Source organism: Abramis brama (genome assembly GCF_963993115.1).
Source record: "Abramis brama genome assembly, chromosome: 1".
NCBI classification, from domain to species: Eukaryota; Metazoa; Chordata; class Actinopteri; order Cypriniformes; family Leuciscidae; genus Abramis; species Abramis brama.
In genome coordinates, this window is record NC_139963.1 from 7,386,816 (window position 1) to 7,440,847 (window position 54,032).

Genomic DNA, 54,032 nt, shown 5'->3' on the forward strand with positions numbered 1-54,032 from the left:
CAAGCGACACTGTTTCTACACAGCGCTAAGAGATCCAGTGAAGAAAGCATTTGAATTCACCACAGAAGTAATAACATCGCTGCGAGATCTAGTGAGAAGCATTCAGATTTCTCCGTTATTAACTGTAGAGCTCTATTAGATCAAACAGCACTGATGTAGAAACCAGGAGAAACATTGTGCCATTAATGAATGTTATTATAGGTAACTAGTAAATAAGTCCACAGATCTACAACATTCACCATGGATTTACTGTAGTAACACTTACTGTAACCATGGAAGTGTGGCAGGAATAGTAAAATGCTTTCAAGTACGTCAAACATCTTTTCCCAGCTCTTCAAAACTCAAATATTATCATATTTAAATGTCATTTTTAATGTGATGACCAAAACATTATTTGTTCATCTTTCAAATATTACCCCCATTTATAAAACTAAAAGTTTCAAGATGCAGGAAAACTCACACTTAAAAATGGCACTCCTCTCTCGGCATGATCATTGACTACTTTCATTGCATGTATGGTTGCCTGTGCCTCCTGATAATCTGCTTGATCCGGACAAAGTTCCGGGTCAATTTCAAGGAACGTAATGTAATTTTTTAAACCAAAATATGTGCTCTAAACCCAAACAATAACCAAGGTGATCATCAATAGAAATATGTATTGATTCCACCAGGAAAGGTAAATCTGCTAAAAACCGGGTCATGGATGGATTAATTTGGATTTAGTTTCTACAATGAGTAAACTGAGATATGTATCTAAAATACATATTTAGGAATATATGGTGCATTAGATGCTTTTATGGAGATTTTTGGGGAATTTTACTAGCCAGGTACAATACCAATTCAAATTATCTGTTTTTACGAAAATCATCAAAATCTCAGAAAGTTTAAAGCTATTGAGCTACCAGTAATTATTATGTTACTGCCAATAAAAACTGGCATGCTGTATTTTCTTATATAAAGGAACAATTTGAAGGGTTAAGAGCATGACAATTGGAGACTTTAAAACTAAGGACCACCCTAATAACTAGCCTACTACAATACATTTAAAAAAATAAATAATTATAAGGAGCTGTTTTTGTTTTATATGCTAAGACACCCAGAAGATGGGTTAAGTATAGCTCCATCATTGTTCAAAGTAAGTTGTTTATGATTTTTTTTTTTTTAATCAAGGAAATTTCTCTGGCATTTCTTTCTTTTTGCTGTGTCGAAAATGTACCGAACCGTGACACCACTTTGTCATATCGAACCAAACCGTGAATTTTGTGAACCTTTACACCCCTACTATTTCTACTATCAAATCTAGTCATTTAAAAAAAAAAAAAAATTCAAAAGAATTACATAAAAAAAAATATATAAAAAGGACAAAAAAACCCCAACACATCATTTTAGGTCTTCGCGTCATTTTGATCCACGAGAGAAAAATGTTACAAAGTGCGAGGGAAGGATGAAGGTTGAAGTTATGACCAGTTTTTAAAGAAAAATGTGCTACTGGCCACATAACTTATGACTGTGCTAAGGTCATTATTAAATCATCTAGCACTGCGTCTACTTTGCGAAGATGAATGCTTCAACAGGAGCGGATCTCACCAGCTGCTTGTCCACGGAGGTTCTGTCGCTGTGTAAACTGTACAGCTGGTGTTTCAGCACCACTGGAGGGAGGCTGTCGTTGAAGAGTTTGCGTGGAAACAGTGTCATGAGGTCCTGCAAGCTCGAGCGGACATCAGCTGCTCCTTCTGCTGAACAAACACCTTCATTTCATTACTTACATCAGATTCACACATTTGTGTATGACTTCATTTAACCCGGTTTCACAGACAAAGGATTAAGATAGTCCAAGACTAAAACAAAAACAGTTGGAGATTAAACAACGAGTGATGCAGTGTACATAATCAGTGAAACTGATTGCATATATTCATATTTATATCTGGAGCCTAACAGAAGTAATATATTAAGGAGGACAGACGTTAACTGACACGTTACTTTATAATGTCTATTAATGTTAAGTGTTTTTGATCTGCGTGAGGGTAAATGACAGATCTTACCGTGACTGTCTCCGGTCACAGTGTCAGCTGCGGATCTGCGTCTCTTCGACAAACAGAAAGTGTCTGCGATCAGCGCTCGCTTTCTGCTCATTTCTCACTCTTTACAGAGATCATTTATCTGTTCTCACTCATATAGCGACTGTATACTCGCTGAGAAGAGCGCCTTACCGTCTATACATGACATATATCCCTAATGAAGAGACTTAAATCGAAACACAGGTTTGTTCTCAAGAATATATTGGTATATCTACTGTTGTAACTCGAGCTCGCATGTTTGTTCCACAGACAGCTCATCAAACGAGTCAAACACACACACCAGCTGACTGAGACTCTTCTTCGATGGTTACAGGATGAATGAGCGCGTCTGCTGCCCTCTGGCGGACTGTTTTAAAACAACACGCTCACACACAGATCTGATTGTTCCTTTATATATATATATATATATATATATATATATATATATATATATATATATTTTATTTTTTTTAATTTTTTTTAGAAGAAACCTGTGTTTCGAGCATAAGCTGTAAATCTCTCTCCAGCGACTGCGAGTTTGTTTGCGCGCCCCTTGTTTTAATTTCCCGGAAGTGATGTAGTCGAAGATGCGTATTTTACGTCATGATTGCTTTTTAATAATAAAACCGATGAAAAACTATATCTTTCAAAGAGTGTACCCAGAAAAAGGTGAATTGTGTAACCCTTTCTTTCGAATAATCTATTATTGAGTTCTTAAATTATTATTTTGAACATCTGTTGTTCCATTGGCTGGTGGACCGCTTGTGTTGCATCACGGGAAATTGTTCGCCACAAAATAAAACGAAACGTTTTTGCTGTTGTTGCTGCTATTAAAAGCTCGACTAACAGCGAAACTTTAATGTAAACACGCGGAAACATATGGAACGCCGTTGGGGACAATACTTATTATATGCAACGCGTGAAATTTGGACGCATTAACACGCACAGTTTGTACGCGTAAATACGAAGTATATGTTCGGGTGTCGCGTCAAACCGCACAACAGCCAATAGCGTTGCTCTATTTAGGATTTAATTTGCATTTGTGATGCGATGGCACGTTGCTGTATACATATATAAGGCTTGTTCGACTTCATGCAGCTCTGCGCAGACCGATCGGCGGCTGACTTGAAGCAGTGCATGCCGGTTAGAAATTTTGTCCGACTTGATCCAGCGCCGACGCCACGTGACTGTGACATGTGTCATCAAAGTACCGCGAGAGCGATTCGAGAGTAGCTGGAGAACTCAGCCAGCGCAGCTTCTCAAGAGCGGCTGCACTGGGCTGCACGAGGGCGGGTGACGACACAGCTGTTCCACCATTGGCCGGATTCACCGCATGACAACGATCACGTGTGTTGCGTGTTTATTCAAACACCTTTAGTTCCTCTAAAGCTCACAAATCAGTTTTTTTATAACAGTAAACACTCTTTTTATGTAGTTGCGATGTTATATTGTGTCATGTTTATCAAAATAAAACTGATTAAAAAACGTAGACTCCACTTCATTGATAGTAGCGTTGAACTTTATTCTTGTTCAAACAGACGCTGAATGAAGCAGTACATAAAGTATTTAATGAAAATGTCTCTGACACATTATTTGGCAAATATTGCATTTATTTCACTTCAGCTGTGGTAAAGTATGCAAACACCACGTGAGCGGTCACTACGGGAACCAAAAAGTGTCCGACTTCACGTCTCCGTTTGCAGCTCCTCCCCGCCTGCACGCCGCTACTCTCGCCGATCGGTTGCATCCAGCCGCAGCCGATGTCGAACACACCTATAAACATCAGACGACATTTCTTTCCGTGAGGGATGATGTGCTGTTAGGTAAGCAAATACCTATGCAAACGTCACACGTAACATTTGTTCGTGAATGAGATCGTAATTTTACGTTGGCATGTACATAGGCAAGCGTAAACCTTTAGAGTCAATGATGCATTTATACGTTGGCTGTGATGTCAGTGCTGTGTCATGCTGTGGCATCTCATCCCGTTTGTACTCATGCAGGTTTTTTGTCTCCGGTAACGTGGAAAAGTGGATTGCTCTCTACGATGGCTCTTAGAAATTTTTTATTAAACTGTCAAAGAACTTTTACAGACTGCATTCAGTTTGCATCCTCTTATAACAGGCTATATACACATGTACAGTGCTTAATTTGTAAAGTGGGAGGTCCCGGAGCGCAGATCCGGCGACTCAAAACGGGGGTTGGAGGTAACGGAACAAAACAAACAAAAAAAAAAAAAAAAAATTAAAATTACACTGCCTACGTAGCTTCTCTGCAGGGACAGCGCCAGAGAATTTTTAACGCATGTGCTGAGTGGGTGCTAGATTTGACGGAGAGCCGCGCAAAACTTGGCCACTAAATATTTAATATTCAGTTATGTTAATGATCACAATTAAAGTTTTATTTTTATTAAATTGAACAAGGGCAACTTTCAGCATTCAATCAAATAGGCCTATTCTAAAAGATGTAGGCTATTATTAATAATAATGTTATTTCAACACAATATCTCGTTATTTCGAAATAATATGTGTGCGTGCATCTGTAAATCCGGTGATGCGTGTATTGATTTTTATTAATAAACAAGTGTTTTCTCTAAAAGTGTCGAGTCGGCTGCAAAGATGAAGTTGACGATCGCCATCTCCGTGTGAACGCGCTTATAGAGAGAAATGCACATAAATAAGACTAATGGATTACATAATCAGAGAGTAGCCTAGCCTTTTTCTTTTTTCGTTTTGAATTATTTCGTTTAAAGACATTTCAAGCTTTGTGTATTTGATGTATTTGTCATGTCTGTGTGAGGCATACACTGAGTTTCGTTAAGTTAGGGTGTGCTCTAGTTCACGTGCAATGGAAGTGAGCGCGCGGGCGCCTCCGTTATATTTGTTTCGTAGGCCTATACAGGCAATTGGTTGATGAAAAATTGATTAAAATTAAGATACAATTTATACAAAACGAAATTCACTTTAAAGAAATGCTTTCTACAAAACAACTTCAACTTCAACGGTCAAAATCATGTCTGACCCGCTCCATGTCTCATATTGCGCATCCTATACCGTGCTGTTCACTTTTCATAAATCAACATAAATGGAAAAAAAAATAACATTATAATATTTTAACAAATATGAAACTAAATGCGCTTTTTTAATGGCTAAAACAGTATAGTAGGCCTACATACTTTGTATTTGTACAAATTTCTGCACATTAATTTAATTCTGAATTTTGCACACACAAGTTGAAAGGCATTTGTTCAAATCAAGTTCACGGATAATTGTGCGTGCATTTATTAATCATTATGATACTAAAATCCTAACAAATAGGCTATGCTATGTACAAAAATCAGAAAAGCCCAAATCAGAAAAACAAATCAAATGAGCCCAGAATATGAACGCAATTACACGTTAAGCATTTTCCTCCCATAGAAACCCATTATAAGAACGCTTAATGTGGCTTAATGCAGATTAGAATGTCCCCTTATTATGTCGAAATAACGAGATATTATGTCGATACTAGGCTACTGTGTCCACCGTGGTCTCCTTTTTGATCAGCGGAAACGATTTTTGCTTGTTTGGGATCTGACTGTCCAGCGTATTTGAAAAAGTTAAGCAAACTTTCCTGTCTTTTTGACATTTTTCCCCTGCGTGAAACGATCGAGGCTAACAGCAATCTCAACTCGTACAACAAGCGCGCAAGTCATGTGTCACAAACATTGAACACTACACAAACAGTATTTATTTATTTATTTTTCATTTAGGCAATTAATTTTAGTGACACAGTAGGTGCCGGATCCAATAAAAAAAGGTGCCGGATCCAATGTCGGAGGTGACGGAACATGTTCCGGCGTGTTCAGGCTCAAATTAAGCCCTGTGTATAACATATGTTAACATATACAACATACAACACTGGATACGGCCATAGGGTTTAATAATTAGTGAGGTCCAGGGTGGGGTGTCAATAATTATACATAATAGTGCCAATAAATGCCATAAATCATTCAACTTTAATAAATACAATGACTAATAAAGTTAGCAAAGGCTAAATACTAAATACTGTGGCTATTGTTTTTTCAAAATGACTGGAGTAATCTCCGAGTGGGCCAGCATCAATCTGGTATGAGAGACTCTGGAATGCTCCTTGAAGTCGGGATGTCAGTTTGACTGGAAATAATTAATACACATATACTGTAGGCCTATGTATACTGTATATGTCAGATAAAAATAATCTAATAACAACAATATATTGTAACAATCACAAATTTAACAATTATATTATAACAATAAGGCAAATACAAAAGCAGAAAACAAAGCACCAGTAGCCTATGACAATTTACAAATCTTTATTCAACATTTAAACACAGACACAATCATACGACACATAAACATTACAGAATCACTACAGCAGGCGGACCACGTAAACTGTGGGGCAGCCAGTCCAAGTCCAAGTGTAAATAGCAACAGTTGTGGATTCAGTAGACATTTAGATGCTATTTACTTATAAATAGTGACAGATAACGTTACTATTTGCTCATCAGTATTGTTGTGCATTAAACATCCTGCAATTTAACTGACAGTAGATTATTAGATTTATAAAACAATATTAAAATCATGGCAACTTATTGAGATATTAAAGACTAGAGCCACCCCTAACCTTACCCTAAATGTAACTTTTATGAATTAAAATGAATTTTAAGTCAAATAAAAAGTCATTTTTATTGAAAACAATTTTGCGTTTAATAACTGTAAAGTTATTAAAAAAAAAGCGCTGTCAGTGGGAATAGAACCCCGGTCTCCCTTTACACGTTTCGCCACAGAAACCGCTGACTAAAGAGGTGACTTTTTTCCACATATAGGGTAGACTGGCCTAGTGTAATTAGTTCTGCCAACAAGTAGGCTATTTGCAGTGGTCCAAATAGACACCTCGAATGCATTAACCAGAGGGGAAATAGGCTATGGTCGTTGGATCACAGAGACCACTCACTTTTCCTACAGGACAAATTCCTTTAACGTTACAAAAGAATATAATGTTAATTCATGCAGTCATTGAATGTATTTAATCATTGACTCTAAATTATCACCAGTTTAACTAAAACAGAAAAATTTGTATGTCGCACATCAAATAAGACTCAGAAATATTACACGTTCAAAAATGTCATGTTTACACGACGAAAACGTTCGTATAGAAACACGTAACAAAAAATACACGGCCAAAAATGTTGCGTTAAGGCGATACAAACGATCGTGTCTTTAAATAACATGACAAAAAACTTCGCGTTTAGACGTACAAAACGTTCGCGTTTACACGGACCAAAAAGACGCGTACAAACTGTGCGTGTTAATGCGTCCAAATTTCACGCGTTGCATATAATAGGTATTGTCCCCAAAGGCGTTCCATAGTAACATGAAGCTTCATCTAGATGCCGTTGACTCGTGTGGAGTGACTTTAGTGCACCTCACCGTCACTGAGACTCGTGTTCGCTGAAGTGACTCTCCCTCAGACTCGCTGAGGAACTCATACTTACCTGGCAGGAGAGACACCATGATCACGACGGTGGTTCACCCAAGGCGAGACTAAGCCATTGCATTTTCGGCTTTGTTGACCTTTGCGAATTCCCCAAATGTGGGAATCTCGACTGCATAATTTATGGTAGTGGGGGACTGCGTTCGCGCTCTCCCCTGATCACGTAGTTAATATAAGAAATGAATATCGGGAAGTTCTAGCGATGATTAGAATATAGTGCGGTAATTATTGTAATCGTTTCATTTAATTAGTGTATCTTCTATGGTTAAGCTGTGATAGATATTTAAGCCATCTGATTGGCCGAGAATCAACAGTTACCATACACTCGAAACATGAATGTTCATCGAGTTACTTTTTCTTCCCTGACACCATGATCAATTGCACAAGAGTTGATATCAATATTATAATAATATATCTTAAAGTGATGGAATGTTCAGATCAGTTTATTGACGTTTTTGTTCGATCTCGTTCTTCAAAATGAACGTATATTTATTTTAGAGTCAATTCGTGACAATCTTTATTCTGTATCAACACAATCATCCAGTGTTTTACTCTGAAATGTAAAATATAAAAAAATAAATAGTAAAACCAAAGTGAGTTTTTCCACCCTGCTCTCTTTGCAGGACTTTAGTGAGCTGGTGCTGGGGTTTCCTTGGAAGAAGTGTCCGAGTCGGGAGTTTCCGGATGCTTCAGGGCAGTGCTTCGGGTTCAGACCCCGCCTTGACTGAACCGTGACACATGCCTGTCAAGCTGAGCACAGGTCCTGGGGCACTGGGACCCGCTGGACGGCATCCACATAAGGAAGGGGGTCATGGACGATCTCCTCGAACACCAGTCGCATCAGGTCTAAGACATAGCCTGTTGTGTGTGAATCGATAACAGTTACATTTAGTGCCTATACAATTGCACATTTTGATTTGTTGTTTGTAATAAAAAATATATATGTTTTTAAACTTACAAATTGTTGGCTCTGTCTTCACTTGTTTGACCCTTTTTGCCTTTGGGAACACGAGTCTGTTCATCCTTTTCCCCATGGCTGTCTTCCGTTGAGGGCGCTCAACGTTCTCATTGAAGTGCATGGCTGCAAGGTACAACCTAAACCAGACGAGAAATTTCGTAACGCAATAGCGAAAGTCTTCTTGTATGCACACACTCCTGTTAACTCACAGCAAAAGTATTTGCTTAACCTGGATGCCGTGTCAAAGCGGTCCTATATAAAGCAGCGTATTTTTTCAGTTGTTTTCAATGGGAGCGCCGCGTTTTTAAAACGCCATGAGCGTAACAAGGTTGTTTTTTACAGGTCGACGAGAGTTGAAGAATGTTCAACTTTGGGTAGAACGCAGCACTCGTCACTAGCCGCGTTTCCATTACCCTTCAAATTGTGCAAATTGCGAATTGAAAATACACCCAATGGAAACACGTCAATTTCACAAAAACTCCCATTTATCGCATAAAAGTTTTTATGCTCGCATGAGGGGGTTTTTCAGGCAATTTGAAAAAGAAATATTTTGCAAAACTGCAATGGAAACAGTTTTTGCGCATTTACAGTCACCTGACGTAGATGATGCGGTGTGTTTGGACAGAATACGAGACAGAGTTCTTTATTTAATTCTTAAAAGACAAAATAATTACAGGAATAATGGATTCTAAACCTCAGATAAATGCCACAATCAAGACCTCGAAGCAGATATGAGGGAGAAACACCCAGAAACTCCTCATATGAGCTCACAGTAAAAGGGTCTTTCCTTGCCAATAATGCTTGAATAACACGCCTACGTTTCCTTCCATTAATAATAATAATAATGTCTAGTGCGGTACGTGGCTGTGATATATATATATATAAACTTACCAACGTCTGTTGCCATGATTTTTGGAATGACTTATCAAAAAATGACTTAAAAAAATAAAAAATCTGTGTACAATATGTGTGAAATGAGATACTAGTAACACTTTCGCGGATATTCCGTATCATAACAAGCAAAGCGAACTCACGTGCGCTGCTGAAACGCTCTCAAGCACCCATAGCTAGGCGTTTTCAGTAGAGCCTAGCGCTTTCAGCTTTGGCGGACACACGGCCTAAAACTGAAATGATTTGCATTTTGATGACCGGCAATTAGGCCTGATGTCTCCAGACCGTTACTGTGTGTTCACACCAAATGCGAATAGCGCATCAAATTCACATCTAGTTGGACGCTTGAACATTTTGAATTAATTCGCGCATCCAGAGCGAAATTGACGCGCGTAAAAAGCAAAAGTTTGAAGCGAAATTGACGTGCGTCTGAGGCGGAATCCGCTTGTCTGTTTGCAAGATGGCTGATCATGGTTGATCGAGCATTCATCGAGAGAGTTGCCGCATCGGAGCGAGGATCACCCTTCAACTACAGGCGCGCTATCCCAGCTGCAGAGCACCTGTCCATCTGTCTTCGGTTAGAGAATGTATATGAAATTTTAAATACAGTATATTAAATATTGAAAAACTATCAATGCTTTTCAAACTGTGGTACGGATACCACTGTTGGTGCTCTTTCTAATGATACTCACTAGTATATACTCACTTTCTAGTGATACTCAGTTACTTGTTGTTGAATATTATATTCTGCTATATTGCTATACTCCATTTTGAATGAGTGACTCCGGGTGGGAGTTTATCCCGTCACTTCACCACGTGACAGCAGCAAGCAGGCTCCTGATTGGTTAACGCGGCGCGAACAGACGCCAAAGTTCAGATTTTTCAACTCAGGGGTCAGACGCGGACACGCTAAACGCCTCATTCGCGCCGCAGGATCTCCAGACGAGCGTAAACGCGTCTTTACATTGACTTAACATTGAAATCCCTCGCGCCAGACGCTCTGTTCGCGTTAGGTGTGAACGCAGCATTACTCATGTCTCACACCTTCACTGAACAAAACCAATTTCTGCAGATAATTTGTCCCCCCATTCACATTTGCCTTTATAAAGACTTGTTTTATGCATGGTGGGGTTCTTCTGGACTGTGCATACCTGCATAGCATTCCAGTGAAGGGGAAAACAGCATTTTTTGGAGCAAACCTCTGGATGACACCGTGGAACGACTCCATAGTTGATGTTTGGGAATGATGGCTAAGCTTTGCAACATCAGTAAGGAACCGCTTGTTGGTTAGGACCTTGTCAAGTCTGTTCAGAGCGGAAGAACCTAAGAGAAAGCGCATTTAAACTGTAATTTAAAACCATGAATATTGATAATCATTGCTTTAGAATACAGACCTGGCTGAAACCACTTGCTACGGTCCTTTGAGGCCTTTGGTTGATGTACACACTTGGGGAAAGCTGGGTCAAAGTGACTGTGGACATCTTGAATGTGGTTCGAGACGGACTTCCACTTCGCCACCTTTTCTGCCCTAGAGACGGAGCTCGTGGCACACCAGTACAGGTGGTTGACGATGCTTTTATGCCACTTTCTCACCAAAGCACAGTCCTTGTCTTTGCCGATTCGTTCCAGCTTCTTTGACAACCCTAATGAAACGAGTTTACATACCAAAACATGGATATACAAGATATACAAATTGTTGAGTGATCATTGAGCTTATGCAAAAAGTTAAAAACTTAAGGTGAGACACGGCAGGCAAAAACATATTTTTTTCATGCAGTGGTCAGTTTTGAGATTTTGGGATAGTTTACTCCTTCAATATGTGTTCTTTCAAGCTGCTATAAAGAAAACGTTGAAAATATTCATTAAGATGTTTATTTTATTACATTTTGTTTACTTGCGGCAGTAAGTTTCTCTCGAATTTACCAAATTAGCATTCTCCAGTATAAACATCTCAGCCTACACTTAGCAGTATTCTGAAGATATTTTCAGAGGGATTTGTTAATAAATCATTCCTGGCCTGATTTATGTGACATTTTAATAGAAAAAAATATGGCGAAAATAAAAATTTAAGGCTATGGAGAGTATATTTTGATTAACTAGGTAATGAAAGCATATATCCTGAAATCCCTCTGAGTTTTTATTTTCATCTTGTGTGTAAACAAAATGAAAAAAGAATTTTGCACCCGGCTTTATCATGTGTTCTGATCTATCTACCGAAAATATATGCAAAATCGTGCATATTTAATGAGATAATTCCTAATTTGCATAATTACACATACAAATTTCTAAAACTTGTAATACATTTTTTCTATATACTTGTGCAAGTAATCAACTGAGGAAGTTTCATGGTGATATCTGTTATTTTGAAATGTTACCCTATTCACCTGTAGTGTCTCGCCTTAACTAAAAAGTTTTGATAACCACTTCACAAATGTGTTCAGCAATCAATGTCTTTATAATGTATAAAAAGGTCACATTACCTTTTGCTACATGCCAAACGTCGTAGTAGTGTGGGATTTTACGATCTCTCAGGAATTTTTTGATCTGAGGGTGACGATCTGTGATAACACAGTCCAACTTCACACCACTTCCATGTAGGAGGTCCAAGCTTCTCATTAGACCCTCCTTCTCCATGCATGAGCTTCCCCCCACCTCGCTGCTCTGTGTAGAAACACACACACACACAATGGGTATCCATGAACTTTCTTCCATTCTGTAACATAACTGAGGATTATGTAAGTAGGTTTATGTTCACAGAATTTTAGCAGCATGACTCGACGCTTCAGTTTACGATCAAGTGCGAGATAAAATGTAAAGTAGCTAACAGCGAAAAAATAAAAATAATAATAATCCCGTGTTTTCGTTTCGGTCGGGATTAGAGTCAAATAAAGGTGCTAGCGGCCTAGAAGCCCACATAAGGAAAGTAAAGGCTACAAGAGAACATCAGGAGGATTGAAATAGTTTTTTACTGTAATACTGTAGTAGATTTTTTTTTTTTATTACCTATGGCCATGAAAAGAAAGAGTGTCACGTAAAAGGTGTTATAAAAGCTAAACTATTATAATTTTTTTATTATTCTATTGTTGCGGCCAAACGTTGAATGGAAAGGATGTATTACTTTATGTATTAAAGTACAATAACTTAGTTGCAAGGTTGTGAATGCATTTGTCAAGTATTTTTTGATGCATTCACTCCCAACCACGCCCCCACCCATTAACCACGCCCCATCCATTATCCACACCCCCACCCATTAACCACGCCCCATCCATTAACCACGCCCCCACCCATTAACCACACCCCACCCATTAACCACGCCCCCATCCATTAACCACGGCCCCACACATTAACCACACCCCCAAACCACGCCCCCACCCATCAACCACGCCACCGTCTAGATCAGGGGTGTCCAAACTCAGTCCTGGAGGGCCACTGTCCCTAGTAAGACCTTGATTATCTGGTTCAGGTGTGTTTAATTGGGGTTGGAGCTGAACTCTGCAGGACAGTGGCCATCCAGGAGCAGGATTGGACATCCCTGGTCTAGATAGATAGATAGATAGATAGATAGATAGATAGATAGAAAAAAGATTAGTTAGAAAGAAAGAATGAAAGATTAGTTGGAAAGAAAGAAAAGTTAGTTAGAAAGAAAGAAAGAAAGATTAGTTAGAAAGAAAGAAAGAAAGAAAGATTAGTAAGAAAGAAAGAAAGAAAGAAAGATTAGTAAGAAAGAAAGAAAGATGGATTAGTTAGAAAGAAAGAAATAAAGATTAGTTAGAAAGAAAGAAAGAAAGAAAGAAAGAAAGAAAGAAAGAAAGAAAGAAAGAAAGAAAAAGATAGATTAGTTAGAAAGAAAGAAAGATTAGTTAGAAAGAAAGAAAGATTAGTTAGAAAAAAAAATAGATAAAAGATTAGTAAAAAGAAAGAAAGAAAGAAAGAAAGATGGATTAGTTAGAAAGAAAGAAAGAAAGATTAGTTAGAAAAGAAAGAAAGAACGATAGATAGATAGATTAGTTAGAAAGAAAGATTATTTAGAAAAAAAGAAAGATTAGTTAGAGAGAAAGAAAAAAATAATGATTTGTGAGAAAGATTAACCATTTAACCACGCCCCCAAACCACACCCCCACCCATCAACCACGCCCACCGTACTCTTTTCTGAAAACTAAAATATGGTCACCCTAGCACACACACACTTTTCTAACCATTTTGACCACATATGTATAACATTGATAAGACAGATAAATCTACTGACAGGGTTTCCAATGACACTTTTGTCAGTACCACTTGTGTATACGCATGTGATGTATTGCGTTAGTCCTAATGATTTCAAATACCTGCACCAGCTGTACATCTACGATTTCATTGGCCTGCACATCCATCATTGTGTAACTCCCATACTTCGCAGAATATCCTACAATGTAAATGATTTTACAATAAACATACTCACTGTAGGGCAACACATCACATGCAATTGTTGGTATAATGCAAACACATTCAAACGGAAAGAAAACTGAGTACCTGGTGAGTCTGCCCGCATATCACCCCCGAGAATGACGTTTTTAGCCTTGCTCAGCATTTGAAACTTTTTTGATTGCCATTGAGTCCAGCTGTGGATTACAGCCGGCTCCAGAAACGTCCTGGCATGTCTTCTGAAGGCATCATGAGTATGTGTTCTCAGCCGCATTGCCTCAAACATCTATAAAATAATTAAAAGGACATCATTTGTGAAGGTTAGACAAACACATTACGCAAGGGGACAATGATCACGGTACCTTTTTCATCTTCGGAAATGAAGCTCCACAAAAGTAGATGGCAGCAGACAACTCGAGCGACCCGGCAGGGATGCTCCCGATCACAGGCTGGCTCTTCCACTGTCTGAAGAAGCGGCAGTGCGGGCACAGCTGGTCGATGACTAAGAACGACCCTCTTCTGCGGGGTCGTACATCACAGACCCTTGCGCACACAGGGCAGGTCTTGAACAGGCTGAGGAGGCATTGCTCAAAAACAATGTATTTGGCATCGCCATAAGATGACACTGGTGGTTCACTGGTGAAACAACAACATTGTTCATCTCAGTCAAAAATCCAGTGCACAGTCTGATAACAGTCACAGTTTACATGATATCGTGTGTATTTCAGTAATTCAAATTAAAAGGTGAAACTAATATATTTAGTATGTATAACTATATACATATGCATGATTATACTTTTCAGAGGGCCGACATTTGTGTATTTAATTATAATTCTTTTTTATTACTATTGATTTCATGTAATATTCTAATTTTCATAAGCTGTCAGCCATAATCATCAGAATTATAAGTTTTTGCACGATATTCTAATTCTTCGAGTTTCACCTGTGTGTAAACAACACTGCTGCATTGTGAGAGTTGTAACTTTGCTTACAAAAGCAGAGATGATTCTGTCTCCGTTGTAACTGACTGTGTTGAATCTTGAGGGTCAGTGCCTACATTGGAAACATCCTCCCACACCTCCTCCTCCTCCTCCTCCTCCTCTTCTTCCTCCTCCTCCTCCTCCTCTTCCTCCTCAAATTCAAGGCGTGGTCTCTTTGCTGGCCTCTGGCCTCTAGCATCTGTTCCTACTGCCCCACTTTGGCATAGTACTGTCGTCTGTATGCCTACAGAGGGGGGAGGGAGGGGAGGGGAAGAGACAATTATGACGCTTTTCCACTGCATGGTACGACTCGGCTCGGTTCGCTTTAGCTCGGTTTGCACTGCAGTTAGCACCGCTTCAAAGTGGGTGGGATTATAGACTGATCGTTATAGTTGCGGCAACCAACTATAACCAACGTCTGCACTTCGTCCACGTTTTTTTTTTTTTTTTTTTTTCAAGCAAGTCAAGCAAGTAGTTTAAAAACAGGTGCTACAGCGGATAATATTGATAATCACGATAATTTTGGTCACTATTATCGTGATATGAAATATCCATGCGTCCCATCCCTATACCGTACCGTACAGTGGAAAAGAGTTGGGTGTCTGATGGACTGCTCAGTGCCTAAATACAATTTAATGCAGTGATACAATAGCATAATATATTGAAAAGGCATATTCAACACACAATTTACTGCTCTCAGACATATTTTTGGTATAAACCCATTCCTATCTTTTGACCAAATAATTTGCACCAGTCTCTCCCGCAAAAGATAATTAATTTAATTGAGACTAGACCAATTGCTAAATGTACCCAGTCATCATAGTAAACATGCTTGGAAACACTCCCTTGCTAATACCAGTCATAATGCTACACATGTAACAAACACACACACACACACCTCTTGTATCTCTAAACACAATAATGATTAGAGAGGACACCTTTGCTTCGTAGGTGAGGTCTCAGTGTTGTTGCAGAGAGCTGTGTTCCTCGCGATGCCAGTCTGGGAGGATCTGTTTGGCAGAAAGCGTCTTTCGTGCGTTGTGATGTAACGTTACTCTGAAATAAAAACGTGCAGATAAATACAGTGCATCTAAACTACTAATGAATAAATATTTCAATTAAACATTTACATTTACTCATTTAGCAGACGCTTTTATCCAAAGCGACTTACAAATTAGAACAATATAAGCAATTAAACTGTACAGTAGGATAACAATGCAAGTGCTATGACCCTTCTCAGTTTTAGAATAGAATAGAATAGAATAGAATAGAATAGAATAGAATAGAATAGAATAGAAAGTGTTCCAACCCGTCACACTAACTGTACCTGCTAGACAACTATAGCATTGTTAATAACTATTGCTTACAGTTTGCGGTGTTGATGTCAACATGGTCGGAACAGCCCCTCTCTTCAGAAGTAGCCGCGCAGAAAAGCCTTCTTGAAACTGCCCTAGGTTCTCGAAACAGTCCGGGGTGAAGTGGTTCGAGCATACTGACAATTTCACGTTGAAGCTCACAGGGATCTTGTTGTATAAAAACATCAACCATGCCCGTTGAATGTTTGGTTCCTTGGGAAGACAATGAAAAGTGCCAACAGCATTCCCTGTGCAGCCGGGAACACTGCAATAACGACCGTGACTCATTTTCAAGATCCTTTAAAAACGTCCAAACTTTCTTATTTGTAATTCCAGAAGCAGTAAACATAGCGCGCCGGCTAAACCTGGATACTATTGGACCGCACGACCACCATTGATAGAACTTCCTGGACCCAGAAAGTGGGCGGTGTGTATGCAAATTTAGGGGCGTAACAAATGTACAGACCAGATCCAAATAAGGAAATCCCCCAAGTGTGACGTCACATCTGAGCTGATTAGAGATCCAACCCAGAGCTGATGAAAAACATCATATTTAACGGCTCTCTGGTCCTATGGCAAGCCGTTTTAACTTTTATTCATTTCCAGGATACTAATTCTTGATATCAACAATTAAATTTTCACTAGTTAAAATGATATTATATTGATATCAGGAATTAGATTTCTACTAGTAACAATGGCAATTTTTGATATAAGAAATTACATTTCCACTAGTAACAATGCTAATTCTTGATATCCACAATTACATTTTCACTAGTTAAAATGCTAATTCCTTAATCAACAATTTAATTTCAACTAGTAAAAACTATAATTCTTGATATCTGTAATTGTATTTTCACTAGTGAAATGTCACCATAGGCTGCCATTCAAAATCCATTGTTGATATCAAGAATTGATTTCTTACTTGTTGAAATTCCAATTTCACATATTAGAAATACAGTTCTTATTAGTAGAAACCTTTATTTTTGATATCAAGAATTCAATTGTCACTAGTTGAAATGTCTATTCTTGATATCAACAATTGAATTGCTACTAGTAACAATGTTCATTTTTTATATCAATAATTCAATTTTCACTAGTGACTGTTAATTTCTGATATCATGAATGTGATTGTTACAAGTAAGAAAGCCATTTTAGATATCTGAAATAATATTGATATCAGAAATACATTTTCAGTTATCAAAAATGAAAAATTTTACTAGTAGATATTTAATTGTTGATATCAAGAATAGACATTTCATCTAGTGACAATTGAATTATTGATATCAGTAATTCGCATTTTTACTAGTAACAATGTAATTATTGATATCAAAAATTATATTTCTACTAGTAAGAAATCAATTCTTGATATCAACAATTGATTTTGAATGGCAGCCTATGGTGACATTTCACTAGTGAAAATATAATTACAGATATCAACAATTAAACTGTTGATATCAAGAATTACATTTTTTATATCAATATGCTGAATTAAGAAATCATTATAATGCAGTCAAAAATAATTTACAGTGAATATAAATATATATAATTACTTTACTTAAGTCTCTCGTTCATTTGTCACGTGACAGACGCAATAAACGATGGATCGTTCATGAATGACCCATCATCACTACTGTTTTGATGCTTTTTCTTATGGGATTTTGTTCTATCATTATCATGATTGTATGATTCTTTTGCGAAAATTAATGTGTAATATTATGAATTGCTATTTGTTCCCCAACAACATTCAGCTCTGAACTGTAAACACTGCTTAGTTTTCTTAGATGCTTGAAATGTTCTTTCAATCTGTTATTGTCTTGAAATAAATATTATTGTAGTGACTTTATTTTGTTACAGCTGGTTACGGTGTTTATATACTTTTTTTTATGTTTTACATGTTTCTATATTGTTCAGTGTTTTTAAAACATCCTGATTGCATAGATTAATAAAGGACCAATTTATCTTTACTATGTAGTTCATTATTATTGTACATTGTAGACGATGCATGCCCTAATATGGGTGAGTGTAACATCATTTATGAATTATGAAAGTCTTGACAGCATGCAGACTACAGTTATAAAAATTCTGTGCTGTTCATATACACAATATAACTAATAACTTTATAACACTAACAAACATACTGTTTTAAAACAGATCAACATCAACAATTTATGAAAGCCATGAATAGTTGATTGAATGTTATTTCATATCATCATATTTAACTTTTGATAATTGTATGTTTTTGTTCATACGTTGAGGGATATGCTATTGTTTAATGTAGTATGTCATGTTAAATGCATGAATTAAGTTTTAATTAGGGGTACAATGTCATTTATAGTAGTATGAGTCAGATATGATATATTAGGCTATACCAAATGTCCAGCATCAAATGCCAGTATAGGCTATATACTGTTCGGAGTGTAACTTTCTGCAGAGATCAATTCAACAAGGTGAGCTAGGCTAATCGAGCTAATCAAGTGTCATTCAGTGGGGTACAATCATAATAGATATTGATATACCTCGGAATCACTCATTTTTTGGGTTTTATTCAGATCATGTGACGTCCGATACAAAACTTTGCCTTCGCTATGGACGTGTGACGTGGCTGAAGAAAGTTGTAGTTCTTATTACTCTTTCGAAAGATGATTGAAAGAATGTTTCTGGAACATCACACTAACCTTTAAATAACATTCTAGTAACATTCAGGAAACTGGACATTTTTATGTTCTTGGAATGTTTGAAATCAACGTTCCTAGAATGTTGAATTTTAAATCAAAATTAAGTTGAAAGAACGTTTGAGGAACATCATACCTTTTAAAACACGTTCCTCTAACGTCAAGAAAACTGGACATTATTATGTTCTCAGAACCAACACTGCCAGTGTTGCCAGATGTACGATAATTATCGTATTTGTACGATAATTTTGACCTCTGTACGATGTACGATCAATAATGGGAAAAATCCTATAATGTACGATAATTTCAGAACTGTGTGACTCTTCAAATGATGGTCGTTGTAATCATAGGGTTTCTCATTGATCTAGCTGTTGATTCTACGTCTACCGGGATAAGTCTAAGAACGTGTGACTGGTTTAAGTTCTACGTCTAAGAACGTATAGAGAGAGGGAGCGAGAGACCTTGCGTGTGTGGCTCACGAAGCGCATGTAAGGACCCAACCAATCAATTGTAAGAACCGAAACCAACCCCCCCCCCCTTTTGTTATAAGAAGAACGTTCTTATAACAAAAGTCTGTTAGCTGGGCTGTTATTTCAGATAGATATGAAAAATGATATTGAGTTACTTGGGTTTAAAAATAGTAAAGCAAACCGCACTAGGTCTCTATGTAGAGCTTTTATTGTGAAAACAATACATGATGCTGCGTTGGCTTTAGGACAATGAAATGTGAGGATATTCTTTTAAAAATGTAGTTGTCTCCCTCTATGCCATCAAACGTAATTAAAGCCCATATTGTTTGCTAATGTGCAGTGATTGTCCTCATGGCCTTGTCCTGTGCCTTTGTGAAGCACTTTAGATCGGCCTCCTGTTTGACTGGTCAAAGCCCTGCAAGTAATTACTGCTCTGTTGTGACGTTTAACAATGAAATGAATGCCAAGATCTTTAAAAATCTCATTATCTATAGTCCTATAACAAGACAAGCTTACACAATATATAGGATCAAATTTAATTAGACATTTCAGGTTCAGATATTTTGTTTGCCTTGCGTAACACATTCGTGTCATATTCAAAGAGCTGTGGCCCTTTAAAAGAGCCAAATGTCCTTGTTTCCCTCAGAAACTATAAAAAAGTCACGGGTGAAGTTTGTCGGAATCTGATCCAAGTTTCCTAATTTTTCAGCATTTGCTATCAAAGGTAAATGTTATCAGTTTTACATTCTTATAAAAATGGATTCCAAGAATGTGTAATTGCTTATTTTTGTTGTTGTTTGTAGGAGCTGAAATGGTTCTTCAGCGCAGGATCTCCTTGCTGCTCCTCCTCTGTTCATCTCCACTTGGTAAACTCTCCATTTAAAACACTTTGTGATTTAAATACCATGCGCTTATATTTATTATTCACGTGATAAATAAGCCTTCTCAAAAGGATGAGCTTGATTTTAATAGATGAATACAGAGTGAAGTCTGAGACTTCAGAGTTTTTTCAGTACAAATGTTTTTATCAGCATAAGTGGAGTGAAATAATTTGAAGTGAAATAATTTAAAATTTGACTGGAATTTTGCCTGGAGAGTGTTTTAGAATTTTGTACGTCCAATTTCCCTTTCAGTCGGGCACGTTCGACGTAGTCGACGTGTCGACCGATAGGGATCACGCTAGGGAGCCTGTCATCTTCGAGTATTGTAAAAAAGAGCCAGTGCACATTGGCGTGCAAGATTTGCATCTCACGCTCCGCCCTGCAGCGTGGGTATAAATAGCGGATGCACGCACCACTTGTCTTTTACTTTGTAGCCGATCGTTCTTCATGTCGATGTCTATGAAGAGTGTGTTGTATTACAACGAGCGAGTATGTCGGTGCTTCTTCAGGAAGTCTTTCCCGGTGCTGGTATTTAGCGGTGATTGCAAGCTTTCAACAATCTCTGTTGGTATTTCTAACAATCTCTGTTTGTATTTGTTTGTCTGACGGCCGGTTGAGGGCAAAGAGAGTGAGTGCTTCACTGGTACAGGCTGCACTATCCCTATCAGTGTTGCCGCGATCATTCCCCTGTGTGCTCCGGCACTGGTGAGAGCGTTTTTTTCCTGAAAGAGCAACCTGGGTGCGTTTGCGTCTTTTTCAAGATGACACTCTGCCCGTGCGTTTCCTGATGGGGTCGTTCCCTGTCCCCGTGACGGTCACAATTGTTGCATCATGTGTTTGGGCTCACAGCACACTGAAGCAGCTTTTGTGGATAGTTCGTGTTCTCATTGCGGGAACATGACTGTCTCGGTGTTGAGATCTAGACCTGACTTTGTCCGTGAAGGTGGAGTCCCCATTTCTACACCCCACCCTCGTGTGTCATGTGATTTTGGTGATCGTAGTAGAGTGATGGAGGTTCTGCCCAGTAAACATTCCCTGTGGACTCCTCACGATTCCATCACACCGATACCAATGGATTCCTTTGTTATCAGATATCAGAGGGTGAGCTGGGCTCTGGAGATGATGACTCAGCTGCATTGTCCCCTTCGGGGAGTACAAAACACTCATGGATATGCACAAGGTTAGTCTAGACAATGTGTTCATGAGTGAGCTCCGCACTGCAACTGACTTGGCTCTCCTGAGCACAAGCGTTGCGGCCTGCGCGATCAGTCTAGCGATGTCCACCCTGGTGGTTCAGAAGCATCATAGTTGGCTCAGCCTAGTTGGCTCAGCCCGTGTTCAGAGGCATTTGTTTCACTTCGGTGTCAAGCGAAAAAGCCCCTGTCATGCGTGCGGAAATTGCAGTCCTACTGGCGAAGGATGCAATAGAGCCGGTTCCACTAGCCAAAATGAGGTACAGCTTCTACAGCCCCTACTTCATTGTATCCAAGAAAGGTGGTGGGTTAAGACCAATCTTGGACCTGCGTGTCTTGAATCGGGCCCTTTACAAGATTTCGTTCAAAATGCTAACGCAGAAATGCATTTTCGAATGCATTCGTCCTGGAGATTGGTTCACAGTTATCGACCTGAAGGACGCATACTTTGATGTCTCCATCCTGCCGCGACACAGGCCATTCCTGCGTTGCGCGATCGAGGGTCAAGTGTATCAGTACAAAGTCCTACCCTACGGGCTATCCCTGTCGCCCCACGTCTTTACGAAGATCGCAGAGTTGGCTCAGCCATTGCTCCCATGAGAGAGTGTGGTGTTCATGTCCTCAACTACCTCGACGATTGGCTGATACTAGCTCAGTCTTGGGAACAGTTATGCGAACACAGGGACTTGTTGCTCCAACATATCAGCCAGTTGGATCTTCGGGTCAACTGGGAAAAGAGCAAACTCACCCCCGGGGCAGAGGATCTCTTTTTTAGCCCAGACAGCAACATAGTGTCTGCCCAGATCTGGCCCACATCTGGTACACATGGATTCAAAAATCAGCCTATATTGTAGTTACCTTTCGAAAGGGAACTCGCACTGCGTTGACTGATGCTTTGGGGAACGCCTCAGGCATGACAAGTGTCTGAAATCACAGCACACATCAAATCACAGCAATCACATTTACCGGCAACAGTTGCTGACATCATTAATGTGCAACCTGGAAGAGGTTTTTTGGGAGAAGAGCACACAGCTCTTCCCTCGAGAACTGCCTGTGCAAACTGTGAGCGTTTTCCCTTGAGAAAGCTCCGCTCTCGTCTGGCCCTCTTCTGTATCGCGTTGCAGGCAGGCTGTGATTGCCTTGGCAGCGCGATTGGGGAGAGGTCGCTCGCGGAAGGCTTGACGATTGATTTCTCCCCGGCCATAAGCCACCATACGGAGATCAAGAAGGCTTGGAAGAACCCAAATTTGGCCCGAAACTAGCCCGCTGATGTTGAGGGGATAGGGGAACATGGGTATGTGTCGATGCCGCCCATCAATGAGACGTTCGGTATTTGTGTTGGTGTAGTATGGTTCCCAGCGGTATATGTTTGTAGCAGAATAGACTAGCTATCAGCTAGTAGGCCCTATTAAGCCTCCTTGAAGGCGAGTCCCCAGCAGTATGGGTAAATTGGCTGACAGAAATGGCTCTCAGGCCTAGTAGGCCTCTCATCCTCGAAGTGGGTTTTTGAGTGTTGGGCTACACAGCCCGCAGTGTTATTGGTCAGGCCTGGCCTTAGCAGGCCTTCCTGAGGTCCCACGTATGGGCTCTAGGTAGCCAGTCCCATGGTTATTAGGTAGTAGGCCTCAGTGGTAGTGAGTGGTTTCCCAGTGATACTGGGTTCTGGCAACTGTAGCCGCTCTGCTATCAGTTCAGCTGGCCTAAGCAGGCAGCTTCTTGCGCCCTAGCACGACTAAAGTGTTCATTTTCTGCTTCTGCCGAGTGGTTCACTGCCAGCTTCGCAGTCCCTCGGGTTAGATGCCTTACCTAAAGGCTCTGTCTCCAGACAGACAGGAAGTTGGCCAGACTGAAGTGTCCAATGTAAGTGACACCAAGTCAGGTCTTCCTGGTGGCATTTCGGGCAGTACATTCCCCCGAATAGTGACCCGAATAGGGTTCCCTAGCCATATTCCCTAGAGACCAATTCTAATTTGAAGCTGTGGTCCTAGGCCCTTTAGCAGGCCCAGGTAGGTCTCTCATTAAACTAGGTTTATAGAGGTTTTCCTGTGAAGCACATAGCTTGGGCTTTGACCATAGGGAATGCTGTCACTGCCAGGCCAGTGTAACCTGAGGGTGAGTGGTTCTGGCATTTAATTTGAACTTGCTGGTTCTGACTGGTCAGTTGTCACTGTCAAATGGCATGCACTCTCCTTAGCATGGTGGCGTTGGTATATCGTTCCCCAAGCGCCAATCGACGCAGTGTCTCGTTCCCTGTTCTCAGGGAACAAAGGTTACAGTCGTAACCTAGACGTTTTCCACTTAATCTGCACATCTCAACAACACAACCGTGTTTCTACAACGACTTTCAGCATGGTTACGTTGACATGTTTATGTTTTACGTGGCGTGAAAAAGTGACACATAGGCAAAAGAGGTATGTGAAATTATAATAGCGGTAAGACAGTAACGGATTTCCAGAAATGTGATTTAAATAGGATTTCAGACCACATGTGATTTTTTGCCATTCACACTTGTTAATTCCAATCGGATATGCATTAAATCGGATTTGGGCAGACAGTCTGAACAAACAAGAATTTCAAACCATATATGGATGTAGCTTGAAATGGATTTCATCATATTTCGATTGCATTTCATGTTTTTTTTTTTTTTTTTGCTGTTAACACTTGCTATATATGATCGGATTCCAATCGGATATGTACAAAAATGGATTTGGATTGACAGTCTGAACAAGGCTTTTAGTAACAGGCTCATTGTCACAAATGTTCTTATTTGATTACAGGGACAGAAAAGTGCAGAATCCTATGATTTTTTTATTTATTTGTATCATAACTGTTCTTTTTGTTCTCTTTTTGCATGTCTAAATGAGTGAACTCCCTCATTTTCCTGTGGCTGATAACATGTTTAGTGTTTATAGTGTTCGTTGCTGGTAACTCCACAATGGCCGCCTGTGACCGACGCTGTCTGGCGAACGATCGGGTTAAGAAAGAACTGTTCAGCGCGCCACAGGACGATAACTGTACCGTCGTAGTAAACATCACTTCCATACAATATCAGATGTTGTCTTTCGTGAGTTTCACATTTGTCCTGTTGATCTCCTTCTATGTTTTAAAAGCACGAATATACTTGCATAACAACTGTATCTCATAATTCTATCACCATTTGTTAGGATACAAAGGGCATGGAAATGACGAGCCGTATCAAGATAAACATGGTGAGTAGTTCTTGTAGCATTAGTAGTTCATTTCAAGATCTTGGGCCCTATCCTACACCCGGCGCAATGTAGCGCCAAGCGCGACACAAGAGTTTTTTGCTAGTTTCAGTCAGATGCAGTTATCATTTTCACATCCTGCATTTGTGTGCCCATGGGCGTGCTGGTCTGAAAATGAGGTGTGCTCTGGCGCATTGTTGGCGCGTTGCTATTTTGAGGTAATAGAAAAAGACTGTGCCAATAACCAACTGAAACCTGGTCTGAAAATTTGGCTGTTATAACTGAATTACAGCAGCCAAACTAAATCTAAAAGTAAAAATGTAAGGGTCAAGAGCCCAACTAAAGCAGACACTGATATCCATAATGGTGACTTAAAATTTGTGATTTTCTCCTTCAGTGATTCTGCTTGTTAACATCAGGTGTCTTCAATAATGCTCATTCATCACTCAATTAATCGCTTAATTATCTCATTAACTTAACTTATAACACTCTGAGAGTGTGGATTATATAAACACTTAGTAGTGTTAATTTAATACTGGGGATTTTGCTATGAAGTCTGTCATATCGGCTACATTAAAATATAACAAGAACGTTATAATTGTGTGTTTGGGACATGGCTGTCAATGGTGAGACTTTTGTTTTGTAAGCAGGCTCTCAAAAATTATATGTTAATTTGGATTTAGATTTATCAGGCAATATATCGGTTATACGTTTTCAAATATAAAGAATTATCGGTATCGGCCAAATTTTTTTTAAGTATCCCCCTACTAATTGAGTATCCGCATTGTTATGCAGCTACTTGCAAAGTAAATAAATAATTTACAAATAAATAATATTTTAATGTGTTTTTTTTAAATATGTACTGTAGCATGCTGTAATTGACCAATCAGAATCAAGCATTTCAAAGAGCTGTGTTATATTGTAAAACAAAATGAGAGGCTGTTAATTTCACTAAAACTTTTGGACAAATTTTCTGCCCAACAGGAATGGATGGACCCTGATCTTGGATGGATGCAAGATAAATATAGATTTCCAACAATTATTTTACCTGTTGATAAAATCTGGATTCCTGGGATAGTTTTGGACAATGCGTGAGTTGAACTCAAGACTTATGGCACATATTCTAATAATTGACCTATTTTAATGATAAGGTCGGAAAAAAAAACACATTCAGTGATTGATTCTATACTGACTTCAGTTCTGGCATGGTTGAGATAGAATGTCAGAAATGTACTTTATTATTAAGAGGCATGAAATACATTTTCAGTCTGAACAACTATGGCTGATAGCTATGAAATCATACCTGTTTAGGGTTAAGAGACACTGAGCTCCACATTCATCAACATGGCCTGGAATATAATATTTGGAAATATATCAAGTGTTAGATGGCAGATACCTTTTGCCACCATATTTAGAAACTGTGGCATTATCCCACATAGCAATATTCTTTCAGCCCATATCCGGCCCACATCTGGCACATGTAGAGTGATGATCTGGCCAACATGCAGCGTGGAATGACGGCACTTGGGCGGACCGCTCCTGTTTGTCAGATCTGGGCCACAAGCAGGCCATAGCAATGCCACATGTCAGCCAAGAGCAAATAAATCAACCAGAACTGGACCTTATCTGAGCCACAGAATCAGTGTAGAATAAATATGGAGTCATCTCAAACCACGAATAAGCCTGTTAACAAGCAGAATCACTGAAGGAAAGAAGAGAACAGAAAAAGAGACGAGCAGAAACACAAGATCTACAACTGACTTCAGACACAGCCTTAGATGAAATCAACTGAAGAGAAAAGAAGACATTAAATCTGTGAAGATCTCAGCAGAGGAGGATTAAACACCTCCACAAACAGCATTACCAGCTTCACTTATTACTAACCAGACTGACTTTATTTCTGTCAGACGTCTACAGAAGTTGTTATTGAGAATTAACTGGGGTTTAACTAAAATGTGTTTATTTTGAAGTCACCATAATGGTGATCGGTGGGCTCTTAGTTGGGCTCTTAACTCTTTTTATTTTTTACATTTTTTTTTTTACTGTTGTAACAATGTGTTTATTAAACACATTTGCAACAGCAAAGAAAGCTAAAGTGAAGTGACATCAGATGATGATGGTTACCTCTGTCTTGAGGGTTTTAAAATCTTAAATGTGAGATAAGCCCTGGTTGATTTCTGTCGCAGTTAAGATGCCATAATCTCTCTCTCTCCATGCTCTCAGAGTCGATGTGACCATGGAGCCGTACACTAAGGACGTGCAGGTGAGGAGGGATGGGATGGTGACCCATGCAGTGGTTTTGTTCACGACGGTGAGCTGTGAAATCAACCTGTTCAACTACCCCTTTGTGACTGGAACTTGTCCTGTGGCCATCAATGGATGGAGCCAGAAATGTAAGAAAATAATTGTTGGGAAGTGTATTATGTGCCTGCCTTTCCAAGGTTTGCCCCAAGCTATGTAAATATGTTCTATAGTAGCCTAGTTTACTTAGAAAGGAGACATGTTTGCATTGATAAGAATGACACTGACTTAATTTAAATATCTCACGGCCTGATTAAAGTGTGTCTTCAGCTCTTTAGTCCAACGGTGGGAGTTATATTTATAATGAATATGTCCTCTTGTTTGTTTGATCTAGCTTGTGAGCTCAAACTCCAGATTGCTGATAATGTGTCTTCGGTTCCCAGTTCGGGAGAAGAATGGCAGGCTTTGAACGTCACCAAACAAGTGGATCCATCAGAGCGCGTTTATCTCGAAGTAACTGAATTATTAAATTCTAACCCTCTTATCAAGAGTATTGAGTTTAGAGAGTTTGTCTGTGTTACCTTGAACCCTCAAAGCAGAAGTTATCCTTATAGGGGTCACTGGGGGGTCCTTTAATTATTTATTTAAATAAATATATAAGTATTAAGTATTATTAATATGATTATAAATAGTAATCTACAAAATTAAAAATGCTAATAAAAACATGGAATCATAGAATTTGTTACCTCTATTTTTAAGACGTTACACTTAAAAATCAGCTAGTGGGATGCCAAGAAACAGACAGTAATGGTTTAGCTTGTGAAGTGAAGAAATTAACCTATAATTGTTTGTTAATGAATGTCTTTTGGTCTTTGAACAGGTCGAATTGTCTATTAACCCATTTGGTGCTGTTGTGACCCTGATCATACCCAGCGCATTAATAATGCTGGCTGACCTGGTGAGCTCTGCTCTGCCATTTGAAGGAGGAGAACGCAACACTTTTAAGGTCACCTTGGTCCTGAGCTTCACCATGTTCCTCCTCATCCTCAATGATCACCTGCCCAACGGGGGCAACTGCAGCCCTCTCCTCTGTAAGTGAAAGAGAGGGAAAATCTGCTCCATTTTAAACAAAACACAGTTTTTTTGGTGGCATTATGGATTAAAATGAATGCCAAATGTAATTTAAATAAAAAAGCGTGTTGAATTGCAATAATTGAAAAAAAAAGAAAAAAAAAGAAAAGAAAGGCATTGCATTAAAGGAGAACTTGGTAACATTTTTAACTTAATAAAACTGTCTAGAAATCATTTGGATGGTTAAACAACCTGTTCTGGTGATATTGGTGACTTTCCCCGCTCCCCCCAGCGTTCCCAGGCGGAAAACCAACCTTGCAACTTTGGGACTACCGTCCCGGTAAGAAGAAATTGGAAGTCTTGTGAGAAGCGAGAATGAGAACGAGAACGAGCGCGAAACACGAATTGCTTTACGGCAATTCGACATAAGCACACACGCATGTATGATGTATTACCAGATTACCCACCTCGGTAGACATAGCTCCACACGATACAGTTGGCTTGCTCCGATCAAAACAAACGCACATGAGCAGCGGTAGAGAGGGGGAGGAGGCCGCCGGAAGTGAGTTTTTTACGACCGTGTGGTGAAATATACGCTCCCCCACAGCTGTAGGGGGAGCTCGTGGGGAAAACATGCGACAAAAAAAGGGAAAATCAGCAAAGAAGTGACTAGAGTTCGCTAGAGTTGCCGAGTTCGGCTTTAAAGGATTAGTTCGCCTCAAAATGAAAATTTCCTGATAATTTACTCACCCCAAGGCCATCCAAGATGTCCATGTCTTTCTTTCTTCAGTGGAAAAGAAATTAAGTATTTTGAGGAAAACATTTCAGAATTTTTCTCCACACAATGGACTTCAATGGCACCCAGAATGTTGAAGTTGAAATCAATGCAGTTTCAAAGGGCTCTGCACGATCCCAGCTGAGGAATAGGGTCTCATCTAGCGAAACGATCTGTCATTTTCTAAAAAAAATAAAAATGTATATACTTTTTAACCACAATTGTTCGTCTTGTGCTGGTCTGCGACATGCCAGGCATTTTGTCATCACGTTGGAAAGGTCATGCGTCACGTCATCTTTCAAGTTATTTGTCTGTGTACTCCGGTTTTAAAAGGTAGGGAAGGGCGTAAAATTCCATCTCATTTTCTCCTCCAACTTCAAAATCGTTCGACATCTTTCAATTTATTATTATTATTTTCTTCTTTTTTTTCGTGACCTTTCCAACGTGATGTTGTAATATGTGGCGCGTCGCAGACCAGCACAAGACAAACAATTGTGGTTAAAAAGTATATACATTTTTATCTTCTTAGAAAATGACCGATTGTTTCACTAGACAAGACCCTTATTTCTCGACTGGGATCGTGCAGAGCCCTTTGAAGCGGCATTGATTTGAACTTCAACATTCTGGTTGCCATTGAAGTCCATTGTGTGGAGAAAAATCCTGAAATGTTTTCCTCAAAATACTTAATTTCTTTTCCACTGAAGAAAGTAAGACATGAACATGTCTTGGATGGCACTGGGGCGAGTAAATTATCAGGAAATTTTCATTTTGAGGTGAACTTGTCCTTTAACCCTGCTTGCATTTTCATGCATTGTAGGCCTTGCATTGGCGATTATGAATAGGTAATCTACTTCTATTCCTTCAGTTCCCGGATGTGAAATGTGGAATTTTCTGTCGAATTTTTAACCACTGAATTTGTGGAAGCTAATTTGTAAAGTGAAATGAAATGGACCAAAAATTACCCGTCGAATATTATTATTGTTTAAACAGAATGAATATTTTGGAAGTGAAATATGAAAGGTGAATATGGATTATTACATTTTGTAATAATGAAAATGTGTCAAATATTTTTAATTGAAATATTCACAGCTAAAATATACAACCATGTTGAATTTCAGCCCATAAAAATGCAAGCCCATAATACAATGCATTGAAATGCAAGCATGGTTAATGCAATGCATATTTTTTTCAAGTAGTGCATATCAACAAGCTTTTTTGTTTCAAAGACATTTGCCATTATTTTACTTCTATATGGTATATGTTTGTAAAGTTATAGTGATATAGTAAAGTGATACTGTTTAGTTCTAATGTTAGATCCTAATGAAAAGCAGTCAGGCAGTCGAGACAACATTATCGTGGAAAATGTTTATGTGGTATGTAGAATTAAAATTGTTAAATAAGTGTCTGTACTTGATCAAGTCAAGTCTCATTTATTTATATAGCACTGTCTTTATTAAATGTAGATTGTTTCAAAGCAGCTTTACAGAGATAACAGTAAAATTAAATGTATTCAGACACCAAAACATTTCTCACATTATCACAAGTTTATTCGCTGTAGTTTAGAAAATGGTACTAAAATATGACTCAGAATCAGTTGATATTTCACTGGTTTTGCATTTCAGCATACTGTGAAAAGGAGTTCTTTTGATAGGCTATTAGATCATGGTGTGAATGGCATGTTCTCTGTTTCCTCCTCTAAAGACTATCACTTCAGCTTCTGTCTGGTGTGTCTGGTTGCGAGTACGCTGACATCTATAGTGTTGTCGCGTCTGTCTGTAGAGGACAGCTTCCTTCTGTGTAGACGACGCTCCGCCAAGATTCATCCATCAGACAACAGCAAAACACAACATGACAGCCTGGATCAGGAGAAAGGTAAGGGATGACCGGAAACACAAAGGCTCATGAAAGCTTCATAAAAAAACATTCATAAAGTCAGTGGACACTTGCTGCTTTCATGAATGAATCGGCCGGTTTTAACAAATCGGTTGAATTAATGATTCACTTATTACCACCTACTGCCACATACTGGCGGTTTTCTTTTTTTCCCAGCATTTCATATTTTTGTATCTACATTATTTAGGCAATTGTAAATGCAGTGTAAATGGATTTTGATAAATGGATTTGTTTTTTGGGGTTTTTTTGGTTGATACTGCTCTCTATAGTGTTAAATAGTGTAATTAATTAAAAGATGATGAAGAATATGCAACTTTACTTTTTTATAAATAATTATAAGAGGGATACCCCAACAAAATGTCTATGCACGGCCCTGATAGTTTATTATTAATACTGCAATATTCCATAAAAAATTGTCAGTTTTTTCTTGTTAACTGGCTCGAGGGCGGGGCAAACTGTCACTCATATGACATCACAGCAATAGCAAACCACACCCATTAAACTATCCAATCAATAACACATGGACAAAATCAAGCCCTGCCCTACATTTGTTCTCATTTGAGAAGCCGTTTCACTCAGATATACATCACAATAGGGAAGAAAAGACTCTCGCAACTTCTGTTTCATGCTGACTTTCTCCTATCCTGGCTTGAAGTCAACATGTATTGCCATTTGCAACCATTTTTGCTCTTGTAATTTGTCCTGTTTCCTACCAAAACGGGATATTCCGCATTAAAAATTATTTTATCCAACAGCAATTCATATCCATCCACATTTTATGCTAATAAAGCTTTTATCTATTAAAATGGGGAAACTGACCAAAATCTGCATAATTGATTGACTAAATAATTTTTCAGTATCAGAATTAAAATCATGAATTGTGCTTATTCTGCTCAAATCACACAAAAATAACATGCGACTACCTCTTTAAGGCAACTTCAAGACAGGACTTTGTTATCATGCCAAACTGTGTTTTACTGCAAAAGTGCCACAAATGTTTAGTGAATAATTTTTTCAACTCCTTTTGATGACAGAAATGAAACACAACATCTTTAACTGAAGCTCTATTAGGTTAACATTGCAATAACATGAATAATGTGGTATGCATTCACAGATACAGGCGTGATTACAACAAAGTCTGGTGATCTGGCTTCTTCAGAGGGGGCTTCACTCCAGAGAATAGTGAACCTTTTGGAGAACTTGGATAAAGCAGAAGAGGAGAAAAGTAGAAAAGCGGCCTTTGCTTACCGCCTAGACCGATTCTGCTTTGGCTTTTTTCTAAGCATCTACATACTTTATGTCATAGTCATTATTAGCATCACCCGGACAGATATTTGTAAGGTTAATAATCTAAACTTCTGGGATAATTCTAACCAAGGAGATGACAACTTTGACTACTCGAACACAGACACGACCTCCATCACTTTGCTGTAGTTTGAACAGAACTTATCAGATCTGCTCTGTTTGCTGCACGTCATCTGTAGCAAACTGGCAATGATCGTAATAAGTTCATATATTATGCATTTAAAAAGCTCGGGGATGAATGAATACAAGGCAAACCACACAAGATAGCAAAACTTGTAATTCTATAAGTAAACTTAGTGCTTGCTATATGAGATGAGATGCCATTTTAATTGTATTAAACCACTATATTCAAAGATAGAAGCATGAATTGTAAACAAATAATACAAATATATTATTTTGATGATCTCCTCTTAATACTATTATTAATGTGTCTTAATCTAAACTGACATGAGGAAATATTGTCATAAGTGACTACATAATGTACTAATGATGTAATTAAAAGCAAAATTGTATGTGGATGATTTATCAGTGCATGTTATTCCAAATAAATTACAGAATTGCTAAAAGAAGACCTGTTAGTGTCTTTAATTATATAAAGCAGTCTCTCTTAAAATCGGCCCACATTTCTTGTGACTTGTGTGCTGTTATGACCCTGGTTTCTGGTGGGCTGTTGGAAGTAATTGTCTTAATGTCTAATTAGACTAGTTGTGGTAGTAGAAAGCTTTTTTGTTTGATTTTGTTTCCACTCTTTCCATGAACTCCTTTCAAAACCTGAGGACATTATTCCTATCCCAATATATATATATATATATATATATATATATATATATATATATATATATATATATATATATATATACACACACATTTTAGTAGTAAATTATGGTATTATAGTAAATTATAGTATTATAGTAAATTTGACAATATTATAGTAAATTATAGTATTATAGTAAATTTGACTATATTATAGTAAATTATAGTATTATAGTAAATGTTATATATATGTATATATATATATATATATATATATATAATTTACTATTTAAGCATAATTTCACTGTATATCATTAAGTTGACATTAAACACTCTGGACAGTACAAGCTTGAGGCGAAATCTAATGTACACAACTCTCCAATGATGAGTATGTTTTCTTACAGAGGAAAGCATGTGTAATCTGAGAAGATTGATTGTTGTTGACAGCTGTCATAACACGATTAAATGCACTATTGTTCCCTTCATTATCATCACACACAGGAAAAGCACTCACTGACATAAAGAGTTAGCAAATATCAATCACCTGTTCTGATCTTTCCTGTGAATCGGCTCTGTTTGGAGGAAACGGCTGCTTGGCTGGACTTGGATGTGGTCAAATGAGCCGTTATTGGCATTTGCAGTGAAAGCATGATTCACCCTTGAGTCGGTCCAAACTTGAGACTTTCTTTTGGGTACACAAACATAATTTTTCAAAGAATCAACTAGTGTTTTTTCCCCCTTGGAGTTATAATGAATAGGGACATATTTTCTCCTTTTGCATTCAGAGGAGGCATACATGTTTTGTTTTTTTTGGTAAAATATTCCTTTAACAGAGACCTCAGCAGAGGAGGTTTAAACAACTCCACAAACAGCATTACCAGCTTCACTTATTACTAACCAGACTGACTTTATTTCTTTCAGACGTCTACAGAAGCTCTTATTGAGCATTAACCGAGGTTTAGATATTCATGTTTTATCGAAAATGTTTGGTTACCATTATGGTGATCAGTGTCTGCTTTAGATGGTCAGTTTGGCTCTTCTATTTTTATGTGAGTTTGTGGTCTTTGTAATAGTGTTTATCAAAGCACATCATTTTTTACAAAGAGAACCAGGAACAAAGATGGCCAGGTGAGAACAGTTTTCAAATTCATAAAGAAGAATAAATCACTAATCTTATTCCTGAACAAAAGTGGTTATTTCTTTGTAATAGCTTATATTTAACAATAAAACTTTCTTGCAACAGATGAGACATTCTGAATTTGATTTTGGGGAAATAAAATCTTTAGACACACAGACATCAAGAATCAGCATATAAATCTCAACAATGGTGACATGTTTCATGCTGCAATGCATGCTGGGAGCCACCATAGTATAAAACTCTTGGCTCCCAGCATACATGAAGCATGTCACCATTGTTGAGATTCATAATGTTGAATCTTGATGTCTGTGTGTGTTTAATCTATCTAAGTTCAGAATGTCTGGTCTGTTGCAAGAAAGTATTGTTGGTGAATATAGTCTATTAAAAACAAATAACCACTTTTGGTCAGGGACAAGATTTGATTTATTCTACTTCATAATGATAACAAATTATGTATTTTGTTAAACACTGTTTTATAAAGACCATAAACTCACATAAAAAGCCAAGAGTCAAACTGCCCAACTAAAAGAAACACTGATCACCATAATGGTGAAATTTTAAATAAATCAACAACTAAAACTCTGTTAATTCTCTATAAGAACTAGCAGATGAATGGCAGTAATAAAGTCAAAATGTTTATTAATAAGTGAAGCTGGTAATGCTGTGGAGTTGTTTAATACTCTGCTGAGATTTTCAGAGATTTAGGGTACGTTTACACAACAACGATATGCTTAAAATGGAGAAGTTTTTCCTTTGAGTTTTCCGCGTATGGACGACACCTATGGCCCTGTCCCAAATGGCGCACTTCATGCGGACTTTCGGTCTCGTGGACTTGAATTGCGCGTGCTCGCTGAGTCTACGAGTCCGTAGGCCGTCCCATTCAGCATTTTACCGCTCTGAAGTGTGCTCAGCAGCGCCCCCTTTGTACCCTTGAAGCGGTCTTCCGCGAAGCCCGCATAGATGCAGGCTCCACGCACTTTAACTACCCAGGAATCCTTGCGAAAGGCCAATCAGACAACAGATGGGAGGAGATTTCACTCACGGATAATTGTTGACATGGCTGAGAAGAAAATATTACGGTTTTTATGACCTAAATGTACATTTTACCAGTTGTTACCTACAGTTTATACAAACATTATGGTCATCGACCAGTGGTTGATGTCTCAAACATAATAATAGCGTGTTTAATAATACGATCGTGTTATGATTCATTAAATAAATAGTACCGAATGTCAGGGCTTTACTGAGTCATATGTAAACATAGTATGAATATTGACACCTGTAAATTGAAAAAATTATGTTTAAATTATGTTTTAAAATTGTAATCTTAGTTCAAATGGAACATTATGTAGCCTATTATTATGTACAACTGTATACATCATTTAAATAAGCATGATATATCTATTGTTTAATGCCCAGGTGATATGCACAATATCAAAATATAGAACTGTAAAATTAGGATGTGTAGTTGACATGTAGATAAGACATCAGAGCGCAAAAATGTGATTTCTCCTGTCCAACAACAACCAGGCCGTTATTTCCGGCGTGCCGATCGAGTCTGTCCCAAAAATACCTCTCAATGCGCCCTCGTGGACTCGCGCCAAGGGCCCTATAGGTCTGCACTACATGACGTCACCAAAGTGCGGACTCTGAGGAAGTCCACAAGTCCGGAGTGTGCCATTTGGGACAGGGCCATTGTCAAAACGATCCCCATTCGCACGGATCCACGAAAACAACTAAAAACGCTGTATTCTGCTGCCAGACCAGTAGATGGCGATGAAACACTATAGACTGAACACGTAATACGCATGCGCATGACGTCATCGTCTTCACAGATTCACGTTTTTGTTGTTTACACGGAGACTTATTACAAAAATGTACACTTTGAAACCGTTTTCAAAAGTTTGTGTGTTCAGTCACCCATTGCTAATTTGCAAAAGGTTATTTATTTTAAATGTATCCAGCATGCATAAACCTAAAGTTTGCAAAGTTGATCACACATGGATATAGATTAGCTTTGTGCAGAACGTTTAAACTCGTTTGCATGAATAATGTTTCATTATTTCATACATGTGGCTCTTATAAATGTAAAAACAATGGTTTCATATAAATTAAAGGCAGTTATTGCTTTGTCATTATGGCGTGTAGATTGATGTTAAAGAAACATGAATATTAACACATGTAATCATAAGGTTGCAACATAACAAAATATGAAAAAATGAAGGGGGTTGTAAGTGTTAACTTAGTCATCGATATGATGTAATTGATCAATTAATTTACTACTCATTTGTCCTGCATTAATTCCCGTAGAGTTACGGCAGTTCTGCATCTGTGCAATCTATGTAACGTGGTTCATCAGGCAATTTAAGCATCTTCAGGTAATAAAACCTTTTCTGACTTTTAAAAACAGTTGGGTTTACATACAAGCATGGCTCAGTGATTACTGTCTTTGTTAACATCAGGCACATCTAAAAGCTCCGGCAAAACAAAGAGCTTGCAAATGAGGATTACAGACTCTTCTGAATGAGTTGTCCTTCATGAAGCTGATAATAGATTGGAGTGTTTGTCTGAGAGGAGGATGAAGGGCCTGGAGGTGCAAACGAAAAATTTCTTTGTTCTTCTGTACTTTGACGTAGTATTCAAAGAGCTCATAGCCTTTAAAAAGACGACTGATGCTTGTTCATATAAAGTGGTGACAGCTGAAGTTGGTGAAATTCTTGGAGAATATAATAATTCATTCACAATGGCTAGCAAAGGTAAAGTTTATCAGTTTCTTAATTGTTTCTTAAAATACTATAGATATACATACAGTATGCATATTTTCTTTCTCTCTCTCTCTCTTTTTTTTTTTTTTTTTTTTGTAGTGTCTGAAATGGTTCTTCAACACTGGATCTCATTGTTGTTCCTCATCTTTTCATGTCCAATTGGTAATCTACTGTATTTCTATAGACTTTCTAGTGTAATTTTGAGGATTCTCAAATGTTTTGTCGACGTCTACAATGCCTTTTAATTTAATAAGTAATGTTTTTAACATGTTTAAATCTGGTCTAACAGTCTTGACAGATTCATGTAACAATCGATGTCTGGCAAATATAATAATTGCTAAGAAAATGAAGAGCGCACCACAGGGTAATGATTGTTCTGTCAACGTAACCATCACTTCAATCCAGTATGAGACAATGTCTTTTGTATGTATCAGTGTTTTTATCATTTCTTTGTATTTTTCATGTTCGAAAATCAAATGTAAACTTATTTGTTATCAATATAATTTTTTTTTCATTGTAATAATTTTCACTTGCACAAAACTGAATTCTGTCACCATGTTTAGGATACGAAAAACATGCAATTAAGCAGCCGTGTCAAGGTAAACATGGTAAGTAGATACATTTTTGATGTTCCCTTTTTTCAAAAAAAAAAAAAAAAGGCACCTGTATTTTCCCAAAAAAACTCATAAAGCTGCAATCCTGACCTTCTAACAAATGTTTGCAATGATTTTATTTTACAATGGGAAAATGTTACATCAGTGAAAGTCTTTTTAGAAGTATATTTTCTCTCAATAGATGTGGACTGATTATGAATTATGGTGGAATGGAAATACATCTAATGCTTCAGCCGTTTTGTTACCAGTTGACAAAATCTGGACTCCTGTGTTAGTTTTGGACAATGCGTAAGTGACCTCAGAATAGTTTTTTTTTTTTTTTTTTGTGGCATGGCATGCTTTTTTCTGTTTAGTATCTCTGAAACAAGGCAAAACTGAGGGTATAGTTTGGCTGTATGAATTTCTCAGTACAGTTTATAATGTCGTTTCAAACCTGTAAGCATCTTATGAAATTGTGTGGCTCAAAAAAAAAAAAAAAAAATCTCATGCAAAATACATCTACAGGTCCAGTGTTGTTTTGGTCATTTTTCAAAACATTTTCTTTTGTGTTCCACAGTATAAAGAAAGTCATAGGTTTGGAACAACATGATGATAATGAGTTTTCACTTTTGGGTGAACTAATTAAAGATTACTTAATCACAACACTGCCCTCACTGCATTGTATGCCTTCATAGCAAAATCCCCAGTGTTAAATTAACACTGCTCAGTGTTTATATAATCCACACTCTCAGAGTGTTATAAGTAACACTGAAGCAGTGTTAAAGTTAATGATATAATTAAGTGATTAATTGAGTGATGATTGAGCATTATTGAAGACATCTGATGTTAACAAGCAGAATCACTGAAGGAGAAAAATAAATAAATAATTAAGTCATCATTATGGTGTTTGCTTTAGTTGGGCTCTTGACCCTTACATTTTTAACTTTAGATTTAGTTTGGCTGCTGTAATTGAGTTATAACTGTCAGATGAACAAAGAGAAAATGTGATCTGATGGTGTTGGTTGTGTTTTAACATAATCATTTTTTGACCTGAATCACTGAACTCATTTAGAGTCTAATCTATGAGTTAGATTGACTTTATTGATTATAGCAGCACTGGCCTTGTACAGTATAATACTTTTAGCATTTTCAATGTAATCCAAAGGATTTTTTAAGTTATTCTGAAAAGGAAAGAAAATCTTTAATTTAGGCACACACAGACATCAAGATTCAGCGTATGAATCTCAGCAATGGTGATAAACAGCATATTCAGATAAACAGATCAACTCTGAACATTAGAAAACAAACTTTTAAGTCACATAAAAACAGCAGAAATGAAATAAAATAGTAAGAGTAAAGAAAATTACCAAGAAAATTAACCTCATTATTTATTCATGGAGCAATGCATGATGGGAGCCATGAATGAGTTTTGATTGGTGGTACCCAGAATGCACTGCAACATGCTTTATAATTTTCACCATTGTTGAGATTCACAGGCTGATTCTTGATCTCTTTGTGTCTAAAAGAAAAAAAGAAAGAAAAAACTTTTGGTTTCAGAACAACTTTAAGAAATCCATTGGATTACATCGAAAATGCTCAAAATATATTATGCTATGCAAGGACAGTGCTGTTATAATCAATAAAGTAAACCTAACTCAGAGATTAGACTCTAGATGAGTTCAGTGATTCAGGTCAAAAATTATTGTTAAAACACAAACAACACCATCAGATCACTTTTTCTCTTTGTTCATCTGGCTGTTATAACTGAATTACAGCAGCCAGACTAAATCTAAAGTTAAAGATTTAAGGGTCAAGAGCCCAACTAAAGCAGACACCGATCACCATAATGATGAATTGTGATTTTCTCCTTCAGTGATTCTGCTTGTTATCATCAGGTGTCTTCAATAATGCTCAATCATCACTCAATTAATCACTTAATTATCTCATTAACTTTAGAACTGCTTCAGTGTTACTTATAACACTCTGAGTGTGGATTATATAAACACTGAGCAGTGTTAATTTGACACTGGGGATTTTGCTGTGTAGCCACTGATGACACAACTGCTATAAAAATTACATGAAGAATATGGAGTGTATATAAATTAGCTGGACATGAGGACAGTTGAAGCTAAACATAACAGAATAAGACAGCTGGATTGATGAAAATCTTCACTGGATGGCTCCCTTTAGTGGGACTCATGAATGGTTCAGCTGGATGACATGTTCTCTCTCTTTATGAATTCAGGATAGATGTAACCATGAAGCCGTACACTAATGATGTACTGGTGTCAAGGAATGGAACTGTGGACTATGCCGTTATCTTGTTCATAACAGTGGGCTGTGATGATATCAACATTTTCAACTACCCCTTTGTGAATGACGATTGTCGTGTGGCCATCAATGGATGGAACCAAAGAGGTAAGATGACATTTTAAGTGAACAGTACACAGAAGTTAATAATTTGTTATTAACCATTCTTCCAGAATAAATGATTAATTGTGGCAACATGGGAAAAGATATCTAAATAACTGCTAAACAGCAAAATGTTCTTTGGTTTGTGTTGATCTAGGTTGTGGGGTTTCTATCAGTCCCACTACTAACATATCTGTGGTCAAAAGCATTCAAGGAGAGTGGAGAACTGTGGATGTAAAAATAACACAAGATCAAGAGTCTCAAAACCGCAGCTATCTCTCGGTAACTACTGACTTCATTTTGATTCTTCCAGTACTTTTAACACAGACAGTTTCACAGACAAGGCTTAAGCTAGTCCCAGATTAAAATGATTTTAAAGCAACCTAAATCAGGTAGAGAGTGTTTCACAGGTATATACAGAAGATCATGATGATACTCTACTCTCTCAGAGCTTGTTCTTGTTGTAGCAGGTTACTATTATGACTTAAGAAGTTCCCACATAGCAACATTGTGATGTCCTAGATCCGGCCCACATCTGGCACATGTGGAAAGATGATCTGGTCCACATGGAGAGTGGAAGGACGGCCCTTGGGTGGCTCACTCCTGTTTGCCAGATCTGGGCCACAAGCAGGCCATAGCCACAAAGTCTGTGTATATTAAATATGGAGTCATCTCAGCCTTAATAAGCCTGTTACCAAGCAGAATCACTGAAGGAAAGAAGAGAACTGAAAAAAGAGACGAGCAGAAACACAAGAACTACAACTGACTTCAGACACAGCCTTAGATGAAATCAACTGAAGAGAAAAGAAGTCATCTGTCTCTGTTGTGATTGGTCTACTCTGCTGTGACCTGCGCCAGATACTGGCAGAACGACATCTGAAATTGCAACGGACTCGAAGAAGGTCTACTCTGCTCTGATTGGTCAGATGGCCCAGTCTGTTGTGATTGGTCTACTCTGCTCTGATTGGTCAGATGGCCCAGTCTGTTGTGATTGGTCTAGTCTGTTCTGATTGGTCAGATGACCCAGTTTGTTGTGATTGGTCTGCTACGCTCTGATTGGTCAGATGGCCCAGTTTGTTGTGATTGGTCTACTCTGTTCTGATTGGTCAGATGGCCCAGTTTGTTGTGATTGGTCTACTCTGTTCTGATTGGTCAGATGGCCCAGTTTGTTGTGATTGGTCTGCTCCGCTCTGATTGGTCAGATGGCCCATTTTGTTGTGATTGGTCTACTCTGTTCTGATTGGTCAGATGGCCCAGTTTGTTGTGATTGGTCTGCTCTGTTCTGATTGGTCAGATGACCCAGTTTGTTGTGATTGGTCTGCTCCGCTCTGATTGGTCAGATGGCCCAGTTTGTTGTGATTGGTCTAGTCCAGTGGTTCTCAAAGTGTGGTACGCAGGCTCCGTCTAGTGGTACACAGAGGAATCACTGAATTTCGCACGTAAGATCAAACCGGTGTGATCTTTTTTACTGTCTATTGTGTGATCAGTCTTGGCTGGTCCCTGGAGCGTACGATACGATTACACCGGTGTGAGTAGAACGGCCAGTGCATCAAGTGATCAACTGCTAAATTCAAATGTGCTTTCGCAGTTGGCTGGCGCTGAGCCAGAGATGGACGCACGCTACTCAGGCGCTGTCAAATATCACAATTATTTTGTGTTTTTAACCACATAATGTTTATTTTAGGTTTCAGACATTTAAATTCACATAAGTACTAAAAAAAACAATACATTTTGAATTTGTAAAATACACACTGATGTCTATGGAAGTGGAAATAATAATAATTTCCATTATAATTAGACGACACGTTTTATTCATATCAGATTGTGTAAGTTACACATTGTGTAAGTAACTTTAAAGTTAACTCTATTCTTCTCCCAGTTCACCGGCCACTTACTATCATGTTTTTCGGAAGAAGTGGATGAATTCACGTGCTGTAAATCCAACAGATCCGATTCTCTGAACAGTGGCACAAACTAACATGACGGCGCATATACTCATATAGCTCAACTAACGCGATCGTTATAAAGGTGTTTAAACAACATAACACTTCCACTTGCATATATTTGCGGAATATCAAATATTTCATGCCATAGCTAACAAATTTGTGAATATTTTGAATAAAAAAATGAAATAAAAGCAGATCATTAGGCTGCGGTGTGTCATGTGACAAGCAATGACGCGTCACCATGGAAACAAAAAAAATGAGCAGTTCTAAATAATGATCGCCTTGAAAAACTCACAGGGGTCAGCCAGAATATTTTAAATGTACGTTTAAAAAGGTTAAATATGAATACACAGCCTGTGTTTTTTTTTTAAATTAAGTAGGCTACATTACTTTTTTTTTTTTTTTACTTAATATTTTAAGTACAGTAGGCTACAGTTTTTATTTCACTTTTAGGTGCAATACATTTTAATTGAATCATTATTTAAGTTTTTTATTTACCTGTATGTAAGCAGAACAGTGCAGTGTTAATGTTCAAACTGCGTTTTTACAATGTTTAAAGTGGCTGACAATAATAAATATTCTTATTAGAAATTAAGCCGCCTCATTTTTGAGCTGTGCATAACTGTAGCTGAATAGTTCGGCCTACTACACTACTGTATTTTCATATTGGTCATTATGGTGTTACTTGGAGAGCCAAATATTTTCTGAGGTGGTACTTGGTGTAAAAAGTTTGAGAACCACTGGTCTAGTCTAATCTAATTGGTCAGATGGCCCAGTTTGTTGTGATTGGTCTACCACTTTCAGCACCTATCTGAAACCAACCACCTCAGCACTTAATATGCAGTAATACGAACAGTAGCGATGGCGTTTCATTAACAACCAAATAATACACTGCATGAATGGTAATAATAAAGGCAATTGGGTTCCTCCTCTTCGGCCACACAGACAGTGAATACCCACACCACGTAATCCACAAGTGTCCCTCGAAGACCTTCCATGGGCAGGCTAACTAACTTTACTGACTTATTGAGACTTGTGTAATAAAAGACACAAAGAGAGTGGTCTGGAAAGTGGGTCTGGCATACCAGATCTAAAAATCCCTCATGTGGTTCTCGAGGGAGCTGTCTTCTTGTTCCAGGAGGAGGAAACCATAAACCATAAAAAGGCATAATAAAGGCACTTTTTACATTCTGTGTATGTACAGAATACAAGATTACAGAAGTTTGGGATGTTACCTTTCTCAACCATTATACCACCTATAATACCATTGAGAGGGATCTTAAAGGTGCTCTAAGCGATGTTGGGTGACGTCACTTCTTGTTGACGTTCGAAGTATTGTCAAACAAAACAGAGGCTAGCTCGACCCTCCCTCCTCCTCATCCCGTCCCTGCTTCCTGAAACAGGCTTTTCCAATGTAAATTCGGGACTTTGCACGATCCTTCTCCTTTTCCCTCTTCTTTGCTATTTGTTCATCAGAACGTCGTCTCTATGGCCGTGTGTCGGCCATATCAAAACTCAAGAGAATATAATTCTAACGTTAGTCGTTGTTGTTATCTAGGACATCTCTCTCATGCTTCTCTCTCCTCCACTCCCCACACCCCCCTTCATGTGCACGCGCACTAACCCCCCAACCCCCACCCCCAAATCATTCTTGTCGGTTATTGGCTGGAACACTGTTTGTTATGTTTCGTGGTCCAGGCTGGACCAGTTTGTTTTTGTTGCCGTTTGTGGAGCCTGGGCTGTCTACAGAGACTGCGTTTTTTTACAGTGTGTTCAGGGGACAGGCAGCTAGCGGATAGTGAGGAGATGTTTGCTGTATGTGACAAAAAATGTTTCAGCCTAAAAAACGTGTGATATTGCTTAGAGCACCTTTAAAAAAAAATCTTCATTATTATGAAGAACATTTTTATAATCAGAATAACCTTTTCCACTATGAAGATCCTTTTGTGAAATTAAAAGATTCCATGGATGTTAAAGATTCTTCATGGAACCATAAACCCTATTCGGACAGAAGGGTAGATGGAGTAATATAATTTTACCACAGGACGTCTGTAATATTAATGGCCAATTCGCACGGGATAAGATATCTCAGTAAAACTACCAGAAGTGGGAGGGGTAACTCGATTTGCTCATTGCCGTCACCCTCCTGTCGTCATGTGTGTATTATGCTGCTTCCTGATATCACATGCGCATATCACATATATATCACATATAACCTAACAGTTATATCCGGTCGAGCGATGTACACAGCAAAAACTCCAGTGTTAAATTAACACTCCTGGGAGTGTATATGAGTCCACACTCAAAAGTGTTCAAATATGAGTGTTAAATTAACACTCAAGAGTGTTAAAGTTAATTAGATAATTAAGTGATTAATTGAGTGATGATTGATCATTATTGGAGACACCTGATGTTAACAAGCAGAATCACTGAAGGAGAAAATCTCAAATTACGAGTCACCGTTATGGTGATCAGTGTTTGCTTTAGTTGGGCTCTTGACACTTATATGTTTACTTTAGCTTTTGTTTGGCTGTTGTATCCGAGTTATAACTGCCAGATGAAGAAAGAAAAAAAAGTGATCTGATGGTGTTGGTTATATTATGACAATCATCATTTGAACTTGATCACTGAGCTCATTAAGATCCTTCTTTCTGACTTCGAATTATGTTGTTGGTTACAGCATAACTGTGATTCTGCGTAAATGCCCAGAATTTTTTATATAATATAAAGGATTTTTTAAAAGTTGTTTAAAAAAAAATAAAAAATCGTACTTTTAGGCACACACAGACATCAAGATTCAGTCTATGCATCTCAACAATGGTGACGAATATTCAATTAGGAAAAGTAAATTACATAGACAATTCGGATCATAATTTATTCATACCGCAATGCATGATGGGAGCCATTAATGAGTTGTGATTGGTGGCAGCCACTGCAACATGCTTTATTACTGTCACCATTGTTGAGATTCACAGGCTGATTATTGATGTATGTGTTTCTAAATAAATTCATTTGAAAGTCTTTTGATCAGAACAATGTTTATTAAATATTTTGGATTATATGAAAAATACTGAAAATCATATGTTGTGGAATCACAGAGCTGCTGTAATTAACAAGTTAAACCAAACTATCTCAATAAATTTCGTTTTTCGGATCACAACATGATTATGTCAAAACATAACCAACACCATCAGATCACATTTTTTCTTTGTTCATCTGACTGTTATAAATCAATAACAGCAGACAAGCAAAATTTAAAGTAAACATATAAGGGTCAAGAGCCCAACTAAAGCAAACACAGATCACCATAATGGTAACTAATCTTACAATTTGAGATTTTCTCCTTCAGTGATTCTGCTTGTTAACATCAGGTGTCTTCAATAATGCTCAATCATCACTAAACTAATTACTTAATTAGCTCATTAACTTTAACACTCTTGAGTGTTAATTTAACACCCATATTTTAACACTTTACACTCTTGAGTGTGGACTCATATACACTCCCAGGAGTGTTAATTTAACACTGTAGTTTTTGCTGTGTATTAATTAACTTCAGATTGGATTGTGTTGGTAATAGGCACTTACCTAATGCTAAAAGAAGTTTTGTGCCTCTAACAAGTGCTTTCGATCTTCTTTCTGATCTGAATGGTGTGTGGAAAACACTTGAGCTTGTCCCAGCGTCTAGAACGCAACTGAATGCTTTTTCAAGCATCTCCATACTTGAAAAAATGCGGAAAACTACTTACATACATATTTACAGAGGGTTTATTCGCACGGGATTAGTATTACCTAAAGGGTAATTTTTCCGGACCTTTTTACTGTAAGCAAAAGTCCCCGTAATATTTACTGACATTGTCCATAATGATCACTGAGATGCACATTCGGACGGGACTAAAATCACTGAGAAGCTCTGCAAATTATTACTTTACCATACCTCTCCATATTAAACTAGTCCCGTCTGCATAGGGCTATAGATGTAAAAAAAAAAAAAAAAGAATGTTTACAGTGACGGTCCAACATTCCATACTTTTTTTCCCCAGATATTATACATATATTAACAAATATTATACATATGTATATACAATTAAAAATGTTCTCTGCACTACCATTTACTAAAAAGCAGAGAAGGACCACATTCTTACAGAATATCGATAGGTGTTTATCTGTGTAGTGAAGACATAAATATTAAACTGATACATATTCTGTCTCCTGTCATCTGTTAACAGGTCTCTTTATCCATCAGTCCTTTCAGTGCTGTTGTGACCCTGATCCTGCCCAGTGTGTTAATAATGCTGGCTGACCTGGTGACCTTTTCTCTGCCAGTTCAAGGAGGAGAACGCAACAACCTTAAGGTCACCTTAGTCCTGAGTTTCACCATGTTCCTTTTCATCCTCAATGATCACCTAGGCAGTGGTGGACGATGTAGTCCTATCCTCCGTAAGTGAAAGAACAAAACAACAGGCCTCTTGCTCACCTGTTAGTGTAGTCCTGGGCAACAGAAATAACATTTTATTGCTGTCTAGGACACATTTAGGATGGTTAAAGTTACTACAAATGCTAAACTATCCTAGAATAAACAACTAAAGCCGCGTTTCCACCGAAATTACCCAGAACAATTTGTCCCAGGAATTTTTTTGCCCAGGAATTTTTTTTGCCCCAGACCGGTTGCTTTCTGCGTGTACACCGCTGTCTAAAGTACCGGGAAGGTAAACTGCGCGCAACTGCTCCTCCCAGTCTGCAACGGACGGTAATCAGTTTTGAGCGCCACATTTATAATAAGTATGGAGGAGATTCAAACTGTGCTGCAGTTATGTATTGGTTTACTAACGAGGTAATTAACAAAACAAAATAGACGAGCACTGATACTAAAGCGTGTTCAGAAAGCTCGTATGCGTAAAAATTAGACAACGTATGTTATCAGTTATTGTGAGATGCCTGGGACGAACGCGCAAAAATTCCTCTTTCGCAAATATGCTTATAAAAAGCCTGAACCCCGTCATAAATAGTGACAGTCTTGTAAATAGTTGTTTGTTACTAACCTCAAAGCGCTATTTCAATCCTGTTATAGTAAATTTGTTACATGGTTTGGAGTGCCTTGCAATAGATGATGTGTAAACATAATGACTTAATAATAAAAGCTGTGGCAGAAAAGAGACGAGCACTGATAAAGCGTGTTCAGTAAGCTCGTAATGCTAACGTTAGATATAAAATTTGTATGTTATCAGCTATTGCGGACATTGACCGTGAGATGGCTGGGACGAACGCGCAGAAAGTTTCCTCTTCCACAAATACCCTTATAAAGCCTGAAACTCGTCGCCAGTCCACCAGTTTTTTTTATTAAATTCCATATTTGCAGACAGACAACTCTTACTGCATGAAGCCACGACACAAACCGCAATAGATTTGTTTAAAAAGGGAGGTTAAAAATAAATAAAACGCTGCGTGGAGTCATCCAACCAAAATGCGGCATGAACACAACCAATCAGCTTGTGCAGCGCACAAGTCCCACCCCTGAAAGCTCCTGAACTTTGAAAAAGTACTACCTCGTGAGCAGGGACTATCGGAGGGGGAAATATTTACCCGGAACTTCATTTAGACCCTGGTTCCTGCGGTGTAAACACATCGAGTACCAGCCCAAAGTTCCTAGTTCCTGGGGAAAGTTCCTGCGGTGGAAACGCGGCTTAAATGAACAGAGCAAAACTTTACCAAGGATACACAGGTAACTGCAGCAAAGACTAAGACATGACTTCAGCATGTAGCGCAACAAACAGTCTACATATATGTGGCATAAAATAAGCATGCAAAGATATGTGGGAAGAGAACACAGCGAATAGGGAGGAAAGCACACAAGGACCAGGGGCCTCATTTATAAACGTTGCGTACTCACAAAAGAAGGCGTACGCTGCTCTCTACGCAATAATTGGTATTTATAAAAAGCAAACTTGACGGGAAAATGTGCGGTCCTTCACGCAAACTCTGACCCAGGCGTACGCACAAAAATGGGTGAAATAAGAAATGGCGACACCGTCGGCAGATAGAAGAAACACGTGAAAGTGTGTGAAACTGTAGACCGTTGTGTAAAAGAAATGGCAATACTGCCTCTCATAAATAACATGAAGACTTCACAAAGCAAGTCTTACAATTAACAGCCTACACGAACACCCGTTTGATCGATCTGCAGTGTAAAACAAACTAAATCAAACGAAGATTACAACAGAAATGCAAATTAACACATATTTGCAAAAAGATATAAATATGTTCTGCAATAATATTAGCATGTTATGCAATTCATCCTCATAACACATCTGTAGCTTGTCAGATGCAATCAAATGGATGGTAATAAAATGCCATGATGCCATCACAATGCGTAATGACGCACAATGGCTGATCATGCGCTTCACGCTTGCGCATGAGTGAAGTTACGTTTCTTGGCTTTCCTCTGTGTTTGCCATGATTTCGCAATCGATGAATATTAACTTGTGGGCGTTTCACGGACTATTTATGGGCAACTATGGGCGTGACATGAAGCCGCAAAAGCTGCGCTACATTTAGAATTGATTGTGATTTATTAAGGGAAAACTGCGTAGGATGTGCGTGCGCACGGTTTTATAAATCCGAATATTTCTGTGCGTACGCACGTCCTATGTTTCATCCGTACGCCACTTCTGACGCAAATCCTATGCAAAGTTTTATAAATGAGGCCCCAGGTGAGCACAATTAGTAAAATAAAGTCTATAATAACTAAACGAGGGGGCGTGGTAAAGGAAAACAGTGAGGCAGGACTAGAGGAGCACATGGCCAACATAAACAACAAAAAAAAGCCATGTGGTCAAGGACAAAATAAACATAGAAACATTAAACAAAGACAAAGGCAGAACCCAGACAGTAAGAAGTAATGTAACATTATTTAGCAAAAATGTTGCCACTGTCTTTTTTTGTGTGCGTCTTGTGCGAGATTAGGCTCAAATCTCTAATGATTGCTATACACCTGATATTATGTTATGGAAACTTGTTTCCACCACAGAATAAAACATTTTAAAAGATAATTGCAACTCTCACAATTGTGATTTACATCTCGTAATTGTGACTTTATTTCTCAGAATTGTGAGATATAGTCAAATGGACTTTTTTCCTCAGAACTGCAAGTTTATATAATGCAATTCTGACTTTATTCATCCCAGTTGCGTGTTATAAAGTCAGAATTGCGAGATATAAACATGCAATTCTGAGAAAAAAAGACCATTTAACTTTATAATTCGCAATTGTGAGTTTATATCTCACAATTCTAAGAAAAAAAAAAGTCAGCCTTTATAACACATAATTGCAATTTTATATCATGCAATTCTGACTTTGTAACACACAATTGCGACTTTATATCACACAATTCTGAGATAAAAAAAAAGTCTGAGTCGTGAGATGTTCTGTGGCGGAAACAGGTTTTCCATACCATGTTCTTGGCTGTCCTGTATGGTAATATCATTTACAAGTCAAGCTGAACTGTGAAGTTGTGATGAATTCCTGAACTAGTAGGTGAAACAATAAGGAGCTTTGTCTTGTTTCATAAAGGCGTTCATAAATGTGTGAGATTTGGAATCAGTGGTGGAACTGTTGTTAGCATAGCAGTGATAAGAAGAACTTTGTGAACAGATGATAGGTCTTATGTGCTACATGTATATATTGAAAGGAGAAGGGGCCCCAACACTGAACCCTGAGGTACCCCAGTGGTTAGCTGATGTGACACTGATTTTTACATAATTTATAATACTGTACAGCTTATATTTTATTCATCTACAGTTATGCACTGATAGGTAAATTATTGTTTGCTCTGGATTTTGCTCCTAAGATTATCACTTCTGCTTCTGTCTGGTCAATCTGGTGTTGAGCATGGTGACGTCTATTGTGTTGACACGTCTGACATTAGATAACAGATTCCTGCCTTCAAAGAACATCAAAACCCCCCAAAAAACTGCCAACCTCGGTCAGGATGAAGGTAAGAGAATACTAAATACAGAAAACATAAAGAATAAATAGCTTGTGTGTTCATGCATTTATATCTATATACATATATCTATGTGTGGTCTCCATTAGCAGATGCTGGTGTGATTACAACAACAAAGTCCAGTGATCTGGCTTCAGAGGTGGCTTCCCTCCAAAAAATTGTGAAGTTTTTGGAAAACATTGACCAAAAAGATCAAGTGGCAAACAGCAACGAGGCTTTTGTTGACCGCTTGGACAAAATATGTTTCTGTTTTTTTTTGTTCATTGACATAATTTACGTCATCACTGTTGTCGCTGTCACAAATACAGGGATTTGCAAAGAAACCAAGAAGATTTTCTGGGATAAGGAAGATTTGATGGATGATTATGACAACTACACATATTATGATTGATGATTTGGATCTGCAACATTTCTGTATGTGATGTCCAAGAAACATCATGAATTTGATTTTATATTGTATTTAAAACTTTAGATTGTACATATTCATTTACAAATTTATTTGAGGAATTTCATTAACTATATCATTAATAAAGGATATAACTAAGAGATTTATTGTTTTTATGTTGGACACTTACAAGTACTCTTATACATTTACATTTATCCAAAGCGACTTACATTGCATTTCAAGGTACACATTTACATTCTTAGCAATTATTTTCCATAAGTGTACTATTTCAATCATTCTCTGGACAGAATTGGCCCACTTTCTTAGTTTATAAAATGATACATTTAAGTTTACATTGAGCAGTAAACTTTCAACAACTTTCAGTAAACTTTCAACAACTAGTTATATAATCCTACACTGTAAAAACATGTATTTTTACAGAGAAAATGTAGTAATATTTATCAATGATTTCACTTTTGTTTTATATAAAACTGCTAACTTTCCTTAAAAATACAGACATTCAGACCACTGAAAAAACAAGCCTTCTTCCTTAAATAAAGGTAAATGTCATGAAGTTTAACCTGAGATGGCCACAAATATATGTTGAAGACAACTGATGATGATAACAAGCAGAATCACTGAAGGAAAGAGAAACACAAGAACTACAACTTTCTTCAACCACCGCCTTAGTGTAAACGTAGCCTAAATCAACTGAGATTAAAAGAGGTTATATCTCTCAAGATCTCAGCAGAGGAGGATTAAACTACTCCACAAACAGCATTACCAGCTTCACTTATTACTAAGCAAAATGATGCCCAAAATACGTCTTTCAACATCTTCTATTTGAAAGATGCGACTTTCTTAACTTTAAAATGTATCTTTTAAATTGACAAACATCATATGTGTAAATCAGGGCACAATTCAAACGAGATCAAAATATTTGTTGTCTCTCGCCATTGACTACCATACAATATTTTTCCGAAATAAGGTCCCATGGTGGTCGACCGGAAGGGGAGGGACTTAGGCTCTCTATTGGGACGTCCTTCGTCGCGCCGCTGTGACGTTTCGTCTCGCCGCGGTGACGCAATCGGCCTTCAAACACGGCCTTCGAAGGACGCAGCCTTCACTTTGGGCAAAGAGTATAGAAGTACCAAGAGGCGAAACTCAATAGAACGTTCCATTGCAACAAACTCACCCATGCGCAGAGCTGCAGCTCCGCCATCTTGGACTGAACGCAACACAGCTGTCATAGAATTGAACGATACCGGTTCAAATTCAAAAGCGGTTAAATTAACTAAAAAGTAGTTTCTAGTTTTTAATATCTCTAGAGCAGACATATCCCATGTCTCCCGGAAGATCCGGGAGTCTCCCGCATATTGATAGCGGCTCCCTGATGCCCGCAAATTAGCTAAAATCACCCGGAATCTAAAGCGAGCGAGCAAGAGCGCGCAGCTCCAAACCGTGTAACGTTAGAGCACACGGCAGACAGGGTGAGGAAGCGAAATATCAACATATCAACCTAAAATGTGGAACACAATTTGTTCAGATTTTTTGCTTTCATTTTCTTGCAGTTCTAGAGTAAAATATATTTTGTAATATATATATTTATATAAAATATAAATAATTATATTTTAAATTTGTACATTTTAATAAACTCAAACTTGCATAACTTTTTTCTGTTTCACTTTCATAATTTATTTCACTTCAACAATAATCTGACAAATTAAAACAAGACCAACCATAGGTCTAAATTCCAAAGCATTCTTGAATTACAACCATTTAAGTTTGGATAGTGATTTTCATGTTTATGCGAAAAAAAGGTGACACTAGTTAAAGGGTTAATTTAGTGATAACAATGAATTAATAAAGCGGTCATTTGCCAGGTTAGGTTCATATCTCTGAAAGTATGCGATTTAAAAAGCCCATTTCGAGTCTTGACAATTTCGACCAAATACATAACATTAGCAAACTGTTACTGCGGTTATGGGATAGCTTACATTAACGTTACAGCACCTGTTATCGTTGACGTTAGATCACTTTAAAGTTAATAAAAACCTTTTCTACTTTACCTCTCTGGATCTTTGGGGAATCTATGAAATGCTAGTTGATTGTTTGTACACTGGTAGTTGTTGCAGTTGATGGCAGAACACTGTTTTCTTTGTTTCCAATTATTTCCAGACATAATGTTAATGCTGTACAGTAGTTGTGCTAACGGTAAAGCCGTTGGTTCAGTCCAAAATGGCGGCCGCGCTACCGAAGCGCCACCTAGTGGCTGTTGTCAAAACTGCAACGGAGTTTCGCCTCTTGTTACTTCTATACTCTTTGCTTTGGGACACAGCTCAAGTCCTCTAATCATGACGATGATATACATATCAGGCACGTGTTAAAAGCTGAGAATGTCAGCTTCCTAATCATATGTCAATCATACATCTAGTCCAATCAGATGCTGAAACAGCCGACGAATCAGTGGAGCAGATGGGCGGGATCACGACGTTGTTAGTGAGAGGCGCGTCATGTAGTGACAAGTGAATGGCTGTGACAGAGACGAGTGAGGGAAGATTCGAGGGTATATTTGTATTTTGTGAGCATTTTAGATTTAAAAATGGCATCTGGAGAGGGGAAAGCAGCAGAAAAAGGTGTTATCTTACGTTGAAGCGATATTAAAAGAGCTTGGACGAGAAAGTGACGATGCATCAGGCAGCGACTAGTAATGACTCTGAAGTATCGTGAGGGAGAGAACTGCGTTTGACGGGTAAGTTCATTTATTACTAAATGTATAATGCTGATAAGTATTTTAGAATTTTTATTTTGAAATTGAAAAGTACAGCTAACTTACTGAGCCAACTAATTGTTTCTTGACAGAATATGTGGAAACTTGACTTCCCTTACAGAAAAAACACATGAACTTCACATGTGCAAAAACTCATGTGGTCACATGTGACCACATGCACGTGTGATTTTGCACATGTGAAATTTAACATGTAAAAACGTGATTTGCACATGTGAAATATGTGGATCACATGTGAAACATGTGTTTTGCACATGGGAAATGTGTGCTTTTGGAACATTTACACATGTGATTACATGTGAAACACATGTGAATATGGGGCGCCGTTTGTAAAGTGGCTCACGCTGAAAATAACAGCAACATTTTGTCACATTTAGCTTCAAACAATGTTTAAAAAACTGGTATGAATTTTTGACGGTCACTTTTTACCACATTTACAACAATATTTGTCAACTTAGAGATATTTTAAATAGTTAAATCTAAATATTAAATGTTACACCTAAATGTTAAATGTTAAATGTTAAATGCTAAATCTAAATGTTAAATCTAAATGTTAAATCTAAATCTAAATCTAAATGTTAAATATAAATATTAAATCTAAATCTAAATGTTAAATCTAAATGTTAAATCTAAATATTAAATCTAAATCTAAATGTTAAATCTAAATGTTAAATCTAAATGTTGAATCTAAATCTAAATGTTAAATCTAAATCTAAATGTTGAATCTAAATGTTTCGAGTGAAACTAAATATTTAACTAATATGCAAATTCAAAATGCCAGTAACCGGAAGTGCCAAAATAAAAGCTCGAGGAGGTCAGTGGGTGTTTATAGTGGTTTATAGCATGGTTTATAGTGTCAAATAACGAATAAAAAACATCTCATCCGAGGAAATGGACTTTTGGACATGGATTATCGTGATAATAACTACCTAAAATAATAAACACGTTTGGAGAAACTGTATTTGAAGAGTAGGCTAGTGTCACTTTTATGAAAAGTGTGGGACTTAAGACCTGTAGCCATAATAGCCACGAGGGGGCTCACTTTGACTGAACATCATGTCATCACTCTGTCATCACTCTCATCACGAAACTCTACAGTTTCTCCAAACGTGTTTATTATTTTAGGTAGTTATTATCATTATATTATAGTTATTATTATGAGATGGTTTTTATTCGTTATTTGACACTATAAACCACTATAAACACACACTGACCTCCTCGAGCTTTTATTTTGGCACTTCCGGTTACCGGCATTTGGAATTTGCATATTAGTTAAATATTTAGTTTCACCCGAAACATTTAGATTCAACATTTAGATTTAGATTTAACATTTAGATTTAACATTTAGATTTAGATTTAACATTTAGATTTATATTTAGATTTAACA

General features: G+C 37.8%; 4 protein-coding genes across 7 annotated transcripts in view; 2 read left to right on the forward strand and 2 right to left on the reverse strand.

The window, feature by feature from the left end:
- LOC311096829 (inactive serine/threonine-protein kinase 19) overlaps positions 1–2,383 on the reverse strand; it is a 5,679-nt gene extending 3,296 nt beyond the window's left edge. For 2 of the 4 annotated variants that reach the window (XM_084136235.1, XM_084136233.1), the window contains exons 1-2: positions 2,043–2,383; positions 1,588–1,733 (exon numbers count right to left, since the gene is read on the reverse strand). In XM_084136235.1, the coding sequence (XP_083992361.1) occupies positions 1,588–1,733; positions 2,043–2,133 (237 nt within the window). In that variant the 5' untranslated portion in view covers positions 2,134–2,383. Of the gene's footprint in view, positions 1–1,587; positions 1,737–2,042 lie in introns of all 4 variants that reach the window. The other 2 variants (XM_084136234.1, XM_084136232.1) reach the window with 1 other exon arrangement.
- Positions 2,384–7,994: 5,611 nt separating this feature from the next.
- On the reverse strand, positions 7,995–16,594 carry LOC311090332 (uncharacterized protein). The gene is made up of 11 exons (XM_084125594.1): positions 16,172–16,594; positions 15,743–15,860; positions 14,817–15,048; positions 14,187–14,460; positions 13,933–14,110; positions 13,749–13,825; positions 11,901–12,081; positions 10,815–11,063; positions 10,572–10,743; positions 8,530–8,666; positions 7,995–8,429 (listed from the first exon to the last, which is right to left on the reverse strand). The coding sequence occupies exons 1-11, from the start codon at positions 16,445–16,447 to the stop codon at positions 8,317–8,319; spliced, it is 2,007 nt and encodes a 668-aa protein (XP_083981720.1). The 5' UTR covers positions 16,448–16,594; the 3' UTR covers positions 7,995–8,316.
- Positions 16,595–22,646: 6,052 nt separating this feature from the next.
- On the forward strand, positions 22,647–32,428 carry LOC311079760 (5-hydroxytryptamine receptor 3A). Its single transcript, XM_084109408.1, has 8 exons — positions 22,647–24,439; positions 24,540–24,584; positions 25,566–25,672; positions 26,805–26,974; positions 27,217–27,335; positions 27,703–27,913; positions 30,370–30,540; positions 31,676–32,428. The coding sequence occupies exons 1-8, from the start codon at positions 24,311–24,313 to the stop codon at positions 31,993–31,995; spliced, it is 1,272 nt and encodes a 423-aa protein (XP_083965534.1). The 5' UTR covers positions 22,647–24,310; the 3' UTR covers positions 31,996–32,428.
- A 4,002-nt stretch (positions 32,429–36,430) lies between these two features.
- Positions 36,431–50,019, forward strand: LOC311096340 (5-hydroxytryptamine receptor 3A-like). Its single transcript, XM_084135408.1, has 10 exons — positions 36,431–36,513; positions 36,622–36,684; positions 36,812–36,945; positions 37,086–37,130; positions 37,318–37,424; positions 39,361–39,533; positions 39,685–39,809; positions 45,700–45,910; positions 49,317–49,463; positions 49,562–50,019. The coding sequence occupies exons 1-10, from the start codon at positions 36,501–36,503 to the stop codon at positions 49,861–49,863; spliced, it is 1,320 nt and encodes a 439-aa protein (XP_083991534.1). The 5' UTR covers positions 36,431–36,500; the 3' UTR covers positions 49,864–50,019.
- Positions 50,020–54,032: the final 4,013 nt, after the last annotated feature.

Excerpts from the sequence above, each read along its gene's own strand:
- LOC311090332 (XM_084125594.1), bottom strand. The coding sequence starts at position 16,447 with ATGAGTCACGGTCGTTATTGCAGTGTTCCCGGCTGCACAGGGAATGCT. Across the intron at positions 12,082-13,748 it reads TAGATGTACAGCTGGTGCAG|AGCAGCGAGGTGGGGGGAAG; the intron begins GTATTTGAAATC and ends GTTTCTACACAG. Across the intron at positions 10,744-10,814 it reads TAGCAAGTGGTTTCAGCCAG|GTTCTTCCGCTCTGAACAGA; the intron begins GTCTGTATTCTA and ends GCTTTCTCTTAG.
- LOC311096340 (XM_084135408.1), top strand. Across the intron at positions 37,425-39,360 it reads GTGTTAGTTTTGGACAATGC|GATAGATGTAACCATGAAGC; the intron begins GTAAGTGACCTC and ends TTATGAATTCAG. Across the intron at positions 39,534-39,684 it reads CAATGGATGGAACCAAAGAG|GTTGTGGGGTTTCTATCAGT; the intron begins GTAAGATGACAT and ends GTGTTGATCTAG.
- LOC311079760 (XM_084109408.1), top strand. The coding sequence starts at position 24,311 with ATGGCCGCCTGTGACCGACGCTGTCTGGCGAACGATCGGGTTAAGAAA. Across the intron at positions 24,585-25,565 it reads GCCGTATCAAGATAAACATG|GAATGGATGGACCCTGATCT; the intron begins GTGAGTAGTTCT and ends TCTGCCCAACAG. Across the intron at positions 27,336-27,702 it reads CAGAGCGCGTTTATCTCGAA|GTCGAATTGTCTATTAACCC; the intron begins GTAACTGAATTA and ends GTCTTTGAACAG.